At 43.3% G+C, this 61,077-nt stretch overlaps 5 protein-coding genes across 7 annotated transcripts; 3 read left to right on the top strand and 2 right to left on the bottom strand.

The window, feature by feature from the left end:
• Positions 1 to 168: 168 nt before the first annotated feature.
• LOC115005904 (Fc receptor-like protein 5) lies at positions 169 to 3,682 on the top strand (the record flags this gene model as incomplete). The annotated part of the gene is made up of 4 exons (XM_029427873.1): positions 169 to 435; positions 524 to 769; positions 1,246 to 1,389; positions 2,972 to 3,682. Coding segments are annotated over 4 exons (719 nt in total), but the record flags the coding sequence as incomplete, so codon positions are not given.
• Positions 3,683 to 15,134: 11,452 nt separating this feature from the next.
• Positions 15,135 to 22,171, top strand: LOC115005905 (uncharacterized). The gene is made up of 6 exons (XM_029427874.1): positions 15,135 to 15,276; positions 15,406 to 15,535; positions 19,563 to 19,823; positions 19,918 to 20,175; positions 20,623 to 20,781; positions 21,851 to 22,171. The coding sequence occupies exons 2-6, from the start codon at positions 15,505 to 15,507 to the stop codon at positions 21,898 to 21,900; spliced, it is 759 nt and encodes a 252-aa protein (XP_029283734.1). The 5' UTR covers positions 15,135 to 15,276; positions 15,406 to 15,504; the 3' UTR covers positions 21,901 to 22,171.
• Positions 22,172 to 28,076: 5,905 nt separating this feature from the next.
• On the bottom strand, positions 28,077 to 53,710 carry LOC115005901 (guanine nucleotide-binding protein subunit alpha-11-like). 3 transcript variants are annotated; one of them, XR_003831999.1, is made up of 8 exons: positions 53,361 to 53,710; positions 52,447 to 52,631; positions 51,066 to 51,220; positions 50,607 to 50,738; positions 49,876 to 49,990; positions 49,501 to 49,654; positions 38,377 to 38,523; positions 28,077 to 28,155 (listed from the first exon to the last, which is right to left on the bottom strand). XR_003831999.1 is itself a non-coding variant. In XM_029427869.1 (7 exons), exons 1-7 carry the CDS (start codon positions 53,512 to 53,514, stop codon positions 43,224 to 43,226), a joined length of 1,080 nt encoding a protein of 359 aa, XP_029283729.1. In that variant the 5' UTR covers positions 53,515 to 53,707; the 3' UTR covers positions 43,050 to 43,223. The 3 variants fall into 3 exon arrangements, 1 of the variants encoding a protein (XP_029283729.1); XR_003831998.1 differs by lacking the exon at positions 28,077 to 28,155 and adding an exon at positions 37,516 to 37,636; XM_029427869.1 differs by lacking the exons at positions 28,077 to 28,155; positions 38,377 to 38,523 and adding an exon at positions 43,050 to 43,408 and having other exon boundaries at positions 53,361 to 53,707.
• On the top strand, positions 39,170 to 41,948 carry LOC115005902 (myelin-oligodendrocyte glycoprotein-like). The gene is made up of 5 exons (XM_029427871.1): positions 39,170 to 39,382; positions 40,312 to 40,686; positions 40,931 to 41,023; positions 41,132 to 41,229; positions 41,328 to 41,948. The coding sequence occupies exons 1-5, from the start codon at positions 39,289 to 39,291 to the stop codon at positions 41,370 to 41,372; spliced, it is 705 nt and encodes a 234-aa protein (XP_029283731.1). The 5' UTR covers positions 39,170 to 39,288; the 3' UTR covers positions 41,373 to 41,948.
• A 2,370-nt stretch (positions 53,711 to 56,080) lies between the features above and the next one.
• On the bottom strand, positions 56,081 to 58,540 carry LOC115005903 (transmembrane protein 184C-like; the record flags this gene model as incomplete). The annotated part of the gene is made up of 5 exons (XM_029427872.1): positions 56,081 to 56,654; positions 57,678 to 57,771; positions 57,854 to 57,931; positions 58,041 to 58,140; positions 58,341 to 58,540. Coding segments are annotated over 5 exons (747 nt in total), but the record flags the coding sequence as incomplete, so codon positions are not given.
• Between the last annotated feature and the right edge of the window lie 2,537 nt (positions 58,541 to 61,077).

The following is a 61,077-nucleotide window of genomic DNA, read 5'->3' as shown; positions in this document are numbered from 1 at the left end:
TTCTCTTCTTCATCTGACGTGTTGCTGGTTTTCATTCCTCAAACTTTTAACTGTCTTGATGCATTTTGTCTTAGTTTCATACTTTCTTTACTTATTTATTTATATTTATTTTCTGCCTGTTGACCATTATCTCGTCATGTCTGTTTTGGCTTCCCCCCCCCCGTGCAGCCTGTCTGCAGGTGAGTCCTGACCGGTCTCAGTTCTTCAGGTACGACTCCATCACTCTGAGCTGTGAGGATCAGTTGAACTCCACCGGCTGGAAGGTGAAGAGGAAGACGCCGGAGGGCGGGGTCAGACCCTGCTCCTCCGGCTGGGGCACCTCCTCCTCGGGCTCGACCTGCATCATCGGAAACACCTACCCGTCTGACAGCGGCGTGTACTGGTGCGAGTCCAGAGCCGGGGAGAGGAGCAACGTGGTCAACATCACCATCACCGGTACCGCACACGACACACGTTTAGCACGAGACGTTTCCTCAGAATCCTGAAGTTAAATTAGAAATATGAGTTTCTTTCTACTCCAAAGATCACACTGTGCTCCTGAAGTGTCCGGCCCTCCCTGTGATGCAGGGCGCTGCTGCGACTCTGCACTGTGAAGCTGAGATGTACTCCTCCAACCACACGTTCGATTTCCATAAAGATGGCCGTTTCCTCGGCAGCAGCCCCACGGGAGAGATGATGCTCCACAGTGTGTCCAGGTCTGATGAGGGACTCTACACGTGCAGCATCCCTCGAGTGGGAGAATCAGTCGGCAGCTGGCTGAATGTTGATGGTGAGAAATAACACGTAATATTAATATGTTGCGACAGACGTGGCACATTTGCACCAGATTTGGCGACGGAGGGCGTCTCAGAGCTTCCTATTGATTTCCTGTGCAGAGCAGGAGAAGCGCAGTGCATGGTCCCCGCTCTGCTTTTGCACAAAGCTGATGTTTTTGCAACCTAAAGCAAATGCAGAGCGGGGAATTAGCCCGTCTTGCACGATGAGCCTGTCAAAACGTGGACCAAGCTGTCAAGCGAGGAGATGTAGTTCTAAAATGAAACAGGTTTCAGCGTCGCCACTTTCTTATGGATTGTTGCTTTCTGTTTGAAACAGCGAGCAGAGAACCAGGAAGCAATTAGGTGCATGTCTACGTCATCACAGGGCCAGTTTAGTGGCGCAGCGAGCCCCCGGGCATCCTCGCCAGATGTGCGCCGGGACAACATTTGAGGGCAGATGCTGATATTTTCAGTTAATTTTTCTTCACAGGTTCTCTTCCATCTTCATCTTCGGCTCCGCCTGCAGCTTCCTGGTCAGTTTCTGTCCCCAGGCTGATGCGCCACCTGCTGGTGGGAGCTCCTTACCTGCTGTCCACCATCTTACTGGGGCTCATATACAGAGACAGAGCCAGAGGTGAGAACGTGCCCACAGAGGCATTCCTGATTATACGTAACGTTAGCCGATCCGATCACTCTATAACAGGGACGGGGAACCTCCGGCCTGCGGGCCGTGTACGGCACGTGAAACCATTTGATCCGGCCCTCGAGGTAATTCATAAACACACGCAAAGAAATCCACAAAAATATTTTTTATAAAAAATCTAGACAGCAATAGACGGGCGATTGACTGTTTTTCCTGGCCGAGGTCAGGGTCCTTGAACACAACACGAGCGGAACGTGTCATCACGTGGTCACGTCATGTCAACAAACTTCAATATTAAACGAGTCGTTGACGTCAGTGAACGCAGCGTGGCGAGTGTAAAACAGAGAAAGCTGGATGCAGAATGTCGCACTTCCAGGAGAAATGGACGAACGATTATTTGTGAAAGTTAAAGGCCAGTGAGTCGAGTTTGTGCGGACGTACTTGCGGTGATGAAAAATAATCTCGAGCGTCATTACTGCACGAGACATGCCGAACTGCACGAGCTGAGAAGGACGAGTGTTTGGATAAAGTTAACGCTCTTCGGTGGAGTTTGGCCCAACAAGCAGCTCTCTGCAGAGCGGAACATACAAACATGGACAGATAGAGAGGTAGACCCCCCCACCAAGAACACACTGTTGCACCACTGCTGTGCAGTTATCACAGCCATGTGCAATACTCACTTTATTTATATCACTTGGTACTTATATTATCTTTTATTCTATTTCATTATTGTGTTCTGCCTTTTTACTTCATATGTTCTTCTGCTGTGACGAGATAAATGTCCCCGTTGTGGGACTAATAAAGGATTTCTGATAAAACAAAGATACAGGATACAAAAGTTGCTTTTTTGCATTTAGCATAAAGAAAAGTGAAATGAATGAGCTGCGTCTTAAAAACAACGTGCAGAAGTTATGAGTTTAATAATTAGTACGGCCCTCGAAGGATGTTGTAAAAACAAAATGGCCCTTGATAGGAAAAAGGTTCCCCCCCCCTAACAGTGTTAGCTAGCTATGCTATCAGTTAACTCCGCTTCTGTCAAGATTTCAGGTGAAAGATCTTAATAAAACTTTAATTTAATACTAAAACTATCACTTCCTGAAACACACTCAGCTGAAGACACTCGAGTGTCATCTGATGACTTTGTTTTCATGGACGTATTCGTGAATGACCAAAAGTCTGTCTAAAGTTGTGTATACCACATGATGCTAAATAAACACGTGAACACGTGAGCTGTAATTCAACAGTTTACAACAAACAGCTGTTCGATAACACGTACATATTTATTATAGGGAACAAACGTCCTGTTCTTCACATCAATGAAACTTTATTTGTACAGCACCTTTCATACAGGTTAGTGCAGTGGTGCACATGTGACTGACAAGCAGAACGTAAGACAAACAACTAAAAAACAACAATTTGAGACCTCAAGACAAAGAAATATAAAACATCTAATGAAAGCTAAAAGCATCAGGACAGGTGGCACCACAGTGTGCAGGCGGCTTCAGCGGATTATCATTGACGATTATTAAGACATAGTTATATTGCTATAAACTTGATCTGCTTGTGCTCGCAGCAGCTCGGACGGCCATGGAGAGAAGAGGCAGCAGCGAGGTCATCATGGAAGTCGTCGTTTAGTCCTACAAAGACGTCACTCGCAGCACAGGAGGTCCTTTAACGCTGGAGACTCACTGCAACACAGTACGGACACATTCCGATCTAAATAAATACAATTTAAGGATGTTTTTATATGTTTGTTGCTTCATGAACTTCTGTGATTCGCTATTAAAGTGAAAGTTGTGTTTCGCTCGTTTGGATTAGAGAAACGTAAATTCTTTATTTGACATTAGGACACACGATGCACCTTTCTTGTGTTAAAGGCTGACGGGGGCGTGCAGGATGTTTGTGGTTTGTCTTCATCATGCAGACATGGAAGTGAAGTTTTCTGTTGTTTTGTTTTTTCGGTTTCACATTTAATCTCTTTTACTCAAAACTCTCTGAATACAATTAGCTGTTATTATTCATTCTTATTCTCCTCAAGTATGAATGTTACTTTGATTTCCAGACAGGAAAAGCTCGAACGTGTTGAGTTATTGTCAGAGATCTTTATTTTTGTGTGGTCAGTTTATGTTGACGTGATTCGTATGAAAGTAGGTCGTTGTTCTAAGAAGTGGAACATTGTTCCGCTTTAAACCCACACAAACATGTCCGATTAAACTAAAACTGCTGATTTTATTCACTGATTTATTTTGTGTTTCTCACGGAAACTCTTGTTTGTTGAGTGAAGTTTCTCCTTGTTGTATAAATATAACAATAAATCTGTTTAAAGGTTTAATTCACAGCGTGTCCTCCGTGTGTTGTAGAAAAGAATCCCATACATGTTAATAATACATTCGTGTTTTATTAAACAATCACAGTAAAAGGTTTTAGAATATTATTATTATATTCCTATTTGATATATCCTGCATTACAGATGTTTCAAAATTCTTCACAAAACATTTAGAAACAATGTCATTAGAAACACAATCATTGCAACACTGATACCTGAGATAGTTTAGAAAATCATGATTTAGTGGCTCAAAACCAGACAGATACAGATACAGATATAAAAACCAGACAGATACAGATATAAAAACCAGACAGATACAGATATAAAAACCAGACAGATACAGATACAGATATAAAAACCAGAAAGATACAGATACAGATATAAAAAATGCCCAAATCTGCATGTTAATCAAGAATATTCTAAAATCCCGCAACACACAAGAGATTTAATAATTTTCACATAGTTCTGGATGAAACTTCAATGATTTCATGGTCAACATGGCAGCCATGTGTTGTTCTTAGTTAGCAATCAACAGTTGAATGAAAGTGGATTTTACAGGGTTTATAATCTAAAGACTCAAAGTATTTCCTGATAAACCAACAAAAGCTTTTTATAGGTGGAAGCTGAGTTCTGCTCAGTAGTGTCTCCGGTGTCCTCATGGTCCAGACTTCTTCTGTCCTGTCTTGAGTCGGACCTGTGAGACACACAAACAGGTTTTGTCCTCAGTGACGCCACAAAACGACTAATTAAAGACACAAAATGACTACAAAGAGACTCAAAACAACTACAAAGAGACACAAAACAACTACTTAAAGATACAAAACAACTACTTAAAGACACAAAATGACTACAAAGAGACACAAAATGACTACAAAGAGACACAAAACAACTAATTAAAGACACAAAACGACTACAAAGAGACTCAAAACAACTACAAAGACACAAAATGACTACAAAGAGACACAAAATGACTACAAAGAGACACAAAACAACTAATTAAAGACACAAAACGACTACAAAGAGACTCAAAACAACTACAAAGACACAAAATGACTACAAAGAGACACAAAACGACTACAAAGAGACACAAAACAACTAGTTAAAGACACAAAGTGACTACAAAGAGACACAAAACGACTACAAAGAGACACAAAACGACTACAAAGAGACACAAAACAACTAGTTAAAGACACAAAGTGACTACAAAGAGACACAAAATGACTACAAAGAGAAACAAAACGACTACTTAAAGACACAAAACAACTACAAAGAGACACAAAACGACTACAAAGAGACACAAAACAACTACAAAGAGACACAAAACGACTAGTTAAAGACACAAAGTGACTACAAAGAGACACAAAACGACTACAAAGAGACACAAAACGACTACAAAGAGACACAAAACGACTACAAAGAGACACAAATCAACTACTTAAAGACACAAAATGAATACAAAGAGACACAAAACAACTAATTAAAGACACAAAGTGACTACAAAGAGACACAAAACAACTACAAAGAGAAACAAAACGACTACAAAGAGACACAAAATGACTACAAAGAGACACAAAACAACTAAAGAGACACAAAACGACTACAAAGAGACACAAAACAACTAATTAAAGACACAAAATGACTACAAAGAGACACAAAACAACTACAAAGAGACACAAAACGACTATAAAGAGACACAAAGCGACTACAAAGAGACACAAAACAACTAATTAAAGACACAAAATGACTACAAAGAGACACAAAACAACTACAAAGAGACACAAAACAACTACAAAGAGACACAAAACAACTACAAAGAGACACAAAACAACTATAAAGAGACACAAAACGACTACTTAAAGACACAAAACAACTACAAGAGACATAAAACGACTACAAAGAGACACAAAACGACTAGTTAAAGACACAAAACGACTACAAAGAGACACAAAACAACTATAAAGAGACACAAAACGACTACAAAGAGACACAAAACAACTAACTAAAGACACAAAATGACTACAAAGAGACACAAAACAACTACAAAGAGACACAAAACAACTATAAAGAGACACAAAACGACTACAAAGAGACACAAAACGACTACAAGAGACACAAAACAACTATAAAGAGGACACAAAACGACTACAAAGAGACACAAAACGACTACAAAGAGACACACAACGACTACAAAGAGACACAAAACAACTACTTAAAGACACAACACGACTATAAGGAGACACAAAACAACTACAAAGAGACACAAAATGACTACAAAGAGACACAACACGAATATAAGGAGACACAAAACAACTACAAAGAGACACAAAATGACTACAAAGAGACACAACACGAATATAAGGAGACACAAAACAACTACAAAGAGACACAAAATGACTACAAAGAGACACAACACGAATATAAGGAGACACAAAACAACTACAAAGAGACTCAACATGGCCACTTTTGAATGGGGAAAATGCAAAGACGAGTGTGACTTACTGATCTCTCTTCTTTAGTTGTACAACAGTGTAGACGAGGCCAACAGCAATGTCAGCAGAGTGTCCTGAAGGGGAAAGGTTGCAGGATGTGTGAAACTGAATCTGACCTCCAGGTGCGGTTTATCAGGTACAAGGCAGGACAGAAGAGCTTTCATCTTAAACTCAATGGACACACAACTTCTACTGAAAGTATATTATATATTATAAGCTACGGTAAATAAAAACATACCTCAACAGTCCTTTGGCTGCGGCTCATTGTCTGTGGGAACAAAATGACGAACGTTTAGCGAATAATAATAAACCTTAAATGTGATGTTACAGCGCTACAGGTGAGCTACACCTGTAGAATATACAACGTTGGGATAAAACAGACGTGCGTTTAGTTCTCACATTCCTGTATTTCACTCACATGTTGGGAATCTTCTCGCTTGTTGAAAACCACTGAAAGAGACAAAAGTGATGAGAGCGTTAAAACGTTTCTCTTTGATGACGAGTCAGCAGCTTCTGTTGTCACCTTGTTTACAGTGATTATTGGTGACACTCAGATTAATCATATCTGGCTCTTTGCTGAATCTACACATTTGTGTGTGACGTTGACGTGATCGTGAAGTTTCTGCTTTCTTTACTGCTTTATGGCAGTAAACACTTCATACACACTTCATACACACTTCATACACACTTCATACACACCAGATTAACAACTAAATGAATCGTTAGTTATTAATGAATGTTAATGTTAATGAATGTTACTGTGTATATAATTTGACAGTAGGCCTGTTAGTAGTTTTCATCTACAGATATGTCGATGACAGTATGACTTACATTGTGTAATCTTGAGTTTCGTATTGCAGGATCGTAGTGGTCCTCCACTTCGAACACTGCAGCTGAATGTTCCAGCATCACTTTGTTTAACCGCTGAGATATTTACTGGAAATGTCCACCTCTTAAAGTCCAAGCTGTGATGAACTCTGTCTTTGAATTGTTCGCTCTGATCAGCAGGAGAAATGGCTCCACTCTTGTAAACCAGGAAAGTGACATCGTTGAATTTCCATTCGACAAGTGTGATGCGCACATCAGGCTGAGGCTGGGAGGAGCAGTCCAGAGTGACGCTCTCTCCAACTGCTGCGTCAAGGCTCTCTGAGCAAGTTAAACCAGAATCTTCTGTAACGAGAGGAAAGATAAAGACTTGATCTAGAAGACGGATATAAAACAGAGTCCACATATCTTTGAAGAAGTAGAAATACGTCCCTGTTTATCACAGAAACAGGATGTTTTGTTTAAAACTGTTTTCTTTCCCTTTTCTTGGCCACTGACCACAAAGAGACTCAAACACATATTTGTACTTACTGATCTTTCCTGCGTTACTCCCTGGGAAATGATGGGAAAACATTCAAGACGACGCCAGGAGGAAACAAACATTTGCATTGAGACGTCCTGTTACAAACAGGGACTCATATCTGTGTTTCATGAAGAACTGTCAGGGAACTGTTGAGCTGTACAGCCAAATCACAAGGTGCTCAACTCAGGAGACAGTTGGTTAGTATAAAGTAGAACATTTTCATTTGAAATACTTTGAAATAGTCTTTCCATCCATACAATGACACGTGTATAATGTCCTTCCAACCGCACTGCGCCTCGAGACCACATCTTCCTTTCTGAGGCTTTTTAACCGTCAACTGTCAGGTAAATTAATCCTGATCTTCATTAATCCACACTGGAAAGACTATCACATGTATTTGTCCTACCTCAATCAATATGTATTACGACACTACGAATATGTTTCTGCACTATTATGTATTTTCTGCACAATTATGTATTTTCTGCACAACTATGTATTTCTGCACAATTATGTATTCTCTGCACAACTATGTATTACAAACATAATAGGGGCACTTCCCCTTTAAGAGTAACAGGTCAACAAACCATCACTTCCGGACTGCTGACGGAGGAGCGTGTAGGCGCCAAACTGGGACCAATGAGGAGAAGGTCAACGCCTACTCCATGTATTAGATGCGAATTTTCAAATGTTTGGGCACACCTGGAGCGGAGCCGTGAGACCGCAACGATGGGGTTTTTTGAGCCATGCGGTCTATGGAAACGGCGACGCGAAATGTGTCCTCAGCTGAGAATATTTTCTATGTTTGACTTATCACGTTAAATAAATATATAGATTACATCTAGAGGATTGCTGTTTTGATTCGACATTTAAGCTCCGAGTTCTTCAGCTTTTTCCTACCCTTTAATTGGCGTCCCTGGGTGGGCATCCCGAAAGGAGAAGTGAAGAACGATCGCCGAGTATCGTTGACTGGTATTCATTGCACGTGCAAAAGATCAGGTGAGAGTGAACACCGGTTGAAACAAATATTCACTGCAGGTAGACTAGGAAAACTTATTAATGAATGCCAGCAACAATGTTCGACGGTCATAGCTAATACAACTGCTGTTAAACGATAAAAAGCAATCCTGAATGTTGAAATACAAGTGATAAGAACAAGCATCGAAAATATTATTTGTGTTAACGATATGTATTAAAAGCCTTGGGAGGGCTCCAGCGCAGTCTGGTTAGAGTTCTGAGAGAACTTATAGATTAATCAAACAAAGCCCGAGGTAGGGTGTCCGGTCTGGTACCGGATAAAGCTTATGGTAAGCTTGCATTGATATAGTTTAATACGAAAACACCTAAGGAAGGTAGCTAAGAAAGCTTAGTTAGTTTAATGTTAAAGAAGTCCTTTGGAAGGCAGATAGGTATAGTTTAATTCAAAGACTTAAGGAAGCGTGGCTTAGAAGCTAGTGTTGTTTACCAAAGGAGGATAGTGATTATAATCCTGAATTACGTGAGAACCGATGACGATCGCCTCATAGTCTCAGATGTTGTATATCATCTCCTTTGCGGCAAGCATAGTGTAAAACATGTTAAGATTTGTTGTATTGTTGTGAGTAAAGTGTGACTAAAGCAGGCCTAAGGCGAGGCTAAGCTAGCGCTGATATTTAGCTAATGCATTGGAGTTTGTAGAACGGGTGAAAACTGTTCAAACTGACTGGTAGACGGTTGTGAAATCAAAGAGAACTGTGGAGTGTATGTGAAGTAGTTTTGAGTTGGAAAACTGTGAAAGAAGGAGACGTTTTTGTGAAAGGCCTCTGAGATTAGGACCAGCTAACGGTGGCCACGTGATGCTGGGTCGCTAATTCCGCTTACGTGATGTTACGAGGCATGTGAAAGTAAATTGTGATAAACTAAACCTTGAGTCTTATGCTGGAGCAGTGTTGGTGGAAATAAAATGCATAAGTGATGTAGTGACCGAGTGATTCTCCAAACTGGAAGGAGAGAAAATTTAGAACAAAGAAACCTCCATTTTCTATCCTTCTTCATCTGGGGGGAATTTAAAAAACCCACATCCGGTTGATAGCTAAATGCCTCTGGTGGACAAAATTGAGACTACAACTAAAAGTTTATAGAAACTTTACAAAATTTAAACACCTCCACCTCCTGTAGGACGGCAATTAAAGCGCACCTAAATTTAAAACCGTGCACCAGCAGACAAATTGGTAAATTACAATTAAAATCCAATTGAATTGAGGAATGCTAAAGAGAAGAAAAATGTGAAACCAGAACCCCAGACTGTAGACCGGACGTGAGAAAAAGGACTGACGTGAGAAAAAGGACTGACAAGAGAACATGACTCCCCAGCAACGGGGATCCACACTTCTGGAACCAGGTTGTATATCTGCATTCACACACACTATCATAGTCAATTAAAGGAGGCTGAATTGTAAAGTGTAGAAAACTGTCTCTTATATGTTTTTGAGAAAACATGTTTAATAAGTGTGTGGATGACAGATATGTAGACTTTTAGTGTAATTCTGGAGCAGACAGAAATGATTAGAGCAGAACAGAGCTGCAAAATACTCATAATAAAGAGTGTAAAATAAAAACAATCAGCTAATGATAGATTACGTTCAGAATAATAAATAATAATAAAAGACTTTAGTCAAGAAGTGTCAGCATAACTCATTTAACACACACGGTCACGGCTTCTTTGTATCCCTCTGTAAAAGGCCGGCGTGATTTCCTCTTGGATGGCTGTCCGTTCCCACCTCTCCCAAAAATATTCAAACCTCATGACATTTTGTGAAAGACTATAATCGTCGACAGACGAATAGTAGGGAGATAGAATCTTCTGAGAGTTTAGTCTAAACAGTGTAGGGAGCTAGAAGCTCCTGAGGGTCCGATCGTAAATGTCATGAGGAAGAAATATGGTGAAGAGAGTTTGTAAGATAATAGGGAATGAAACAGCTGACAAATTATTTAAGAAAATAAAGTTTTGGTAAACTCATCTGTTTTAGAAATACCAGACTATAAGAAGCCTTTTATTTAAACAGCAGACTTCATGACATTAGTATTAACACAGAACCATGGAGATAAGAGTAGACCAGTGGTTCACTACTCTTCACAACTAGACCCAGTAGATAAGGCGATGCCTGACCGCACATGAGCAGTAACTGCAGCTTCAATGGCAGGTCAGGCCTCTGCATCAAGTGATATTCAGGCCATTGACCTTAACAGTGACACATGCAGTGTCAAGTCTTCGTTTTCACAACCGCATCTGACTATAGAATAATGTACAACTTTGATCCATCTACATTATTTACCAACAGCTGAAGACGGAGAACCACATGACTGAACGACAGAGACGGACAAGGAACTTCACCAAGACCAGACTTGACTGACGTTCCCTAAGAGGAACCAGAGATAGAAATGTTTGTTAACGGATCATGTAAAGTAACCTAGAGGATCCGAATGTGACAAGATCTCTGTAGTGACACAGACCGACGTATTAAAAGCAGAAGCTCTTACCTAATCATCTGTCAGCAGAGCAGCAGAACTGATAGCATTGACAGAGACATGCAGATTAAAGAAAGACAAAGTTGTAGATATCTACACAGACAGTAACTATGCATGTTCAACATGTGTTTGCTCAACAAGTACAGAATAACGGTAGGGTAACATTGACTAATTGACTAATATTACTGACTAATTGACTAATATTACTCACTCTAATAGAAGACTTATTGAAGGCAGTACAGCTACCAAAGTATATTGCTTTATATAAAGGCACAACACGTACCATATGAACTGATCCAGTTTCAGTAGACAACAATATGTAAATGAGAAGACAAACACACCAGAACACAAGACAGAGATATTGAAAGAGATGCAGAATGATGCTACAAAGTAAGAACAAGCCGTTTGGACTAAGAATAATTACATACAAGACAGAGACGACTTTCGAAAGAACACTTGACCAGAGAAGAACTCAGTACTACCGAGAAGATTATATAAATGTGTGTATTGAGACACGGTATTTGACCATGTCTCAAAAGGGGGAGTATTATATTGAGTATTATATTAATAGAGTATATTCATAGCATTTGATTCAAAGGCCGAATGCCGACTCCAATAAAATCCATGCAGATGTGCTGAAACGGATATTCTGAACTAAATAAATATGAAGGAAATAAATATAGTTTAACGATTATAGACGTGTATAAAATGAGCTGAAGTATTTCCAACACATACAGTAGACGCTATGACAGTAGCTAAAGTGTTTACAGCTAAATGAACTGTAAAATAAGGTAATGTTAGTAAAGGATAATAATGATGATAATAATAAGCTTTATGTAAGAATTGCAGGTCTTGCACTGCAAAAACATAAAACATTAGACAGAATAAGAACATTTAGGGTACAATAATCAGTGTTGATGTAAATAAGTGTGAAAGACTAATGGTATAAAAGAACACTGGAAATCATGCCAAGTTTCCCTATCTGTGCCGGGAAAACTATCAGAGCCATATTTAGAAATATACCACCATTGGGAAAGAGAGGAAGGTAGAGAGGTGTAGAGAGAGAATCCTGGTGACACCTGACACATAAATATATCACCACTCCTGTGAGAGACACTGACTCCATGAAGCAGAAACTGGACCTCTTCGTGGTGAAGTCTGACTACACAGGGAGGTGGTACCCATAGGGGCGCTTGTCTCACCATCAGTGAAGATTCAACAACCCGAAGTTTTAGAAGGGGACTGTGAAATGGGGGTCAGAGTCATCACAGGAGGGTGAGTATAGCCCTGTACACCTGAGACTGCACAACCACGTTAAATGTGATTTATGTGACGTAATAACCTGTCCCTCTCCCCTAACAATATGCAGAACAGGTCAGGTGGGCAGAGGAGCACAGCTGCCACGGAGAGGAGTGACATGTAAGAAAATAAATGATTGTGATCCATTATTCCTCACCATCGTTTCATCGCATCCCAGAGATTAGAGACTGTTTGTTTTAGGCAGCAGAGGTTTTAGGAGCAGGTCCACAAGGACACTTTAGGATAAAGGTAGAAAACAAGAAGACTGCAATCTCCAAGCAGTCAGTAGGAAAGGATATAAAGTTACTACAGTAAGAAATAGAATAGCAGGGAGACAGGATATGTGCAGAAGAATATGTGGTTTGACTGTAAACTGTATACCACTAGCTCAGTAAATATAGTGTGTGTGTGTGTGTGTGTGTGTGTGTGTACCAGTCAGGCCCCTCCTTGCTTTAAGCCCAGTCCCAGTAATACTCGGACCAATAACAGAGTAAACCTGTCTGTTAACAATGATGCACAGTGTAACACAACCACTCAGCCCAATTTGCAAAAATCTCATTAAGAGATTTCCAACTCACAGAACCGATAGCACAAGACTGAAATATGTGCATTGATGACACTGGTCGAGTGTTTCTATGTTTGGCCCACAACAGGTCAAACTCTTGTGAGCTTGAACTCGGCTGAAGAGAAACACAGCACCTGGGGAGAGCTTCAGCTCCACAGCATACAAGAGATGCAGTAGGAGTCCCCCGGGGAGTGCCAGAGATCAAATTGGAGCAGGTTTTGACTCATTGTTTTTATGATGGGCAACTACTAATAAGAATGTGGACTAATTACATTCATTGCATCTAACAGAGGTTTATTAATTATTACAAGGGATGCCGTTAAGGGACAAGCTGAACAACAAGCAGCTTCCAGCTTATTGACATGATAGAATGTCTTTAGACGTGCTCCTAGCAGAGAAAGGAGGTGTGTGTGTGTGCCATGTTGGATCATCCTGTTGCACAATTATATCAAATAATACTGTTTCAGAGAGATCAGTTACTAGAGCCTTACAAAGATTGACAACATTATATAAAGAATTAGCAGAGAATTCAGGGGTAGAGAATTAGTCTGGTGATGCTATGGAAAGACGGTCCGGGAGATGGAGAGTTCTCATGTCACTGGTATCTTCAGCATTAATAGCTATATCAATATTAATCTGTACATTATCTCCACAGATTATATTTTGTAAATATTTATGCATTTTTATATTCATGTACCAGCTAACCCAGAGCAAATTCTGTGTAGGTGAAAACCTACATGACAAGAAAGATTATTCTGATTCTGAATACTTACTGTATGTGGATGTTGTTATATACCATAAATTAGAAGCTGCATGACGAGATTGATTGATTCCACAATCACAAAACAAATGTACACGAGTATCAGCCCCTCTCCACAGATTTATGCAATTTGATAGAACTAGCCTGATTACAGAACAGGAATTGCATTAGACATGTTGCTTAGCTGAAAAAGGGGGTGTCTGCAGATTGTTTGGCTCTGTGTTGTACTTTCATCCCAAATAACACAGCCCCTGATGGATCCTTTACCAGAGCTTTGAAAGGACTTGACAGACTCAGCAAAGAGCCAGCATCAAACAGTGGGTACTCATAGACTATGATATAGAGCAGGAACACGACAGCCAGGAGGAAGATTTCGTGTGAATAACTCTACAAAGTGTTCTTTGCTGCCATACCGAAGCCACTGATTATACTGTAGTTACAGTCTCTCAGTCGTATACAGATATTACAATCTTATACAGACATTAAAAGTTTACTAATATTTACTGTCTTTTACTGGAAGTGTTTTTTATTATACTGAAGCTAATTGTCTTAATGCTGGAATAACAAATGAAGTTCTTTGGTTTTATACAGAAGGTATTTTTATGACTGGAATAAAAACAAGTGCACTATGAATGTATTCTTGTACACCATATGCTGAATTTGTACACCACTCGGTGCCTTATATTTACTGGAGATTATACACACCATAAATGGTGTGTAAAGGGGGAATTGTCAGGTAAATAAATCCTGATTTGTATTAATCCACACTGGAAAGACTATCACATGTATTTGTCTACCTCAATCAATATATATTACGACACTACGAATATGTTTCTGCACTATTATGTATTTTCTGCACAATTAAGTATTTTCTGCACTGAGTGTATTACAAACATAATAGGGGCACTTCCCCTTTAAGAGTAACAGGTCAACAAACCATCACTTCCGGACTGCTGACGGAGGAACGTGTGGGCGCCAAACTGGGACCAATGAGGAGAAGGTCAACGCCTACTCCATGTATTAGATGCGATGATTTCAACTCTTTGGACACACTGGAGCGGAGCCGTGAGACAGCAACATGGGGGCTCTTTGAGCCATGCGGTCTATGGAAACGGCGACGCGAAATGTGTCCTCAGCTGAGAATATTTTCTATGTTTGACTTATCACGTTAATAAATATATAGATTGATCTAGAGGATTGCTGTTTTGATTCGACATTCAAGCTCCGAGTTCTTCGGCTTTTTCCTACCCTTTACAACCAAAGTTTAATCAAGCAAACAGCAAATGATCCAACTCAAAATATATATACAGGTTATATTAATGTACATTTAACTAATAGTTGAGTAAAAGTTAAGTAATACCTGTGATGTTGCTCAGAGGAAAAAAGATAATAATCAGTCCAATAGATCTGATAAATCCATGTGTCCACTTCATCGCTGCGTCAAACTGCCTGGAATCTACCTTTGGTCTACCCATGGTGGTAGCACATGACTTGCTGATGCCATTTCCTCTGTGTCATGGGACTAACAGTGTTTTCACTTGCTCTGCCAAGCTCAAAAGGTTTCGGTAACCGGGACACACTTTCAGTGTAAAGTTACTGTTATTTAAAATATGATTTAACAAAATTATTTTACCATTACAAGAGACATATATAATAGAATAATACCAAAATAAAGTAAAATTGATTTAATGCAAAGTTTATTACTTTACACATCAGATCAGTTCAGCTACGAGGTGCAGGACTTCCTGTGTCAGGATGTGGTCGGCTGCGTTTTAAGGTGTACAGTCGAGAAGAACGCAGGACAAGCAACACAGGATGGAGATCATATCAGTCTGTCTCATGCTCTGTAAGTACATTTTAAAATCATTTTCTTTAAGATAAGTCTTCGATATCCTTTCCTTAAAATCAGAGCTTGCTGATGTTGTGTTGTAGTAATGAAGCAAAGATGAGACGTGTTTACTGCAGACACTGCGACCGCCATCATATTACATGTTGGACAATTCTTCTTCTACTTTCAGTACTTTAACTACATTTACTGCACAGAGTATAAATAAATATATTGTATTATATTATACATATCAACAAAGTGTGTTACAGTCAGTGTGTTACAGTCAGTGTGTTACAGTCAGTGTGTTACTGTCAGTGTGTTACAGTCAGTGTGTTACAGTCAGTGTGTTACTGTCAGTGTGTTACAGTCAGTGTGTTACAGTCAGTGTGTTACAGTCAGTGTGTTACAGTCAGTGTGTTACTGTCAGTGTGTTACAGTCAGTGTGTTACTGTCAGTGTATTACAGTCAGTGTGTTACTGTCAGTGTATTACAGTCAGTGTGTTACAGTCAGTGTGTTACAGTCAGTGTGTTACAGTCAGTGTATTACAGTCAGTGTGTTACAGTCAGTGTGTTACTGTCAGTGTGTTACAGTCAGTGTGTTACTGTCAGTGTGTTACAGTCAGTGTGTTACTGTCAGTGTGTTACAGTCAGTGTGTTACAGTCAGTGTGTTACAGTCAGTGTGTTACTGTCAGTGTGTTACAGTCAGTGTGTTACTGTCAGTGTGTTACTGTCAGTGTATTACAGTCAGTGTATTACAGTCAGTGTGTTACAGTCAGTGTGTTACTGTCAGTGTGTTACAGTCAGTGTGTTACTGTCAGTGTATTACTGTCAGTGTGTTACAGTCAGTGTGTTACAGTCAGTGTGTTACTGTCAGTGTGTTACAGTCAGTGTGTTACAGTCAGTGTGTTACAGTCAGTGTGTTACTGTCAGTGTGTTACAGTCAGTGTGTTACAGTCAGTGTACAGTTACAGTCAGTGTGTTACAGTCAGTGTGTTACAGTCAGTGTTTACAGTCAGTGTGTTACAGTCAGTGTGTTACTGTCAGTGTGTTACAGTCAGTGTGTTACAGTCAGTGTATTACAGTCAGTGTGTTACTGTCAGTGTATTACAGTCAGTGTGTTACTGTCAGTGTGTTACAGTCAGTGTGTTTACTGTCAGTGTGTTACTGTCAGTGTATTACAGTCAGTGTGTTACTGTCAGTGTATTACTGTCAGTGTGTTACAGTCAGTGTGTTACTGTCAGTGTGTTACAGTCAGTGTGTTACTGTCAGTGTATTACAGTCAGTGTGTTACAGTCAGTGTGTTACTGTCAGTGTGTTACAGTCAGTGTGTTACTGTCAGTGTATTACTGTCAGTGTGTTACAGTCAGTGTGTTACAGTCAGTGTGTTACAGTCAGTGTGTTACTGTCAGTGTGTTACAGTCAGTGTGTTACAGTCAGTGTGTTACAGTCAGTGTATTACAGTCAGTGTGTTACTGTCAGTGTATTACGTCAGTGTGTTACTGTCAGTGTTACAGTCAGTGTGTTACAGTCAGTGTGTTACAGTCAGTGTGTTACAGTCAGTGTGTTACTGTCAGTGTGTTACTGTCAGTGTATTACAGTCAGTGTGTTACTGTCAGTGTATTACTGTCAGTGTGTTACAGTCAGTGTGTTACTGTCAGTGTGTTACAGTCAGTGTGTTACAGTCAGTGTGTTACAGTCAGTGTGTTACTGTCAGTGTATTACAGTCAGTGTGTTACAGTCAGTGTGTTACAGTCAGTGTGTTACAGTCAGTGTGTTACTGTCAGTGTGTTACTGTCAGTGTGTTACTGTCAGTGTATTACAGTCAGTGTGTTACTGTCAGTGTATTACAGTCAGTGTGTTACAGTCAGTGTGTTACAGTCAGTGTGTTACAGTCAGTGTGTTACAGTCAGTGTGTTACAGTCAGTGTGTTACTGTCAGTGTGTTACAGTCAGTGTGTTACAGTCAGTGTGTTACTGTCAGTGTGTTACAGTCAGTGTGTTACAGTCAGTGTGTTACTGTCAGTGTGTTACAGTCAGTGTGTTACTGTCAGTGTGTTACAGTCAGTGTGTTACAGTCAGTGTGTTACTGTCAGTGTGTTACAGTCAGTGTGTTACTGTCAGTGTGTTACTGTCAGTGTATTACAGTCAGTGTGTTACTGTCAGTGTGTTACTGTCAGTGTGTTACAGTCAGTGTGTTACAGTCAGTGTGTTACAGTCAGTGTATTACAGTCAGTGTGTTACTGTCAGTGTGTTACAGTCAGTGTGTTACAGTCAGTGTGTTACAGTCAGTGTGTTACTGTCAGTGTGTTACAGTCAGTGTGTTACAGTCAGTGTGTTACTGTCAGTGTGTTACAGTCAGTGTGTTACTGTCAGTGTGTTACAGTCAGTGTGTTACAGTCAGTGTGTTACTGTCAGTGTGTTACTGTCAGTGTGTTACTGTCAGTGTGTTACAGTCAGTGTGTTACAGTCAGTGTGTTACTGTCAGTGTGTTACTGTCAGTGTGTTACAGTCAGTGTGTTACAGTCAGTGTGTTACAGTTAGTGTGTTACTGTCAGTGTGTTACAGTCAGTGTGTTACAGTCAGTCTGTTACAGTCAGTGTATTACTGTCAGTGTATTACAGTCAGTGTGTTACAGTCAGTGTGTTACTGTCAGTGTGTTACAGTCAGTGTGTTACTGTCAGTGTGTTACAGTCAGTGTGTTACAGTCAGTGTATTACAGTCAGTGTGTTACTGTCAGTGTGTTACAGTCAGTGTGTTACAGTCAGTGTGTTACTGTCAGTGTGTTACGTCAGTGTGTTACAGTCAGTGTGTTACTGTCAGTATGTTACAGTCAGTGTGTTACAGTCAGTGTGTTACTGCAGTGTATTACAGTCAGTGTGTTACAGTCAGTGTGTTACTGTCAGTGTATTACAGTCAGTGTGTTACAGTCAGTGTGTTACTGTCAGTGTGTTACAGTCAGTGTGTTACATGTCAGTGTGTTACAGTCAGTGTGTTACAGTCAGTGTGTTACATGTCAGTGTGTACTGTCAGTGTGTTACAGTCAGTGTGTTACTGTCGTGTGTTACTGTCAGTGTGTTACTAGTCAGTGTGTTACAGTCAGTGTGTTACAGTCAGTGTGTTACAGTTAGTGTGTTACTGTCAGTGTGTTACAGTCAGTGTGTTACTGTCAGTGTGTTACAGTCAGTGTGTTACAGTCAGTGTATTACTGTCAGTGTATTACAGTCAGTGTGTTACTGTCAGTGTGTTACAGTCAGTGTGTTACTGTCAGTGTGTACAGTCAGTGTGTTACAGTCAGTGTATTACAGTCAGTGTGTTACTGTCAGTGTGTTACAGTCAGTGTGTTACAGTCAGTGTGTTACTGTCAGTGTGTTACAGTCAGTGTGTTACTGTCAGTGTATTACAGTCAGTGTGTTACAGTCAGTGTGTTACTGTCAGTAACACACTGGGGTATCTGTTATCGAGTGTCCTTAGGTCAGTGTGTTACTGTCAGTGTGTTACTGTCAGTGTGTTACAGTCAGTGTGTTACTGTCAGTGTGTTACTGTCAGTGTGTTACTGTCAGTGTGTTACAGTCAGTGTGTTACTGTCAGTGTGTTACTGTCAGTGTGTTACTGTCAGTGTGTTACATGTCAGTGTGTTACAGTCAGTGTGTTACTGTCAGTGTGTTACTGTCAGTGTGTTACTGTCAGTGTGTTACTGTCAGTGTATTACAGTCAGTGTGTTACTGTCAGTGTGTTACAGTCAGTGTGTTACTGTCAGTGTGTTACAGGACAGGAAGTATTTTAGACATCTAAAACCTCTGAGTTTAAGTGTAGGCTGTATGTCAGACACTTAAACTCATATTGATGTTTGTAGGTGGTTAAAACACGCCCACAGCAGAACATTGTTCAGCTTCCTGTCTGTTTCTACAAACCTCTCCTGCAGGTGATACACTGACAGGGAGAAGTACGTCATACAACCTCACTTCAAAACATCCAAACTAACCCTTTAACGACAGATAACCACACAGTATATAACTTATATTATTTCCTCTTTGACCTCCTGCAGCCGCCACGCTGAGCGTCGATCCCAACAGATCTCAGTTTTTTAAGTATGAACCAATCTCTCTGAGGTGTGTGGCGAGCTCCAGCGGCTGGACAGTGAAAAGAAACACCTCCACCTCCACCTCTGAGGTGTGCACTTATGGCTGGGGGGTCCCCGCTGAGTCCTCCTGCATCATCGATAATGCGTTCCCCACAGACACCGGGCTGTACTGGTGCGAGTCCCAGCAGGGGGGGTGCAGCCGCAGCGTGAACATCACAGTGAGCGGTAATACCATAACACCACATGTGCAGGAGCTTTGCAGTCACACGAGTCTGGAGTACACTACAGCAGCATGGAAATGTGTTCTTCTATATTTCAGCTGGTGCTGTGATCGTGGAGAGCCCCGCACTTCCTGTGACAGAGGGAGATGAAGCGACACTTCGCTGTTCCGAGGGACAAGGCAGAGGTGAACCTACGTCAGGTTTCTCCGCTGCCTTCTACAGAAACAACGTTATCATCGGCACTGATTCTACCGGACAGATGGTCCTCCCCACAGTGTCCACGTCTGATGAAGGCTTCTACAAGTGTGCACACCCCACGAGAGGAGAGTCACCGCCCAGCTGGCTGGCAGTGACAGGTGACACAGGGCTGGAGCCACACAGAGATCATGTCGCAGTCTTTTCTCTGGGGCATCTTGTGATGTTACACAACCTCCAGCTCTGAGAAGTGAAGCTGATGCAGAAGTTCCTTAAAGCTGCAGTCTCTGTAACCTCCAGCAGGGGGCGACTCCTGTGGTTCTATAGAAGTCTATGAGAAAATGTTTCCACTTCTCTCTTGATGAGTTTATGTGTCAATCTGTAGTTTTTTGTGTCAATACATTTACATTTAAGCTTTATTCCTTGCTTTGAAACTGGATTTAGAGTTTACTGGAAATACAACTTGATTCCTTTCCTCAATATACTGATCACAAACTGTGAGTTTAAAGATGTACAGGGTCATCTGTTAATCGAGTGTCCTTTAGGAAAATGTTAAATTTGATGTCATATTTAAATGATGTTTGAAACTTTAATTTTATTCCTCACAGAGCGGCCGACAGGTGTCTCCACCTCTCCTCCTCCTCCTCCTCCTCCTCCTCCTCCTCCTCTCATGTCTCTGTCCAGGCTGGGGTGTACCATCCTGCTGTTCAGCCTTTACACCGTCATCCTCATCCTGTGTATTTACACGTATCGCAGGTGGACTCGAGGTGAGAACACCTGCGCAAATATAGAAGAATAATAGAATAAGAGAATATACTCCGTCAGCCTCCTCCACGAGGGGTCAGAGGTCACAGACAACTGATAGTATAGTAAATGTAGTTAAAGTACTTAAAGTAAAGTACTGATTGTGTAGTAAATGTAGTTAAAGTACTTAAAGTAAAAGTACTGATTGTGTAGTAAATGTAGTTAAAGTACTGAAAGTACTGATTGTGCAGTAAATGTATTTAAGTACTTAAAGTAAAAGTACTGATTGAGTAGTACATGTAGTTAAAGTACTTAAAGTAAAAGTACTGATTGTGTAGTAAATGTAGTTAAAATACTTAAAGTACTGATTGTGTAGTAAATGTAGTTAAAGTACTTAAAGTAAAGTACTGATTGTGTAGTAAATGTAGTTAAAGTACTTAAAGTAAAAGTACTGATTGTGTAGTAAATGTAGTTAAAGTACTTAAAGTAAAAGTACTGATTGTACAGTAAATGTAGTTAAAGTACTTAAAGTAAAAGTACTGATTGTGTAGTATATGTAGTTAAAGTACTTAAAGTAAAGTACTGATTGTGTAGTAAATGTAGTTAAAGTACTTAAAGTAAAGTACTGATTGTGTAGTAAATGTAGTTAAAGTACTTAAAGTAAAAGTACTGATTGTGTAGTAAATGTAGTTAAAGTACTTAAAGTAAAAGTACTGATTGTTTAGTAAATGTAGTTAAAGTACTTAAAGTAAAAGTACTGATTGTACAGTAAATGTAGTTAAAGTACTTAAAGTAAAAGTACTGATTGTGTAGTATATGTAGTTAAAGTACTTAAAGTAAAGTACTGATTGTGTAGTAAATGTAGTTAAAGTACTTAAAGTAAAAGTACTGATTGTGTAGTAAATGTAGTTAAAGTACTTAAAGTAAAAGTACTGATTGTGTAGTAAATGTAGTGAAAGTACTTAAAGTAAAAGTACAGTTTTCACCAGACAGGAAGTGAGCTGGTTGTCACAGCAGCGTTGGTAGAAAGCAGGAAGGTAACAGGAAGTCCTCTCGCTCCACTTGACCTTTTCTCTCTGGTTTAACCTGCAGCTCGAGCTGACGCTAAGAGAAGAGCTTCTGATCATCTCACACTGGAATAAAGAAGAAGAAGAATCTTTACCGATAATGTCCGGGTCATTTTTTATTTTTTAAACTGCTGATAATAATAATTCTTACAGACTTTATGTAGAAAAGTCTTGAGTTTACATTTTGTTTGCCTTTCTGTTCTTGTATTTGTTTGTATCTTGCTTTTGCTTTGTCTGTCAAAGCACTTTGTAAACTTTGGACAAAAGCGTCAGCTAAATGAACTGTAATGTAAACTGTATTTTTAAAGGTGCATATATACATAAAGTATTATTGTTATTATTACTATTTTATTGTCATTATTATTATTTCATTGTTATTATTATTATATTGTTATTATTATTATTATGTTATTTGTTGTTGTTTTTTGTTGTTATTAGTAGTAGTAGTAGTTGTAATGTAATGTTATTTTTATTTTTATTATTATTAATTATTCATTAATTATTAAACCACTTCTTAAAAAGCCTGGTCTTGATCCAGAGGTTTCAGCCAACTATAGGCCGATATCTAACCTTCCCTTTCTCGCTAAGATCCTTGAGAAAGTAGTCGCAAAACAGTTATGTGACTTCTTTACATAATAATAGTTTATTTGAGGTTTTTCAATCTTGATTTTAGAGTTCATCATAGCACAGAGACGGCACTGGTGAAAGTTACCAATGACCTTCTATTGGCATCAGACAAAGGACTTGTCTCTGCTCTTGTCTTGTTAGACCTCAGTGCTGCTTTCCACACTGTTGATCAGGACATTCTACTACAGAGACTGGAACATTGTGTTGGCATAAAAGGAACCGCACTAAGCTGGTTCAAGTCCTATTTATCTGAGCGATCTCAATTGTGACATTGTTAACGATAAATCCTCCATGACAGCCAAAGTCAGTCTTGGAGTTCCGCAGGGTTCTGTACTTGGACCGATTCTATTCACCTTATATATGCTTCCTTTGGGCAATATTATAAGGAACCACTCTATACACTTTCATTGCTACGTGGATGATACCCAATTATATCTATCGATTAAACCAGATGAAACCAATCAATTGGCCAAACTTCAAGCCTTAAGGACATAAAAAGCAACGTCTAGCAACGTCTTGATGTTAAACACAGACAAAACTGAAGTTATTATACTTGGCCCTAAACGCCTCTGAAACGCATTTTCTAATGACATAGAAGCTCTGGATGGCATTAACTTGGCCTCCAGCACCATGTAAGGAATCTTACTTGGTTACTTGTGGTTCCTAGAGTCTCTAAGAGTACAATGGGAGCCAGAGCCTTCAGCTATCAAGCTCCTCTCCAGTGGAACCAGCTTCCAGTTTGTGTTCGGGAGGCAGACACACTCTCCACATTTAAGAGCAGGCTAAAGACTTTCCTTTTTGATAAAGCTTATAGTTAGGGCTGGCTCAGGTTTGCCCTGGATCAGCCCGTAGTTATGCTGCTATAGACTTAGACTGCCGGGGGACACCTCCCTGCTCTCTTCCTTCTCTTCCTCTCTCCTCCCCTCCCTCTCTTCTTCTCCCTCTCTATCTGTATGCATTTATGTAAATGTATGTTACTAACTCATCATCCGGGGTATCATCCCCAGAGTGTCTGTGTCTCATGTGGCAGGTTGCCACTGATAAAGTTTACGTTAGGATCATGAATCGTGGCTGCGCCTGCTGCCCTGGTCCTGCTGGACACCGGGAAGCCTTTTTGACATTTTCCTGGATTCATCCAAACTTTCTCATTTCTGTCAAATGTTGTATTTGTACTATGTTGTTTATCCTGTACACACGACATCTATTGCACGTCTGTCCGTCCTGGGAGAGGGATCCCTCATTAGTATTATATATAGTATTATTATTATTGGTGGTATTATTATTTTTGGCGGTATTATTATTATTGGTGGTATTATTATTTTTGGTGGTATTATTATTATTGGTGGTATTATTATTATTATTATTATTATTATTATTATTATTGGTATTATTATTATTATTATTATTATTATTGGTGGTATTATTATTATTATTATTATTATTATGATTATTGGTGGTATTATTGTCATTAATAATAATAATGTTGTCATTATATATAATTATAGATGTAATATGAAGGACTGGCCAGTAGATGTCCTCAGACTGTCTTTCAGTGAATAAATGTTTCTTATTCCTCCTGAAACACAGTTTCTGTGGCAGAAACACTTTTCACTTTTCATCGGGGCTTTAATGCAACACCTGCGTTATTATCTGATGCTGACGTCTTGTAGAAGCATCAAATCTATTTAACACCTTTAATATTTCAGTTCATTGTGTTCATAATGTTGCATCAATGTGTACATTTCACATCAGACAGTTTCTGATGCAGGTCAATACAAGAAACCAAAAACGTCATGGGGACTCCCGGCTCAACCACACCTTTTATTGTAATGAGGTGTAAATACTGACACGTATTCAAGTGTTCAGTGTGGAAGACGTCCAACAGGAAGTGAAGGAATGAGGAAGAACCTGCTTCCTCAGGTAATAATAGAAAACATGACACACAGAAAGTACGTGTTGCTAAAAATATCCTCATTTCACACATTTTTCTCTTTTTCGTTGTTTTGAGTTTCTCTTTAGTTGTTTTGAGTCTCTTTTTGGTTGTTTTGAGTCTCTTTGTAGTTGTTTTGTGTCTCTTTTTAGTTGTTTGTGTCTCTTTTTAGTTGTTTTGTGTCTCTTTAGTTGTTTGTGTCTCTTTAGTTGTTTTGTGTCTCTTTAGTTGTTTTGAGTCTCTTTTTGGTTGTTTTGAGTCTCTTTTTAGTTGTTTTGTGTCTCTTTTTAGTTGTTTTGTGTCTCTTTAGTTGTTTTGTGTCTCTTTAGTTGTTTTGAGTCTCTTTTCGGTTGTTTTGAGTCTCTTTGTAGTTGTTTTGTGTCTCTTTTTAGTTGTTTTGTGTCTCTTTAGTTGTTTTGAGTCTCTTTTTGGTTGTTTTGAGTCTCTTTGTAGTTGTTTTGTGTCTCTTTTTAGTTGTTTTGTGTCTCTTTTTGGTTGTTTTGTGTCTCGTTTTAGTTGTTTTGAGTTTCTTTTTAGTTGTTTTGTGTCTCGTTTTAGTTGTTTTGAGTCTCTTTTTGGTTGTTTTGTGTCTCTTTTTAGTTGTTTTGAGTCTCTTTTTAGTTGTTTTGAGTCTCTTTTTGGTTGTTTTGAGTCTCTTTTTGGTTGTTTTGAGTCTCTTTGTAGTTGTTTTGTGTCTCTTTTTAGTTGTTTTGTGTCTCTTTTTGGTTGTTTTGTGTCTCGTTTTAGTTGTTTTGAGTTTCTTTTTAGTTGTTTTGTGTCTCGTTTTAGTTGTTTTGAGTCTCTTTTTGGTTGTTTTGTGTCTCTTTTTAGTTGTTTTGAGTCTCTTTTTAGTTGTTTTGAGTCTCTTTTTGGTTGTTTTGAGTCTCTTTTTAGTTGTTTTGAGTCTCTTTTTGGTTGTTTTGAGTCTCTTTTTGGTTGTTTTGAGTCTCTTTTTAGTTGTTTTGAGTTTCTTTTTAGTTTTTTTGTGTCTCGTTTTAGTTGTTTTGAGTCTCTTTTTAGTTTTTTTGAGTCTTTTTAGTTGTTTTGTGTCTCTTTTTAGTTGTTTTGAGTTTCTTTTTAGTTGTTTTGTGTCTCGTTTTAGTTGTTTTGAGTCTCTTTTTGGTTGTTTTGTGTCTCTTTTTGGTTGTTTTGTGTCTCTTTTTAGTTGTTTTGAGTCTCTTTTTGGTTGTTTTGAGTCTCTTTTTAGTTGTTTTGAGTCTCTTTTGAGTTGTTTTGAGTCTCTTTTTGGTTGTTTTGTGTCTCTTTTTAGTTGTTTTGAGTCTCTTTTTGGTTGTTTTGAGTCTCTTTTTAGTTGTTTTGAGTCTCTTTTTGGTTGTTTTGAGTCTCTTTATGACTTCACAAACAGCTCACCTGTCGGGCCCCAGGGGCCTGAGCCCAGTAGGTCCATTCAGTAATCCGTTCATTGTTGAGAGTGAAATATTAGACTGATGGGTCCTGTAGTAAGAGAGACAGACAGACACACACACACACAGTCTCCCCACAGGCCTGCTAGAGATATAACAGAAACAGGTGTTGAAATGTGTCTCAGTGTTGACTTTGAATCATTTATTTATTTATTAATTCTGTTTGAACGAGGGTGATTCCATTGGTTGGTTCTTTATATGTGTTATCAGATACAGAAACTAAAATCTATTAACAAGTGAACACAGGATGTGAGAAGACTTCCAACATAAAAACTCTCATCACAGCTTCAGAAAAACACAAAATAACTTCCACAAACACAGTGGAAACCCCTCTGCATGTCATTATAAATCTGTGACTGATCTGAGTCATAAAGGCTCAAAATTATTCAAATGTCTTTCGCTTCCTGTCAGGTGTTTCCAGTTTTGACGGTGGAGTAGAAAGTCCCTGCGGCGTCCACATCTGAGGAGGAAGGACACGTTATTAAACTAGGTGGACAGAATAACAGAAACACTTCTCTGTCCCCTCCAGTCCTTTCATACGCTTTACTGCTGTTACTGTTACCGCTGCAGAGCAACACTGAAGACGTGCTCATACATTAAAGGAGTTTAGTTGGGACGTGCAGATGTGACCCCCAAGAGAGGATCAAGCAGTAGAGCAGTGTCAGTTACAAGAGGAAACAACACTTTGAATGTGTTGGAACCAAATATGTGCAATAAAACCACGAGTCACTGATAATGCATGACGTGTAGGACTAAACATCAGTGCAGGCTTCATGATTCATTAAGTAACACATTAAACCTGCTGTAAAAGTAAAGTTTATTCAAAGTTCACTTTTATATCTGGACATGTAGCAAATCAGCAAAAACATAATGCCTCATTTATTTATTTAAACATCACATGTCAGAAAACTTGTAATACAAAAGATAATTGTGTTAATGTGAGTCATGCAGTGGAGAAGTTTCATGATGATATGTGAGAGTGAAATATTTCACCCTGTTCACCTGCAGTGTGTCACCTGTCTCATGATAACTTTCTGTGTACTAAGTTCAGGGTGGAGCGATGACCTCATGCTGACTGTTTGTAACCGTGTTGACATCTTGTTGTAACAGCTGGACCAATAAGAGCGTAGGACACTGAGAGGGGGCGGGTGCATATGAATGTATTCAGGTGTTTTTGTTTACCTCTGATCCTGTGCATTGCCTGTGTGATGGTGACATCAGTGTACGCGACGTCAGGGTCCACTTTACCTGCAGCACAACGAAGCTTCAACTTTAAATCCTCAAACTTTATGCAAGAACAAAACAAATGTAAGAAAGTGTTCTGTGTTCTGCATATTTATTTATTATATTTTATAACTTTACTTATAAACAATTAGTAACTAATAATCACATTATAATGCACATACATATTATGATACTTATAAGTTATTATAAAAAGTATAATGTGCTGTGGTTATTGTTTTAAAGCATGAATATTAATGATTATACAGTAAATAGATATATGAAGTGTGTATAATGCTTCGTGCTTTATGTGCAAATCTGTGCAAATCTGTGCAAATTTAAATCTTGATTTAAACTACAAACTATTTACTTCAAAGGTTCTGCTCGTAGTTTGCATCGGGCGGGTCGAGGTGCTGAAACAGCAGGATGTGTCACTTTATTCATGTGGAAACATTCTGACCTTTGAGGCGTCGCCAGAGGCAGAGCAGCACCAGCGAGACCAGAACGAGGGCGATGGCCACCACAGGAAGTAGAACGTGTGCGAGGGGGGGGCGAGGTGGCGCAGGACGCCCTGCTTCACAACAGAAACACCACAGCTTGGCCTCAATGCAAACCAACATAGTAAACTGTCTTTGTGCTGGAACACACCAAAGATCTCCAAACACAAACTGATTTATGTCGTTCAGATTCAATCACTGGTTCAACAGCCAATCAGCACAAATCAGGACCAAAGAACCCAACAGCTGATCTGAATCACGTGTTCTGGTGAAGGTCTGCGTCTCCCCGGGTCGTTTTACTTTACATTGCATGCATTACATTTTACCACTTTGAAAAAGTGTATTTATATTTTTAGAGACTGCAGTTTGCAGAGACTCCACGTCTCACCTCTGACAGTCAGCCGGCTCTGTGGTGACTCTCCATCACCAGAGATGCTGCAGCTGTAGAGTCCTTCATCAGACCTGGACACACTTTTAATGATCATCTCTCCTGTAGAGCTGCTCCTGATGAGGCGGCCATCTTTATAGAAGTCAGCTGTGAGGCTGGACGACGTCTTGTTCCTGCAGCTCAGAGTCACAGCGTCTCCCTCCGTCACAGGGAGGACCGGACTCTGCAGGATCACAGCTCCAGCTGAGTGACAAGACAAGAAGACAGCAACACGTGTTGTATGAAGAACAAGACTTTGTTCCTTCTCCGTGCACCTTGAGGTTGCAGACCGGATCATTTACAAGATATGTTTTGTTCCAGTGTAAATAATACTACTAATAATAATAATAATCTTTATTTGTATAGCACCTTTCATACAAGAATTGCAAACAGCAAAAACATAACAATTAGTACAAGATTAGAATAATATCATTTATAGAACAATAATCACAGTGTTGATGTAAATGAGTCTGAAGTAACATTATAAATATAGCTGAATTAAAATAGCAGATAAACGCGTTGTGGTTTCCCAAATTGTTAGAGTTGTGTTAAACTTTTAGTCTCCTCCTGCTGGATGTTACAGAGGAGTCTCCTGCTGGATGTTACAGAGGAGTCTCCTCCTGCTGGATGTTACAGAGGAGTCTCCTCCTGCTGGATGTTACAGAGGAGTCTCCTGCTGGATGTTACAGAGGAGTCTCCTGCTGGATGGATGTTACAGAGGAGTCTCCTCCTGCTGGATGGATGTTACAGAGGAGTCTCCTGCTGGATGTTACAGAGGAGTCTCCTCCTGCTGGATGTCACAGAGGAGTCTCCTCCTGCTGGATGTTACAGAGGAGTCTCCTCCTGCTGGATGGATGTTACAGAGGAGTCTCCTCCTGCTGGATGGATGTTACAGAGGAGTCTCCTGCTGGATGTTACAGAGGAGTCTCCTCCTGCTGGATGTCACAGAGGAGTCTCCTGCTGCTGGATGTTACAGAGGAGTCTCCTCCTGCTGGATGTTACAGAGGAGTCTCCTGCTGCTGGATGTTACAGAGGAGTCTCCTGCTGGATGTTACAGAGGAGTCTCCTCCTGCTGGATGTTACAGAGGAGTCTCCTCCTGCTGGATGTTACAGAGGAGTCTCCTCCTGCTGGATGTCACAGAGGAGTCTCCTCCTGCTGGATGTCACAGAGGAGTCTCCTCCTGCTGGATGTTACAGAGGAGTCTCCTGCTGGATGTTACAGAGGAGTCTCCTCCTGTTGGATGTTACAGAGGAGTCTCCTCCTGTTGGATGTTACAGAGGAGTCTCCTGCTGCTGGATGTTACAGAGGAGTCTCCTCCTGCTGGATGTTACAGAGGAGTCTCCTCCTGCTGGATGTTACAGAGGAGTCTCCTCCTGCTGGATGTCACAGAGGAGTCTCCTCCTGCTGGATGTTACAGAGGAGTCTCCTCCTGCTGGATGTTACAGAGGAGTCTCCTGCTGCTGGATGTTACAGAGGAGTCTCCTGCTGGATGTTACAGAGGAGTCTCCTCCTGCTGGATGTTACAGAGGAGTCTCCTCCTGCTGGATGTTACAGAGGAGTCTCCTCCTGCTGGATGTCACAGAGGAGTCTCCTCCTGCTGGATGTCACAGAGGAGTCTCCTCCTGCTGGATGTCACAGAGGAGTCTCCTCCTGCTGGATGTTACAGAGGAGTCTCCTGCTGGATGTTACAGAGGAGTCTCCTCCTGCTGGATGTTACAGAGGAGTCTCCTCCTGCTGGATGTCACAGAGGAGTCTCCTCCTGCTGGATGTCACAGAGGAGTCTCCTCCTGCTGGATGTTACAGAGGAGTCTCCTCCTGCTGGATGTTACAGAGGAGTCTCCTGCTGCTGGATGTTACAGAGGAGTCTCCTCCTGCTGGATGTTACAGAGGAGTCTCCTCCTGCTGGATGTTACAGAGGAGTCTCCTGCTGGATGTTACAGAGGAGTCTCCTCCTGCTGGATGTTACAGAGGAGTCTCCTCCTGCTGGATGTTACAGAGGAGTCTCCTGCTGGATGTTACAGAGGAGTCTCCTCCTGCTGGATGTTACAGAGGAGTCTCCTCCTGCTGGATGTCACAGAGGAGTCTCCTGCTGCTGGATGTTACAGAGGAGTCTCCTCCTGCTGGATGTTACAGAAGAGTCTCCTCCTGCTGGATGTCACAGAGGAGTCTCCTGCTGCTGGATGTTACAGAGGAGTCTCCTCCTGCTGGATGTTACAGAGGAGTCTCCTGCTGCTGGATGTCACAGAGGAGTCTCCTGCTGCTGGATGTTACAGAGGAGTCTCCTGCTGCTGGATGTTACAGAGGAGTCTCCTCCTGCTGGATGTTACAGAAGAGTCTCCTCCTGCTGGATGTTACAGAGGAGTCTCCTCCTGCTGGATGTTACAGAAGAGTCTCCTCCTGCTGGATGTTACAGAGGAGTCTCCTGCTGGATGTTACAGAGGAGTCTCCTCCTGCTGGATGTTACAGAGGAGTCTCCTGCTGGATGTTACAGAGGAGTCTCCTCCTGCTGGATGTTACAGAGGAGTCTCCTCCTGGATGTTACAGAGGAGTCTCCTCCTGCTGGATGTTACAGAGCACGGTTATATCTCCTGCTGGATGTTACAGAGCAGTCTCCTCCTGCTGGATGTTACAGAGGAGTCTCCTCCTGCTGGATGTTACAGAGGAGTCTCCTCCTGCTGGATGTTACAGAGGAGTCTCCTGCTGGATGTTACAGAGGAGTCTCCTCCTGCTGGATGTTACAGAGGAGTCTCCTCCTGGATGTTACAGAGGAGTCTCCTCCTGCTGGATGTTACAGAGCACGGTTATATCTCCTGCTGGATGTCACAGAGGAGTTTCCTCCTGCTGGATGTTACAGAGGAGTCTCCTCCTGCTGGATGTTACAGAGGAGTCTCCTGCTGGATGTTACAGAGCACGGTTATATCTCCTGCTGGATGTCACAGAGGAGTCTCCTCCTGCTGGATGTTACAGAGCACGGTTATATCTCCTGCTGGATGTCACAGAGGAGTCTCCTCCTGCTGGATGTTACAGAGCACGGTTATATCTCCTGCTGGATGTCACAGAGGAGTCTCCTCCTGCTGGATGTTACAGAGGAGTCTCCTCCTGCTGGATGTTACAGAGGAGTCTCCTGCTGGATGTTACAGAGGAGTCTCCTGCTGCTGGATGTCACAGAGGAGTCTCCTCCTGCTGGATGTTACAGAGGAGTCTCCTCCTGCTGGATGTTACAGAGGAGTCTCCTGCTGCTGGATGTTACAGAGGAGTCTCCTCCTGCTGGATGTTACAGAGGAGTCTCCTCCTGCTGGATGTTACAGAGGAGTCTCCTGCTGGATGTTACAGAGGAGTCTCCTCCTGCTGGATGTTACAGAGGAGTCTCCTCCTGCTGGATGTTACAGAGGAGTCTCCTGCTGGATGTTACAGAGGAGTCTCCTCCTGCTGGATGTTACAGAGGAGTCTCCTCCTGCTGGATGTCACAGAGGAGTCTCCTGCTGCTGGATGTTACAGAGGAGTCTCCTCCTGCTGGATGTTACAGAAGAGTCTCCTCCTGCTGGATGTCACAGAGGAGTCTCCTGCTGCTGGATGTTACAGAGGAGTCTCCTGCTGCTGGATGTTACAGAGGAGTCTCCTCCTGCTGGATGTTACAGAAGAGTCTCCTCCTGCTGGATGTCACAGAGGAGTCTCCTGCTGCTGGATGTTACAGAGGAGTCTCCTCCTGCTGGATGTCACAGAGGAGTCTCCTGCTGCTGGATGTTACAGAGGAGTCTCCTCCTGCTGGATGTCACAGAGGAGTCTCCTGCTGCTGGATGTTACAGAGGAGTCTCCTGCTGCTGGATGTTACAGAGGAGTCTCCTCCTGCTGGATGTTACAGAAGAGTCTCCTCCTGCTGGATGTTACAGAGGAGTCTCCTCCTGCTGGATGTTACAGAAGAGTCTCCTCCTGCTGGATGTTACAGAGGAGTCTCCTGCTGGATGTTACAGAGGAGTCTCCTCCTGCTGGATGTTACAGAGGAGTCTCCTGCTGCTGGATGTTACAGAGGAGTCTCCTCCTGCTGGATGTTACAGAGGAGTCTCCTCCTGCTGGATGTTACAGAGGAGTCTCCTGCTGCTGGATGTTACAGAGGAGTCTCCTCCTGCTGGATGTTACAGAGGAGTCTCCTCCTGCTGGATGTTACAGAGGAGTCTCCTCCTGCTGGATGTTACAGAGGAGTCTCCTCCTGCTGGATGTTACAGAGGAGTCTCCTGCTGGATGTTACAGAGGAGTCTCCTCCTGCTGGATGTTACAGAGGAGTCTCCTCCTGGATGTTACAGAGGAGTCTCCTCCTGCTGGATGTTACAGAGCACGGTTATATCTCCTGCTGGATGTCACAGAGGAGTTTCCTCCTGCTGGATGTTACAGAGGAGTCTCCTCCTGCTGGATGTTACAGAGGAGTCTCCTGCTGGATGTTACAGAGCACGGTTATATCTCCTGCTGGATGTCACAGAGGAGTCTCCTCCTGCTGGATGTTACAGAGCACGGTTATATCTCCTGCTGGATGTCACAGAGGAGTCTCCTCCTGCTGGATGTTACAGAGGAGTCTCCTCCTGCTGGATGTTACAGAGGAGTCTCCTGCTGGATGTTACAGAGGAGTCTCCTGCTGCTGGATGTCACAGAGGAGTCTCCTCCTGCTGGATGTTACAGAGGAGTCTCCTCCTGCTGGATGTTACAGAGGAGTCTCCTGCTGGATGTTACAGAGGAGTCTCCTGCTGCTGGATGTCACAGAGGAGTCTCCTCCTGCTGGATGTTACAGAGGAGTCTCCTCCTGCTGGATGTTACAGAGGAGTCTCCTCCTGCTGGATGTTACAGAGGAGTCTCCTCCTGCTGGATGTTACAGAGGAGTCTCCTGCTGGATGTTACAGAGGAGTCTCCTGCTGCTGGATGTCACAGAGGAGTCTCCTCCTGCTGGATGTTACAGAGGAGTCTCCTCCTGCTGGATGTTACAGAGGAGTCTCCTCCTGCTGGATGTTACAGAGGAGTCTCCTCCTGCTGGATGTTACAGAGGAGTCTCCTCCTGCTGGATATTACAGAGGAGTCTCCTGCTGCTGGATATTACAGAGGAGTCTCCTGCTGCTGGATATTACAGAGGAGTCTCCTCCTGCTGGATGTTACAGAGGAGTCTCCTCCTGCTGGATGTTACAGAGGAGTCTCCTCCTGCTGGATATTACAGAGGAGTCTCCTCCTGCTGGATGTTACAGAGGAGTCTCCTCCTGCTGGATGTTACAGAGGAGTCTCCTCCTGCTGGATGTCACAGAGGAGTCTCCTGCTGCTGGATGTTACAGAGGAGTCTCCTCCTGCTGGATGTTACAGAAGAGTCTCCTCCTGCTGGATGTCACAGAGGAGTCTCCTGCTGCTGGATGTTACAGAGGAGTCTCCTCCTGCTGGATGTTACAGAGGAGTCTCCTGCTGCTGGATGTCACAGAGGAGTCTCCTGCTGCTGGATGTTACAGAGGAGTCTCCTGCTGCTGGATGTCACAGAGGAGTCTCCTCCTGCTGGATGTTACAGAAGAGTCTCCTCCTGCTGGATGTTACAGAGGAGTCTCCTCCTGCTGGATGTTACAGAAGAGTCTCCTCCTGCTGGATGTTACAGAGGAGTCTCCTGCTGGATGTTACAGAGGAGTCTCCTCCTGCTGGATGTTACAGAGGAGTCTCCTGCTGGATGTTACAGAGGAGTCTCCTCCTGCTGGATGTTACAGAGGAGTCTCCTCCTGGATGTTACAGAGGAGTCTCCTCCTGCTGGATGTTACAGAGCACGGTTATATCTCCTGCTGGATGTTACAGAGGAGTCTCCTCCTGCTGGATGTTACAGAGGAGTCTCCTCCTGCTGGATGTTACAGAGGAGTCTCCTCCTGCTGGATGTTACAGAGGAGTCTCCTCCTGCTGGATGTTACAGAGGAGTCTCCTGCTGCTGGATGTTACAGAGGAGTCTCCTCCTGCTGGATGTTACAGAGGAGTCTCCTCCTGCTGGATGTTACAGAGGAGTCTCCTCCTGCTGGATGTTACAGAGGAGTCTCCTGCTGGATGTTACAGAGGAGTCTCCTCCTGCTGGATGTTACAGAGGAGTCTCCTCCTGGATGTTACAGAGGAGTCTCCTCCTGCTGGATGTTACAGAAGAGTCTCCTCCTGCTGGATGTTACAGAGGAGTCTCCTGCTGGATGTTACAGAGGAGTCTCCTGCTGGATGTTACAGAGGAGTCTCCTCCTGCTGGATGTTACAGAGGAGTCTCCTGCTGCTGGATGTTACAGAGGAGTCTCCTCCTGCTGGATGTTACAGAGGAGTCTCCTGCTGCTGGATGTTACAGAGGAGTCTCCTCCTGCTGGATGTTACAGAGGAGTCTCCTCCTGCTGGATGTTACAGAGGAGTCTCCTCCTGCTGGATGTTACAGAGGAGTCTCCTCCTGCTGGATGTTACAGAGGAGTCTCCTGCTGGATGTTACAGAGGAGTCTCCTCCTGCTGGATGTTACAGAGGAGTCTCCTCCTGGATGTTACAGAGGAGTCTCCTCCTGCTGGATGTTACAGAGCACGGTTATATCTCCTGCTGGATGTCACAGAGGAGTTTCCTCCTGCTGGATGTTACAGAGGAGTCTCCTCCTGCTGGATGTTACAGAGGAGTCTCCTGCTGGATGTTACAGAGCACGGTTATATCTCCTGCTGGATGTCACAGAGGAGTCTCCTCCTGCTGGATGTTACAGAGCACGGTTATATCTCCTGCTGGATGTCACAGAGGAGTCTCCTCCTGCTGGATGTTACAGAGGAGTCTCCTCCTGCTGGATGTTACAGAGGAGTCTCCTGCTGGATGTTACAGAGGAGTCTCCTGCTGCTGGATGTCACAGAGGAGTCTCCTCCTGCTGGATGTTACAGAGGAGTCTCCTCCTGCTGGATGTTACAGAGGAGTCTCCTGCTGGATGTTACAGAGGAGTCTCCTGCTGCTGGATGTCACAGAGGAGTCTCCTCCTGCTGGATGTTACAGAGGAGTCTCCTCCTGCTGGATGTTACAGAGGAGTCTCCTCCTGCTGGATGTTACAGAGGAGTCTCCTCCTGCTGGATGTTACAGAGGAGTCTCCTGCTGGATGTTACAGAGGAGTCTCCTGCTGCTGGATGTCACAGAGGAGTCTCCTCCTGCTGGATGTTACAGAGGAGTCTCCTCCTGCTGGATGTTACAGAGGAGTCTCCTCCTGCTGGATGTTACAGAGGAGTCTCCTCCTGCTGGATGTTACAGAGGAGTCTCCTCCTGCTGGATATTACAGAGGAGTCTCCTGCTGCTGGATATTACAGAGGAGTCTCCTGCTGCTGGATATTACAGAGGAGTCTCCTCCTGCTGGATGTTACAGAGGAGTCTCCTCCTGCTGGATGTTACAGAGGAGTCTCCTCCTGCTGGATGTTACAGAGGAGTCTCCTCCTGCTGGATATTACAGAGGAGTCTCCTCCTGCTGGATGTTACAGAGGAGTCTCCTCCTGCTGGATGTTACAGAGGAGTCTCCTCCTGCTGGATGTCACAGAGGAGTCTCCTGCTGCTGGATGTTACAGAGGAGTCTCCTCCTGCTGGATGTTACAGAAGAGTCTCCTCCTGCTGGATGTCACAGAGGAGTCTCCTGCTGCTGGATGTTACAGAGGAGTCTCCTCCTGCTGGATGTTACAGAGGAGTCTCCTGCTGCTGGATGTCACAGAGGAGTCTCCTGCTGCTGGATGTTACAGAGGAGTCTCCTGCTGCTGGATGTCACAGAGGAGTCTCCTCCTGCTGGATGTTACAGAAGAGTCTCCTCCTGCTGGATGTTACAGAGGAGTCTCCTCCTGCTGGATGTTACAGAAGAGTCTCCTCCTGCTGGATGTTACAGAGGAGTCTCCTGCTGGATGTTACAGAGGAGTCTCCTCCTGCTGGATGTTACAGAGGAGTCTCCTGCTGGATGTTACAGAGGAGTCTCCTCCTGCTGGATGTTACAGAGGAGTCTCCTCCTGGATGTTACAGAGGAGTCTCCTCCTGCTGGATGTTACAGAGCACGGTTATATCTCCTGCTGGATGTTACAGAGGAGTCTCCTCCTGCTGGATGTTACAGAGGAGTCTCCTCCTGCTGGATGTTACAGAGGAGTCTCCTCCTGCTGGATGTTACAGAGGAGTCTCCTCCTGCTGGATGTTACAGAGGAGTCTCCTGCTGCTGGATGTTACAGAGGAGTCTCCTCCTGCTGGATGTTACAGAGGAGTCTCCTCCTGCTGGATGTTACAGAGGAGTCTCCTCCTGCTGGATGTTACAGAGGAGTCTCCTGCTGGATGTTACAGAGGAGTCTCCTCCTGCTGGATGTTACAGAGGAGTCTCCTCCTGGATGTTACAGAGGAGTCTCCTCCTGCTGGATGTTACAGAAGAGTCTCCTCCTGCTGGATGTTACAGAGGAGTCTCCTGCTGGATGTTACAGAGGAGTCTCCTCCTGCTGGATGTTACAGAGGAGTCTCCTCCTGGATGTTACAGAGGAGTCTCCTCCTGCTGGATGTTACAGAGCACGGTTATATCTCCTGCTGGATGTCACAGAGGAGTTTCCTCCTGCTGGATGTTACAGAGGAGTCTCCTCCTGCTGGATGTTACAGAGGAGTCTCCTGCTGGATGTTACAGAGCACGGTTATATCTCCTGCTGGATGTCACAGAGGAGTCTCCTCCTGCTGGATGTTACAGAGCACGGTTATATCTCCTGCTGGATGTCACAGAGGAGTCTCCTCCTGCTGGATGTTACAGAGGAGTCTCCTGCTGCTGGATGTTACAGAGGAGTCTCCTGCTGGATGTTACAGAGGAGTCTCCTGCTGCTGGATGTTACAGAGGAGTCTCCTCCTGCTGGATGTTACAGAGGAGTCTCCTGCTGGATGTTACAGAGGAGTCTCCTGCTGCTGGATGTCACAGAGGAGTCTCCTCCTGCTGGATGTTACAGAGGAGTCTCCTGCTGGATGTTACAGAGGAGTCTCCTGCTGCTGGATGTCACAGAGGAGTCTCCTGCTGCTGGATGTTACAGAGGAGTCTCCTCCTGCTGGATGTTACAGAGGAGTCTCCTCCTGCTGGATGTTACAGAGGAGTCTCCTCCTGCTGGATGTTACAGAGGAGTCTCCTCCTGCTGGATGTTACAGAGGAGTCTCCTCCTGCTGGATGTTACAGAGGAGTCTCCTCCTGCTGGATGTTACAGAGGAGTCTCCTCCTGCTGGATGTTACAGAGGAGTCTCCTCCTGCTGGATGTTACAGAGCACGGTTATATCTCCTGCACTATTTTACTTATTTTTCATGTCTTAAGTTTACTGTATGTTTCTTTGCTGGAGGACTGAAGATTGTACTGCCCTGTAGCTGTAGCGCACATGACGATGAAGCCTTTGACTCCCTGAGGATGCAGCTTTAAGTTACTTCACTTTTGTTTTGTTAAACTCACCGGTCACAGTGATGTGGACGGCGTCTCTGCACTCTCCTGCTGCAGACTCACACCAGTACGCCCCAGTGTCTGATGGGTAAAGGTCGTCGATGACGCATTGGGATTCATTCACTCTCTCCCAGGGTTTCAAACAGTCTTCCTTTACGTGTGCAGATGTGTTCCTCTTCACTCTCCACTCAGAAGACATTCCCTCACAGCTCAGAGAGACGGACTCGTACTGAAAGAACTGGGATGTGTTGGGAAGGACTCTCAGAGCGGCTGCAACAGAACAGAGATGAAGGCAGGTTGAGACCAGAAGAACCAGCAGTAAAACATGCCTGAACAAGCTCGACACCTTCTTCACCTTCTCCTGCTTCCTCGTTTCACTGCGCATGTTATTCTGAACAATAAGTAAAGTGTCATTTGTGACCCGAAATAAACCTCTCATCACTGCAACGGGCGAAATGAAAGAACCAAAGAAGAAGCAACCAAAGCTTCTCATGTCGCCCACAGTCCAACATGTAAAAGGAGCTGCTGTCAGCGGGAAACCACAACAAGAGAAAGTCACCAACGCGGACTCTTACAGATGGTTTGTGCACAGACTGTGTTGCATCGTGTTGCAGCTGGTTCCCTAATGTGTGTACCCTTTACTGCACCATAAAACGTATTATTTACTTATTAGTGCAAAAAGGTTTCCTGTGCTTCATACAACATTAAGAGAAGATAAAACAGGACATTGTTGTGCAACATATAGAAACCATACGATATGCATACTGTCAGAAACAAGGTCAACATATATCATGTGTCAAGGAGCTTCTTGATGAAGATGTGTGTGATCAGTACGAGTCGTCGTTTCCTGAGGTGCAAAACATCCTTTCTGGAGATTACTTGAATATTATGTTCGTGCTATTCTCTATCTTTGAATCTGACCGCAGAGAAGATTCAACAGAACGTCTTTTGTGTAACAACAGAATCAAAGTTAACTTGGAGCTCAATCAGAGCGTGGATTCAGTACTCACCGGCGACAGCGCAGAGGGTCGTCATCATCGCCATGCTGATGTCTGACTGACTGTCTGACTGGGGGCTGCATCACACCTCCAGTAAAGGATGATGCCACAGCTTCCTGCTCCACTTCTTGTGACCCCACTGTTTGTGTTGGTCTTCATCTGTTGAGGATGAAGTGTGCAAAATGTAAAGAGAGACTCATGATTCATGTCTATGAATGTTGAAGTACTTTCTAACAGGGTGCTTGATGTCCCACACACGTATCTATCATTAATTATCATTTATTGATGAAAGAATAATGCTGTCAGCGTTCTCTTTTATTTCTCTGTGAGGATTTGTTGCTTTTTTTCTGATTTACATTGTTGTTTATTAATTATCTTTAAGGATTTTATATTGTTGGTCACAACAGATCATTTACCTTTTTAGTAACATTTCACATTCTGTGTTATTTCCAGTTGGTGTGTTGGGTTCCCCAGAGTTTCTACAAATGATATGTTTAAGCAACTTAAAACTGGATTCAGATCCCTTGATTTACCTGTTTAAACAAAGAATATATACTTTATTCAAACGGGCAGATTAATTAAAAGGTGTTTCAAGATGGTGATTAATCATGAATCATCACTTTTTAGGAGCGGCCAATTAAAATACTGCCGACTCATGTAAAAATATATGTTTTCAGGACAGCTTCATGGAAAACAAAAGATTAATGGATTCTGGTTTTGATTTCTGTTGCGTTTATTCAATAAGGAAGATAATAACGTTGTTTTGTTGCTAAGAGAAACGTAATGGAATGTTCCACGTACGACGTCAACGTAATGACGTAGGGAGCGTCGCTATAAGAAACAGCGTAACAGCCATTCCTTCAGTCAGAGCTCGTGGAGGACATCACGACAGACACCAGCTCTCTGTCTCTACCGGATCTTTTTATGAGGCACTTCGGAGTTGTGGAGTTTGTCCTTCCTTTAGTTCTCTGGACCTTCAGAATACCTTTCTGTGTGACAGCCCGGACGGAGGATGAAGGTAACATCAAGACTTTCCTTCCTTTCATTCATCATAACTGCAGAGATCAGTGGAGACTGGACCCGTTTACTGTCCGTGAACTAAAGTCAGCCACTATATACTTTATATACTTTATATATATATACACACATACATACTTTACAGCTGCTTTGTAACTTCAGGAGGAGAAATAACCGTGAAGAGATTTACGTTTATATTTGGCCAACATTAGTGAACAGGTAACACACCTGTCAGAACTGCAATCACACAACTGACCAATTACAGCAGCACACATTTAATGCACATAAAGAAATAAAGTTCTGTGAAAGGAGAAAGTGATGAGCTCACCTTAATACAAAGATATGATTCAATAAGTGACTCTCACGTGACAGTTGATAAACATCACAGATAACTTTATCACATGTCGCCAACACGTGATAAAGTTATACATGACTCTTCTATCCCATCTTCATCATAACTACACAATATGACTTGTTTTCAGAAGCTTGATGTGTTTACATGATGCCACTCTTTATCTCTGAGGGGAAACCAGTTCGTGACTTTGTTTCCTGACTGATGGGATTTCTTTATTCAAAAGAAACTAAGAGAATACTCTTAACTTTTAAATCCATTCATATTGTTTTGTGAGTTGTATGTGAGAATAACCTGAAGATATTAAGTGTTGGTCGTTCGCCTTCAGGAACTTATCGGCCTTATCTTGTAAAGCAGTGATGGAAACAGCTGTTTTATTATTCTTTAGAGATCATTGAAGTCATTTATATTGTTAAAGGGAACATTGTTGGTTTCATCTGGAGAAACTGAGATCGACATTTTATTGACCAGACGATGAATTGAGAGAAACAAACCCGTCAGATTGAATAGATAACGAAAAAGAATCATTAAAAGAGTTTCTAACTTCCAACACTTCACGTTTAAATGTCGTGTTCCAGCGCCTCGAGTGATTGGAGCACCTCGGCCAATCATCGCTGCTGTGGGCGACGACGTCATCCTGCCGTGCCACCTGCAGCCCACGTTCAACGTGCAGCGGCTGACGGTGGAGTGGTCTTTGCCCGACCTCAAGCCGGACCCCTCAGATCGGCTGAGGGGGGTCAAGTACGTGCACATCTACAGGAAACGAGAAGAAGACCGCACCATGAAGATCCAGTCGTACAGCGGGAGGACGTCGCTGTTCACACAAGAACTGACAAACGGAAACATTTCGCTGGAGATCAAGAACGTGACGCTCGCAGACGGAGGGAGGTACAGATGTTTCATCCCGAAGTTAAGGAGCCGAGTGAGGCAGGCGACTGTACGACTTGTTGTTGGTGAGCAGCTGTCCAGATGTTCGGTTCATTGTTTCACATCAAGTGACGAAACACACGAGTGCTGCTGGTCCAAAGGGATTCTGTGAGCTGAATGTGTAGTAACACATGAGCTGTGATGAAGATGATGATGAAGATGATGATGATGATAGATGTGATGACATCAGCGTCAACAGTCTGGATGTTTTGGCTTGAGTTGCCTTGAAAGTGCTTGAATTTGACTTTGTATACATCTGATTTCTTTCAGTACCAACCTCTGTTGAAACGTGGACGACGGAGACGCCGCTGCTTCCCAGAACTCTGGAACATCCCGACCCAAAGAAGGAGCCGGACGCTGAAGGTGAGAACTGCCGCGCCGGAGACACGAGTTTGGAAATGAAGACTTTCAGCGTTATTGCTTTTAGTCGCTCTGTCTTCCACTTACTGAAGCGTTTCTGTTTCACATCAGGTGGACTTGATCTGAACATTTGGATCCCGGCTCTGGTTATCTCCTTACTGGTCCTGGTCGGGGGGGTCGGATGTTTACTCAAACACAAATCTCAAGATGTAAGTCAGAAAGAAACTAAAGGTTTTGTTGCTTCTTGTGTAAATGAAAGTAAAGTGATGTTTAGTTGATGTATTAATCACGTCTGTCCCGTTTTTAGCTTCTGAAGTATAACCTCGCCCCCCGTGGAGCTGCTCAGAGGTGACTAGGAGCGCAGGGTCTTCAAACCTGCAGCACGTCCAGCCCAGTGGAGCAGCAGGCGGGAGGTCTTCAGGGTGGATGCAGAACGTGAGTCTGACTGAAGATGAACTCTTTAAGGAATTGGAAGAAACTGAAACTGAAGGATTGTTAACAAAAACAAAGGAGACGTGTGAAACATCAGCGACGGGATCGTTTCATCCACATGAGACCTGCAGAGAGAAAGGTGTGTGTGTGTGTGTGTGTGTGTGTGTGTGTGTGTGTGTGTGTGTGTGTGTGTGTGTGCCAGAGAAGAAGAACTGATGATCACTTCATGTTTACTCGTATTATATTATATTGTGTGTGTGTGTGTGAACCAGAGAAGAAGAACTGATGATCACTTCATGTTTACTCGTATTATATTATTTCTGCTTTGTGAATTGAAACTTTTGTGTGTTAGAAACTTGTTGTATAATTAAATGGAGATGAAGCGTTTGCACTCTGTTCAGGGACATTATAATGTCTTACAGTACGTTCAGTGTACTTGAGTGTTTGCACTAACGTGCACGTAGCATGGTAAAATAAAGGTATTTTAAATAACGTTCATGTGTCTGACGGTGGAGCTGCAGCTCCTCCAGTTCTCACTTCATGTTGAATATAAAACCTTTAACCTCGAGGGCGGAACAAGTCCCGGTCTGAAACGTTGCGTTTCGGTCATAATGGATCTTCAGCCATGTTTTAAATGGTTCTTTCGTCGACCACCACAGTTTGTTTTATGCCAACGAATCGATCTGTTAAATGTTTCCAGCTCGCTCTGCGTAACGTCAGTTCTTTGTTCTTTCCTGCAACGTGATTGGACGATGCCGGATCAAACAAACTGCATCTTTAAGAGTTCGTAGGTTCAGGAAATTAATTGACTTTTTAATTCGAGTTGTGAATGTTTTGATTTGTCTCGACGCCTCTGCAAAGTTACAGATGAGGCACATTTTAGAATTGCGTTGATACAGAATGTCCCTAAACTCTTAATAATTCACTTGTACATCCTCTTTATACATATAATACGGTATAAAGAGCTGTACAGGAAGGGAATGTGCACATCTTTAACTTTTGTTTTGAAAGTGCAGTTTGAGAGCTCTGTAGGTGAAGATCCAAAAAAACGCATGAGCCTACATTTCCCATCATGCATCATTCGATAGCGTCTGTCGCGCTCCCTGCTGGTAACCCTCCAAAGACTCTGAATCTGATGAGCTGCTCTGTACAGAAGCTCATTCAAAACCGAACTTTATTAAGATCTCACGTGACAGTGGAACATTAATAAAACCTGAGTCATTGAGCAGCAGGTGGACGCACTGACCTCCACGTCCTTTAAAGTGAGCAACCTCTGGGTCGACAGGATGTCCTTCAATCATCCATTAAACTGTGACCCCCGAAAACCAACCAAGAGCTCCAGCTTCAGAGAACTCAAGTGAGACTGCACTAGAACTTAGTGACCGTGAAGTCACCCGGCGGCTTGTGGTCTTAAAGCCTTCAGTTTGGCGTTTTTGGTTGTCGCCATCTTGGTTAAAGTTGTAATACGAAAACACGGACGAGACCAAAACACGTGGTAGCCAGCTGTCAATCACAAGAGCCTCGCTGAAAGAGTTAACATGAACTCCGAAAGGACATTTTGTTTAGTTTTATTCGACACGTTTATATTTGACGTGATTTCATTGAAATGTGAAGAACAGCAAAGACGGTACACAGGGAGGCGTCTCGTGCTGCTGATGCTCGTGATGCGTGGTGTGACGTGCTGCTGAGGAAAACTCGCGTCTCCATTGCCTCCATTTCCTGTCGTGGATCATAATGTCCATCTTAATGAATCCCTGCAGAGCAGATTGAATTACCACAAGCTGGGACATTCCATGTTCCTGCGGAGGATCTGATCGTTCAGCTCTCTGAAGAAGAACTTGGTGTTGTTTGTGTCTGTGGCGCAAATGAAGTGAGAGTAGACGATGATGTGCGGACTGAGAGCACTGAACATCGTGACGAAGAAATCTTTCGCTGCGTCGACGTCCCAGCGGGGGCCTGGTGGAGAGAGACGGCACGTCAGTACAGCAGTAGTTACATAAAGGTGTCTCTCTCTCTCTCTCTCTCTCGGTGCATGCTGGGAGTTTGGTTGTGTGAGTGAGACGCTGAGCAGGTGCTATTTCGATACTTTCTTTTTCTTTCTTTATTTAATAATGGGTTTTGATTTAACTTAGTTCATTGGTGACAGCTTGATTTAGTTTACTTTTTGGTGCGTTTGGGTGGATAGTCGGGGTGCTCTTGGGTGTTTTTCTCCTGCCGGTGTTCTGCCGGCCGGCATCTGACGTCATGGAAAATGGAGACTATACCAAGCTAACGAGAAAGCACGGGATCAAAATATCAGCCGGCTTCCCGTGTAGCGTTGAGGAGATCGGGTTAGCTGTGGGAGACAAGGTCGGACATGGCAGTGTGAAGTCTCTGGCACGGATGAACGGGGCAGTTGTCATCTTCCTGGACCAGGTGGAGCGGGTGCACCGCGTCATCGAGACAGGTATTACGGTGAGCGGAGTGTTTGTGCAGGTGATGCCACTCACTCTGCCCGCAACCAAAGTTATAATATCAAATGTCCCTCCGTTCATAACCAATGAGTTTCTCAGCAGAGAACTATCCAGACACGGGAAAGTTGTTTCCCCGGTAAAAAGGATTCTGTCTGGATGTAAGTCTCAGTTGCTGAAGCACGTAGTGTCTCACCGAAGACAGCTCTATATGATACTGAATAACCGAGATGCGGAGCTCAACCTCCGCTTCCACGTTAAAGTAGATGATTATGAATACGTGTTATTTACAACTTCATCGGTTATGAAATGTTTTGGTTGCGGGGAGGAGGGACACACCGCGAGAAGCCTGTCCGAAGCGCGGGGATCCAGCTCCGCCTGGTCTTGGAGGAGCGGCTGCCGCTCCCCCGGCGGGGGGCTCTTCGCCGGGAGAGGCCGCGGCTTCGGAGGAGGGCTCTCCGCTGGGGCGGCCGTTGGCCGCTCCACGCGCCGCGTCAGGACGCGCAGCTGCTGTGTCCAGCTTTGTACACGGGATAGGTGGTGTTAATTCACTTGGTGTGGTGGAAAAAAATGGGGAAAAAAAACAAAAAAAAACAGGGAGAGGAAGTACAGGGGGTGTCAGGTGGTATGGGAGGAGAAGAGGTAGAGGAGGTAGGTGGTTTAGAGGAGATGGGTGGTGTGGAAGAAGTGAGTGGTGCAGAGGAGGTGGGTGAGATAAGAGTAGAAGGTTTAAAGGAGGTGAGTGATGTAGTAAAAGAGGGGGGGTGCAGAGGAGGTGAGTGAAGTAAGAGTAGAAGAGGTAAAGGAGGTGAGTGATGCAGAGGAGGTGAGTGGTGCAGAGGAGGTGAGTGAGGTAAGAGCAGAAGAGGTAAAGGAAACGGGCGATGTAGTAGAGGAAATGGGTGGTGTAGAAGGGGAGGGGACAGAAAAAATACAGGTTCCGTGGAGTGAGCAGGTAGAAGAGGCTGAGATGGAGGAAGAGGTAATAAAACAAAAACCTGCCACAAAACGGAAAAAGAAAAGTCGGAGTGCATCCAGTGATGCCAAGAATAGTAAAGTCGGGGAGGAAGGACAGACAGGCAGGAAGCAGGGACAGGCAGAAGACAGTGCTAGTGAAGAGGAGTGTGTGTCAGACAGCAGCTACATCCCTGGTTTTACTCTGAGCAACAGCCAGAAAACAAAAATGTACTCAGTTGAAATGTTGAAAGTTTTTCTCCAACACACAAAAAACCAACACGGAGTAAAAGTGGAGGATTATTTTCTGGATTTACTCGTTTTTATTAGCTCAGCCAGATTTCATATGAGCCAAAAAGAGTCTGGCCTCATTGAGCAGGAGGTTTATAGATTAAAAAAAACTGGTGCTTAAAGTAAAAAAACAAATAAACAGTGATGATGGGGGTCTTAATTAATTTATTTGTTTTTATTTTTTCTTATTTTAACATCTCAGCCATGGATACTTTTAAAGTGGGTGTTTTAAATGTGAACGGAGCCAGAGTTTTTAAAAAAAGGACACAAATTTATGAAACTGCAAAATTAAAACACATTGATGTCCTTTTTTTACAGGAGACGCACAGCGACGGCTCTAACGAGATAGACTGGAGGAGGGAGTGGGAAGGGGAAGTCATTTTAAGCCACAACACATCTCTTAGTGGAGGAGTGGGCTTCCTCTTCTCCAAATCTTTTACTCCAGTCTCACTGGAGGTCGAGTATTTTATCGAGGGGAGGTTGCTTTTAGTAAAAGCCCGGTTTGACCTTTTTAATGCTGTTTTTATAAATGTGTATGCCCCAACAATCGGTGCAGAGAGGAAGTTGTTTTTACAAAAAATTAATGATGTTTTAAATAGCTGTGCCTCGGAGGATTTTTTATTCTTGGGGGGGATTTTAACTGTACAGAAAATGCTTTTTTAGATGCATCCAGCGTCCCAGCATGTTCTGAGGCAGCTGGTCCGCTCTCATGGTCTGGTGGATGTATGGAGGAGGATGAACGCAGAGGCTAAACAATACACATGGTCCCATTGCAGAGAAAATAGGATTTCCTCTGCCAGGTTAGATCGTATTTATTGTTTTAAACATCATTTTAACATTTTTAAAATGTGTAATATTATACCTGTTGGTTTTACAGATCACTCTTTGCTTTTATGTAATGTTTTTATTAGAAATGTGTTGCCAAGAAGCGCATACTGGCACTTTAACTCTTAAAAAATTTGAGAAGCTTTTATTTATTTCTGGAGTGTTTTTAGGCAAAGGAAGAGTGATTTTAACAGTCTTAGGCAGTGGTGGGACCATGGTAAGACTGAAATTAAAATGCTTTGTCAGCAGCACACCCTCAATGTCACACATGACATCACCAGATCTATGAAAGACCTGAAGGGTGATATAGTGGAACTAGAACAAATAAGGGAGTCCACAGGAGATCGAGGATATATTGAAATCCTCAAAGTAAAAAAAATGGCATTAGCCGACCTGCTAGACGTTAAAGTCCAGGGCGCACTGGTCCGGTCCCGGTTCCAAACGCCACCGAAATGGATGCTCCATCTAGTTTCTTCTTCGGCCTGGAGAAGAAGAACGGACAGAAGAGGGTAATCCACTCACTGCTCTCAGTCACAGGGCAAGAGATAACGGAACCAAGCCAGATCAGAACACGGGCTGTGAGTTTTTATTCCTCCCTATACTCGAGTGAGTATGAGGGGGAGGAAACGTTTTTAGAGGGGTTTTTAGGGGGACTACCTCAGGTAGCAGAGCAAACCAACTCACAGCTGGAGGGGCCGTTGACCACACGGGAGCTACAGGCTGCTCTGCAGAAAATGCAAGGACGGCGGGCTCCCGGCATCGACGGCCTCACTGTTGAGTTTTTTAAAGCATATTGGGACATTTTAGCAACAGATCTTTTAGATGTTTTTAACGAGAGTCTGGCCTCTGGTTCCATGCCGATGTCCTGCCGCAGGGCCGTGATAACGCTCCTGCCCAAGAAAGGAAACCTGCAGGACATCGGAAACTGGCGCCCTGTGTCTTTGCTGTGTGTGGATTACAAGCTTCTGTCCAAGGCTCTGGCCACCAGGCTGGGGGGGGCTATGGAGCAGGTCATCCACCGGGACCAGACCTACTGTGTGCCCGGCAGGTCCATGGTAGACAATGTCTACCTAATTCGAGATGTTTTGGAGGTCTCCAGCTCATTGGGCTTTGATACTGGTCTGATTTCTCTAGACCAGGAAAAGGCCTTTGACCGTGTTGAGCACAACTTCCTCTGGAAAGTAATGGAGAAGTTTGGGTTCAGCGCTGGTTTCATAGGCAAGATCAAGGTGTTGTACAGTGAAGTTGAGAGTGTGCTGAAGTTTAATGGTACTCTGTGTGCTCCTTTTAGAGTGTGTAGAGGGGTCCGGCAGGGCTGTGCTCTGTCGGGGATGCTCTATGCGCTCTCCCTGGAACCTCTCCTCTGCAAAATACGCTCCAGCCTACAAGGTCTGGTTTTACCTGGTTTTAATAGCAGATTTGTTTTATCCGCATACGCAGATGATATTATTGTTTTTATTAAAAGCCAGAGAGATGCGGACATTTTAACAGATATAGTAGATAGTTTTAGTGTAACATCGGCAGCGAAGGTAAATTGGAAGAAAAGTGAGGCCCTCGCTGTCGGGGAGTGGCGTGGCGGTCTCCCAGTTCTTCCCCAGAGCCTCACCTGGAGAACTGACGGCCTGAAATATCTCGGCGTGTTTGTAGGAAAAGAAATTATTGTCCAGAAGAACTGGGAGAACGTCACAGAAAAGATTCAGGGAAAGCTTTCCAAGTGGAAGTGGCTGCTCCCTCAGATGTCTTTTAAAGGTAGGGTTTTGGTTTTAAACAACCTTGTAGCATCCCAATTGTGGCACCGTCTGACCTGTGTAGACCCTCCCTCAGGCCTTTTAGCAAAACTACAGAAAGAAATGGTAGATTTTTTTTGGGATGGTCTACACTGGGTGCCACAGGGGGTGCTGTTTTTATCCAGAGAGGAGGGGGGACAGGGCCTTGTCCACCTGGCCAGCCGAACAGCCACTTTTAGACTTCAGTTTTTACAAAAATATCTTACCGGCCCGGCTGATTTGGTGTGGAGAGATGTGACCAGCTGCATTCTCAGACGTGTAAATAACCCGGGGCTGGATGCTGCTCTGTTTTTAACTGATTCTAATTTTTTTAAGTTAAATGGGCTGCCTCCATTTTATCAGGGTGTTTTTAAGTCTTGGGCCCTTTTTAATCATAAAAGGTGTCCAATGTCGGACTCTCTGCACTGGTTGTTGAAGGAGCCTTTAATTTACAGAGCCAGGCTGGACGTCAGCAGCAGCAGCACACCCAGCCTGATGGTGGCGCTCTGCAGGTCCAGAACCCTGTGCTTGCAGCAACTGGTGGATGCAGTGGGGCCGGCGCTGAGTGATGCCCGAGCCCTGGGCTTTCTGCTGGGTCTGACCTCCGCTCGAGTGGCCGAGAGGATTCTGGAGCTGTGGAGCCAGAGGCTATCGGGGAAGGAGAAGAGAATAATAAAAGACTACAGTGACGGGAAGGCTTCTCCAGACCCAGCAGACCCTTTTCCAGAGATCAACCTGAGCCCAGGGCTGGGAGAACTGACCGGTCCCCTGCTCAAGGTCACCAACCCGGCAGGACTGACGCTGCACAGAGCCGACAAAAAGACTCTATATATGAACTGTGTAAAAAGCATCCACAAGAAAGGCCTGTGCAGCAGAACAGAGAGGGGCAGGAGGCCAAGACAGTGTGGCTCGTGCAATATCAGGGCAAGACTCTGGCTCGATTTTAGGTTTCACAAACATACCGGGGATCTCGACACTTTTAAAGAACGTTGGTGTTTTAAAAATATTATCTGCACTGTGAACAATGAATGTTTACACTTTGCACAGGTTTTTATTGGATAATTTTTATATATTTATAGAATTGTTATTTATAAATATATATTTTTTGATATATGATTTTTCGTTACACTTTATGAGTAAACTGTTTGTTTTATGAATATGTAAATAAAGTGTTTTTGAAAAATCAAAAAAAAATCTCTGTCTCACACTCTCTGTCTGTCTGTCTGTCTCTCTCTCTGTCTGTCTCTCTATGTATGTTTGTCTCTCTCTCTCTTTCTCGCTCTCTCTCTCTCTCTCTCTCTCTCTATGTCTCTCTCTCTCTATGTCTCTCTCTCTCTCTCGCTCTCTCTCTCTCTCTCTCTCTATGTCTCTCTCTCTCTATGTCTCTATGTCTCTGTCTCTCTGTATCTCTCTCTCTGTCTGTATCTCTCTGTCTGTCTCTCTCTGTCTGTGTGTCTGTCTCTCTCTCTCTGTGTGTCTGTCTCTCTGTGTGTCTCTCTGTCTGTCTCACTCTCTCTGTGTCTGTCTCTCTGTCTCTCTGTGTCTGTAACATTAGAGACAGTTGCAGATACTTGATTTGAAGTGGAGGATATATTTATCAGATGTCTGAAGATGTTAATAATCAGATTTTACATATTTGTGAAGGTTTAGCTGCTAAAATGAAACTTCGTGTCACTTTAAATCCTGAAGCAGCAGCAGACGGAGACGCTAAGCTGCTGTAAAGCTGCTGTATTAAACCCTGTGATGCTGCGTGTTTCCTCACCATCGTATTCAGGGAAGTAGTCGACCAAATGTGAGTTCATGAGTTTCTCCTCCAGTAGGTCCGTCTTGTTGAGCAGCAACACTAATAAAGGATCGTGGAGGCTCCTCGATGTGACGATGGTCCGGAACAAGTCGACGCTTTGCTTCATGCCATTCTTTGGAACGGAAAATTCAATGAGCTGTAATCTTGACATGACGCAGGATGTTGACATGTTGACATCCTGTGTCATGTCAAGATGTTATAAAGATCTGACGGTGACTTCTGTTCTTAGCTTCTGACTTTGATAAATGGGTTAATTTTTGGCAATTAAATAAAGAAGACGTGCCTCCCACACCAAAGTGCCACGTTCTATAGACGTGAAGGAAGACGTCTCACCTCCTGCTGGTCGTACTCGCTGAGCGGCACCACGAACATGATGGACTGACACTCGTCGAAACATTGGAACTTGTCCCACTTCCTCCATGAATACGAGCTGCCAACATCCAGCATCCTACAGCCACCGAAACATCACACGTTACACGTCATACAGCATGAAGACAAACAACGGGCCTGAGCAGGTCTTACATCTGAACGCTTCATTTAAGTGAGGAGACGAGCATTAAAAATGAAACTAAATACTAAGTTGAAAATAATATTATTATTTATATCATTTTAATTTAAGGGGAGATGAATAATATAAAAATTTAAAATGATATAAATAATATTAAGGGGAGGTGAATAATATAAAAATAATAAATACAAAATTATATAAATAATATTAAGGGGAGATGAATAATATAAAAATTTAAAATGATATAAATAATATTAAGGGGAGGTGAATAATATAAAAATAATAAATACAAAATTATATAAATAATATTAAGGTGAGATGAATAATATAAAAATTAAAAATGATATAAATAATATTAAGGGGAGATGAATAATATAAAAATAATACATTAAAATGCTAACAGATTATCGAGCCTCAGAATATCATCATACTGAATAACATAAATACAACATTCATGATGTAAAGTCACATCCAGTAGGATAATGCCGTCGTCCTGAGACATCCATCAAATGTAAATCTACAACATCCAAATATTACAGCGACACGAAACACTCACCTGTAGAACAAATCCCCCACTTTAAAGGGGTAATCTGTAATACTGGCAGTGGTGGGCAGCCGGACCCTCAGCACGTCCTGCTCCGTGGGGAGATAAGCAGCGTCACAAATTCGGTCGATGTCATTCAGGTAGCTGTTAACACAGGTAAGAAAAAGAAAAGCAGTGCGAGGGGTGAGGAGGACGGAGGAGACGTCTGATTTAAAGACAGTGAATGAAGCAGTTTGAGGTTAAAAACATGACCGGAGAGGAAACGTTACCTTCAGGAACATCACACATTTCTCAGAACTCACTACAAGTCTAATCGTTTTTATACCGTTTATCTCAGAAATGTTACATATTTGACCTTTAAGCCTTTGGTAATAGCGGAGCCTTGAGAGTGCATTAAACAGACGACCAGCACATGAAACAACGTAAACTGTTTGACAGTGCGAGGAGTTGTTGGCTTCTGTCGACACTCACTATTTGGCCGAGTCTAAGAGCTGGTATTTCCTCCTGAGATCGTAACATTCCTGAATCCCTGGGTCGCTCCACAGGCTCCTGATGGCGTCAACATGAAGCTTTGTTAACGTTGTGACCTTCTCCGCATCCACCCCACGGACGAGACTGGCGTTTGCCTGAAGATCAGAACGAGACGCTGAAATTACAAAAACAGAAAACAGAAGCGACTTTCTGCTTCGGAAAAATAGTAATAAAGTATATTTCCATCAAGCTGCTTCAAAAATGATCTTTCTTTCTTTATACGAAAACGTCAAACTGGATCAATATGAAGCACAACATCGGGACGGCTGTGTAACATCTCGTGTACTTTCCAAAAGACAGTCGTCTCCATAAATGGACAAAACTCTGGCAGCAGCAAAACTAAACACTCGTAAATTCCTAGCATGCAGTAACCCTCGTAGAGAGGACACGGCGTGCAGTAACCCTCGAGAGGACACGGCGTGCAGTAACCCTCGCGGAGAGGACACAGCGTGCAGTAACCCTCGAGAGGACACGGCGTGCAGGAACCCTCGTAGAGAGGACACGGCGTGCAATAACCCTCGTAGAGAGGACACGGCGTGCAGTAACCCTCGTAGAGAGGACACGGCGTGCAATAACCCTCGTAGAGAGGACACGGCGTGCAATAACCCTCGTAGAGAGGACACGGCGTGCAATAACCCTCGTAGAGAGGACACGGCGTGCAGTAACCCTCGAGAGGACACGGCGTGCAGTAACCCTCGTAGAGAGGACACGGCGTGCAGTAACCCTCGTGGAGAGGACACGGCGTGCAGTAACCCTCGTGGAGAGGACACGGCGTGCAATAACCCTCGTAGAGAGGACACGGCGTGCAATAACCCTCGTAGAGAGGACACGGCGTGCAGTAACCCTCGAGAGGACACACGAACACAGCGTGCAGTAACCCTCGTAGAGAGGACACAGCGTGCAATAACCCTCGTAGAGAGGACACGGCGTGCAGGAACCCTCGTAGAGAGGACACGGCGTGCAGTAACCCTCGTAGAGAGGACACGGCGTGCAGGAACCCTCATAGAGAGGACACGGCGTGCAGGAACCCTCGTGGAGAGGACACGGCGTGCAGGAACCCTCGTAGAGAGGACACGGCGTGCAGTAACCCTCGTAGAGAGGACACGGCGTGCAGTGACCCTCGTAGAGAGGACACGGCGTGCAGGGACCCTCGTAGAGAGGACACGGCGTGCAGTAACCCTCGTAGAGAGGACACGGCGTGCAGTAACCCTCGTAGAGAGGACACGGCGTGCAGGAACCCTCGTAGAGAGGACACGGCGTGCAGTAACCCTCGTAGAGAGGACACAGGGACGCGGCGTGCAGAGGACACAGGGGGCTCCACCTGGTTGTGTTCACACTTGTAGTGGATCTGTAACGTGTCCATGGCCCGGATCAGGACTTGCATGGCTGTGAAGATGTTCTGGTGGATCGGCCGGGTGAAGCCTCTCTTGTCCTCGTCAGAGTATCCACCGCCATGAAGGATCCTCATCTGCCTGATGAGCGTGCTCTTCCCACTCGCATTAATTCCTGTCCACCCACAGATACATGGCGTTACTGAGCGCACCAGGAAAATACATCGTGAAACAGTTTGTTGCAACACATCCGATTATTCTTCACTGAATTATTTTGCCCGTAATCTACATAAAAGCAAAAAGAGTTAAAAATGTAAATACCAGAGAAAGAACGGTGTCAGATGTGTGAGACACGACAAACTGCTGCTAATAATAATAATAATAATAATAATAATAATAATAATAATAATAATAATAATAATAATATTAATAATATAATCTTGTAGAATAATGCAATTGTATAAATTAAACCACCACATTAGCTCAACCTCAAACAGCAACACCCCTGCATGTTAATGCATCAATAATAATCCTATGATGATAAAGTACTTTAAGAATATGGAGTCATGGGAGTGCCATTAAAGAGAATACATCTGCAAAACAATAAGAAAATATATAAAGAGAAATAATAAATGTCTTTTATTTATTTCTCTTTATATTCCCACATTTAGTTTATTTACTTATTTCATATTATTCCTGTTTACATCTCCACATGTATTTATTTGTGTGGCCCTCCTATGACTCCATACAGCTGTTGCTCTGCTACACACACTTGTGAGTGTGTGTGTGTACAGAAGGGTGTCGGCTGCTTCTGTACACACACACACTTGTGAGTGTGTGTGTGTACAGAAGGGTGTCGGCTGCTTCTGTACACACACACGAGTCTCAGGCTGGATGTTCTCACCCAGCAGCAGCACCTTGACCTGGAACTTGAGCTCCTTTCTCTCCTGGCGGATCTGGAAATCGATCCCACGGCTGATCCTGAGAGCCTCGCGGGCCTCGCGGGCCTCGCGGGCCTCGCGGCTGAGGCAGCAGTCCCGGAGGGGGCTCAGGGTCATTCTCACCGCTGGATAACACCTCGAGAGGGAGGGAGTGCTTTCACTGCACAGCCGGCAAAACAACACACAACTGGCAAAAGTGTGAAAGAAAAGGAAGCTGCACGAGAGGAAGAGAGTCCAGATGTGTCTTCTGGCTTCAAACAGCCGGAGTATATAAACAACAGTGGACCACGTGACACACGGGGGCCGGGCCCTGCTGGGAAACCACGTGGGCGTTCACCATCTATTCATTCATCTAAACAAAGAGACGTCTCATCCACACATATAGAACATAAATATGAACACAAGGTGATAAATACTCGTCCATACAGTTCATCAGAAACATGTAATAAAGTAAACTATGGTCGAAATAATAAAATAAATAGATAAGTAAATATCACACAAGCTGTTTATTCTGCATGTTGATGCAGGTTTTGGTTTGTTTATCATCTCTTATGTGGAATCTTCCAGAAAATAACTTTTATTTTTCTCATCACAGTCACAACAACATTTTAATTCTGGGAGGGCTTTCACTGTTGCATTGTGGGAACACATCTCCGGTGTAACTGGAATAATTACATTTCCTGCTGCTGCTTTGATTCTGATGACAGATTACAACATTAAAAAGAAATGCTAACTGAATGTAACATTTAAATGAAATAAATAATAGTGCAATATTTAACAGCCTCGTTTAAAGAGCTGTACAGCGACAACAACAATGATAATTAAATGTGCAGCGTGTTCCTCTGTGAAGCACTCGCACTACTTACTTACATAGAATATGTTATATTTATATATAAATATAAGTCCTTTAGGTAAACGGATGCAGAGTTTGAGTCTCTTAAATATGCATTTATATAAATATGTAAACTTTGTCTGGTTGTGTGTCTCCCTCTAGTGTTACAAGAGTGACACCAACCAACAAGTAGTGTGTGTGCACGCTTTACTTTGCTGCTGTTTCAGCATTAAAGTGCATCCCAAATGATTCTGCAAAGTTAACCTTTAAGGTCATCTTGGCTTCTTACTTTGGTGGATTTTAGAGAGTAGATGGAAAACAGTGAGTCTACTGCTCCTTAAGTTTATTACACATCCATGTTTAGATTAGAATAAACAGTTCTCACATTTTGCCTCATAATTCAGATTAAACAGAATGACGACTGCTTCCAAAATATCTGCAATATTTTTATTTTAATGTCACTTCATCACAAGTTTTTACTTCATTGGCAAATCGTGAGTTTGTCGAGTCTGTGATCTAAATGTAGCGACACGTGTCTCCCTCTACATCTGTGGAATAACTAATATGGGCTGTTGATAAGAAATCCAATTATTGTCAATTCTTTGGTGTTTAATCCACTGTTTTTGCTCATCCTGCCCATAGTCTTATTTGTTTGTTATAAATGTACAAAAACAAACACGCAGCAAAGATTCATTGTAAAATTCTGAGATCGCTAAATCAGAATTATGATATAAAAATGTTGACGTCTAAAATAGTTAGAAAACAAAAGCTCAGTTTAATATCTGAATACATTCGTTTACTTTCCTTCATTGTTTTGTGCTAATTAGCGACTGTTAGCATATTAATGAAAAGCATTAGCATTGTTATTGTGAGCATGTTAGCATTTAGCTCACAGCTGCTAGCATGGCTGGAGGGGAGAACAACTTAGCAACACAAATATAGCAAATTAGTTTAAAGTCATATTATTTTGTATTAATATTTAACATTTAACTTGGACACAAGTTAAATGACAAGAAGTCCTCGTGGAGGAAACAAAAGCCACACAACTCGTCCATCAATAAATTGATGATATTAACTAATAAATAAAATACATCATTCTTATAAACATGTCTGTACAAGTAATACATACTTTACATAAACATGTATTTCCTGAATGTATATACCCGTCATGTGTTCACATTATATGGTTAGGGGCTGAGGACAGAGCTGTGAAGGTGTAGACAGAGTCCGCCAAAACAAATCCAATGTTGACAGGTGTGCCAAACGTGTTCATGACAGTCACAGTCACTGTGAAGCCAAACAACAACTTTATAGACTAAATATCATATATGATACCTTTCCACTCTCATATCACATTTATAACTTCATCTAAATAATAAAGGAATACTTACACGTGTGTTCAAGAGTCGTAGTATTCTCGTGAAGCTCCACCCATTCAAAGTGTAGATGTATTTGAACGGACTCTTGGTTCCATCTAGTGGAGACAAACACTAATAACAAGTATCATTTAACTCCAGCAGGAGGGGGGCGAGCGTGCAGAGTCCCAGCAGCCTGAGACTGAAGCAGCTGAAGGAAGTTCATCATTGATTATTGTTTCCACCTGTTTCATAACGTCTTCCTTCTAGAAGCTCAAAGGAAGCTAACGACTCATCAACATCTCAACAGCTAAGAGATGTTCTGACATGAAATGTTCCTCAGAGGATGAATCCTCAGGACGCTGGAGATCCTCTGACTTTCCTCTGGCGCCACCATGGGGTGACATTTAGCTTTATTTTGTAAGATGTCTCAACAACCTTTTGGGACGGAGTTAATGGAGGAACTGAAACAAACAAAGCAACAACACTTTCTGGTGATTATATGGCGTGTTCTTTTATTACGAATCAGAACAAACAGTCACTTCAGCACCTGCTTCCCCTTCTGATTTATCAAACTGACATCATAACACCTCAGAATACAGATTTCAAACATTTAAAACGATGTAATTATTTAAAAAATACTCAACAAAAATGGCTTTGACATCACAGACTCTATTCTCTGTCTTCCTTCAATAAAATCCATCCAAGAAGCCTCCAGACGAGTCCACCTTTATATTTATATTCTGACTTTAATACAGAATTCAGTTTTTAGAAAGAGAAGTTCTACCGGCTGAGTTATTGTGAGTCACCCGCCGGAGGAGGGGAGCCGTCGCTGTCGTCGTCCCAGGACGAGGAGGGGAACCCTGCAGGGGCGGAGATGGAGTGCGGGGCGGGGGTGCGGCCGAGGCCTTGGTACCGCCCACTTGAGGACGGTGAGGAGGGCATCGATGTGGCGGCAACGCCGACGGGGTCCTGGGAGGACGCGGTGAGAAGACTGGTGTGCTCGGTGTTTTCGGGTCGAGCCGCCGCACCGAAGTACATCTTGTTGGGACGACCCAGGAATGTACGACCTGAGGGGGTAAGAGATATTTACCACATTATTATTCACACACACTTCATTAAGAACACGTCCATCCATCCATCGTCTACCGCTTATCCGGGGTCGGGTCGCGGGGGCAGCAGCTCCAGTAAGGAACCCCAATCTTCCCTTCTCCGGGCCACCCTAGGGAGGAGGCCAGGTGGCATCCTAGATGCCCGAACCACCTCAATTGGCTCCTTTCAACGTAAAGGAGCAGCGGCTCTACTCCGAGTCTCTCACGGATGGCTGAGCTTCTCACCCTATCTCTAAGGGAGACGCCACCCGTCTGAGAAAACCCATTTCGGCTGCTTGTACCCGCGATCTCGTTCTTTCAATCATGACCCAGCCTTCATGACCATAGGTGAGGGTAGGAACGAAGATCGACCGGTAGATTGAGAGCTTTGCCTTCACAACGGTGCAGTAAAGTGACTGCAGTACCGCCCCCCGCTGCTCCGATTCTCCGGCCAATCTCTTGCTCCATCGTCCCTTCACTCACAAACTCCTTCACTTGGGGTAATGGCTCATTCCCTACCCGGAGTAGGCAATCCACGGGTTTCCTGCTGAGAGCCATGGTCTCAGATTTTAAGGTGCTGATGCTCATCCCAACCGCTGCACACTCGGCTGCGAACCGATCCAGTGACTGTTCCAGTGACTCATCTGCAAAGAGCAGCGATGAGATCCTCAGGCCAGGATGGATGGATGGGAGGCATCACGTAGCTTCTTCGCCACCAGGCGCTCGCTGTCAGGCCCTCCCTCTGAGCCTGGTCCTTTTCTTAGTCTGGCCCCTCGCCTGAGACCAATTTGCCTTGGGAGACCCTACCAGGAGCACTAGGCTCCAGACAACACAGCTCTCAGGTTCATAGGGACACACAAACCTCTCCACCACGATAAGGTGATGGTTCGTGTTAAGTAAGAACACGTGTCACACAAAATATCTATGACTTCACAACCAAAACCACACTTTCACTTCATACCATCGTTACACGCGTATCAATAATCTGAGAGAAACACTCACCAGCATGACGGACCTGCTCCGTCACATCCGCTCGGATGTCAGAGAAATCCCACATGGCCAGAAAACTGTCGAAACACGAGCCCTCCTCCGCCTCCTGGATTACATTATAATGGTTAGATACATCAGTAGGTATGGAGGAAGGTAGGTAGTTAGATAATAGTTAGTTAGTTGTTTACCTGTACGTAAGGTTTGTAGGTGAAGGTGTAGTGGTGAGCGATGGCAGCCAGGAACATCTCTATGCAGATGATGAAGTCCTGTATCAATAAAACAATCGCTTAATCAATAATCTGGTTTTAAATCAAACTACAACACTTTTTACGTTTCAGTATCCTGGTTCTTCCCACTCAGAAGTCACAGCCGTACCTGCAGACCAGTAGCCACGGCCTCCACACTGTCCCAGTCCCAGGTGTGTGTGTCAGAGATCACTCCGACCTTCACCAGGAACGCTATGAAAACTGCCTGCCTGAAGAGAGACAGAGGGAGTTTAAAGTTTCAGCACTAAGGCTGCAACAAACAGTTATTTACATGATCAATTATAAACTGTTCAGTTTATAAAATGTCAGAAAATAGTGAAAAAAGACCAACGACGTCCTGACAGGTCTCGTGTCGTCAAATCACAGGGATACAAAAGCGGCATGAATGAATCTGTTCATCCTTTCTTACCAGAAGGACACGAACACCACCAGTTTGACGCAGAGGAACTTTCCCACCGGCCTGATGGGAGTCAGCTCATCTTTGAGAGCTCGGTACAGCAACAACAGACAATACATGGCAAACTGGAGAGAGAGAGGGGGAGGGAGGGAGAGAGGGGAGGGAGGGAGAGAGAGAGAGAGAGAGAGAGAGAGAGAGAGAGAGAGAGAGAGAGAGAGAGAGACAGAGAGAGAGACAGAGAGAGAGAGAGAGAGAGAGAGGGAGAAGAGAGAGAGAAGAAGAGAGAGAGAGAGAGAGACAGAGACGAAGAGAGAGAGAGAGAGAGAAGAGAGAGAGAGAGAGAGAGAGAGAGAGAGAGAGAGAGAGAGAGAGAGAGAGAGAAGAGAAGAGACAGTAGATAGAGACAGAGAGAGTACGGTACGAGAGGAGGAATAGATAGTAAATTTAGAACAGACCTTCCGAGATAACTTTCCGATCAGCATAGCTATATCTCTCTCTATCTCTCTCATTCTGCTCTCCCTCTCCCCTCCTCCTCTCTCCCTCTCTTCGCTCTCTCTCTCCCTCTCTTCTCTCCTCTCTTTTCGCTCTCTCCCTCCTCTCCCTCTCTCCCTCCTCTCTCTCTCTCTCTCTCTCTCTCCTTCTCTCTCTCTCCTCCCTCTTCCTCTCTCCTCTCTCTCCTCTCTCTCTCTCCCGCCTCTCTCCTCTCCTCTCTCTCTCTCCTCCCTCTCGCCCTCTCAAAGATGCTCGTTTTTCTCTGTATACTATTCTGAGTTACCCACACAGTGTTTTTGCGTGTACTGTGTCGAGGCGATGCTTGTTAACTTGTCTTCTTTGTGGCTTCTGCATGCAGGACCGTGAACACTGGGAGCCGTTCTAAACTTCCAGTTTTAGGTAATTTAGGAACGCTGAGCTCAGCGCGTCTTAAGGCAACGGGATATCCGACATTATTTGTCCTTAACTCCACAGAAAAAGTGTTGACAAAATTCCGGAACCTTCAGAACGTTCTTGTCTTCGGGTCCTTTCACACCTTCGGGTCCTTTCACACCTTCGGGTACTTTCCCACCTTCCTCGTTTGGCGCACGGAATCCTGGTGACGCTCTGAAACGATACGCTGAAGGAACTCTTGACCTTTAGAGAACCTGCTGACGTGCGGGAGCTATACGATTGTTTCTGGACCTCATAAACTTCCTGGATCCATACATTGAAGAATTAACAGCGCAGAACCTTCGGATGTCCTCGTAGCGCATAAAATCAGATTTTTGATGTTTTGAACAGTTCCTGTTTGGTGAGCGCGCGTGTTGGTGGTGACTGTTCACGTCACATACACGTGTTCTTTATAAGCAGGATTAAGAGTCTGCTCTGACAGAGACCTTAAGAAAAGGTTATTTATTGTTTAAAAAAGGCTCTTTAACAATTCAACAATGTATCCTTGAGTTTAGATTAAACAAGTTAAGGGTGATGGAAACCATCGGCACATGTTTTGCTTTGATCGCAGCAGAACATTTTCCACAGGGTTACAGATTGTTCCACACGTGGTGAGCGTGCAGCTTCGACACATCGCTCGCTACAGGAACAAGTTGAAGTTTTACAAAACAATTCGACAGATAAGCCAATAGAGTCGACACTAACAGCAAAGTTAAGAGATGTGTTGTTCTGTTGGTCTGTTCAAACTAATGAAGACTGAGGAAGTATAATTGTCATGAGACGTTGGAACGGGCATTCAGTCTGGTGCTGGGTTTATATCGACTCCATTGTACATAGAAAACTGTGTCAAAGGTCGGAGGTCACCTTGATTCTTCTCATTTAGCCCACTGCTAACATTCCTAAAATACAAACCTGACTTTTAATGGATATTATATTTGATATTTTACATTATAATATTTGTTTCGATTTTGCTTCGTTTTTTTTTAAATCCGGGCATTATTTAATATGTCGTAATTTATTACAGAATCTGTGCTAGCATTGCTAATGCTAATGTTCCTGGTGTGGCTAACCGGCTAGCCTTTCGCTTCACATTCCAGTACTCGCAGTGTTGAGATGAATACTTAGAAGTAAAAGTATTTAGTGCCTGAAGAATGAATACCTCCTCCTAAAATACAGAGAAACGTTACGTATTCAGAATTCATTTTGGTTTCAAGGACACAAAAAAGATAATTTCCATTAGCAAGGGCTTCACGGGGGGCCAAACACTTTGCCCCAAAGCCCAGCAGTATGTGACTCCACAAGACCTTTCTGTCATTTTACACATACAGGTTCGAGGTATTAAAGTGTTCTCAGAACTTATAAAGTACCTTTTGGTGTTTGAAAATGTACAGATGATCTAATTTGATTGTATTCTGAAAGTGTATTTTAAATAACCGACAAGCCGATAGACATGAACTGGGTCCCATCGCTCTTATACAATCATAATAGTTTAAAAATAAGATATTTTATAAAAGGTTTTGGTTGGAGGATGGGAAAGTTTAAAAGCTATCGTGGTGTTTTAGACACAAATAGTAATAATAATAAAAATAAAAAGGTGCATTTTTAAGCAGTGTTTTCTATCTACAGTCAACAAACATCGATGATCGAGCACAAAACAATCACACGATAAACACGAGTTAGTCCCTTTCTGCCACACAAAGCGTTCTGTAGCTCTTACAGGTTGTTGTGAAGAAGAAGTTCTGGAGCACAAATGTGTTGATTTTTTGTTTCTTGTTTGTTTGTTCTGAAACCTGATTTTCTGAGTCCGCCTGTGGAAAGTCCTAAA

This window comes from Cottoperca gobio, unplaced genomic scaffold (assembly GCF_900634415.1).
Source record: "Cottoperca gobio unplaced genomic scaffold, fCotGob3.1 fCotGob3_396arrow_ctg1, whole genome shotgun sequence".
Lineage (NCBI taxonomy): Eukaryota > Metazoa > Chordata > Actinopteri > Perciformes > Bovichtidae > Cottoperca > Cottoperca gobio.
This window is presented reverse-complemented; position numbering and strand designations above follow the sequence as displayed.

Bases quoted from the DNA above. Each gene is read 5' to 3' on its own strand.
- LOC115005905 (XM_029427874.1), top strand. From the start codon at position 15,505: ATGGAGATCATATCAGTCTGTCTCATGCTCT. The intron at 19,824-19,917 runs GTAATACCATAA...TCTATATTTCAG, and splicing joins CGTGAACATCACAGTGAGCG to CTGGTGCTGTGATCGTGGAG. The intron at 20,176-20,622 runs GTGACACAGGGC...TATTCCTCACAG, and splicing joins CAGCTGGCTGGCAGTGACAG to AGCGGCCGACAGGTGTCTCC.
- LOC115005902 (XM_029427871.1), top strand. From the start codon at position 39,289: ATGAGGCACTTCGGAGTTGTGGAGTTTGTCCTTCCTTTAGTTCTCTGG. The intron at 41,024-41,131 runs GTGAGAACTGCC...GTTTCACATCAG, and splicing joins GAAGGAGCCGGACGCTGAAG to GTGGACTTGATCTGAACATT. The intron at 41,230-41,327 runs GTAAGTCAGAAA...TCCCGTTTTTAG, and splicing joins TCAAACACAAATCTCAAGAT to CTTCTGAAGTATAACCTCGC.
- LOC115005901 (XM_029427869.1), bottom strand. From the start codon at position 53,514: ATGACCCTGAGCCCCCTCCGGGACTGCTGCCTCAGCCGCGAGGCCCGC. The intron at 51,221-52,446 runs GTGGAGCCCCCT...TCTGATCTTCAG, and splicing joins ACAAGTGTGAACACAACCAG to GCAAACGCCAGTCTCGTCCG. The intron at 50,739-51,065 runs GTGAGTGTCGAC...CTGTGTTAACAG, and splicing joins CTCTTAGACTCGGCCAAATA to CTACCTGAATGACATCGACC.